A 60,948-nucleotide genomic window follows, 5' to 3' on the forward strand; every position below is an offset into this window, starting at 1 on the left:
GGTTGCTGACTTATTCTTCTTTTCAATACAAGTTCGCCTTCCTTGAATTCTCGAGGTCGGACTTTCTTGTCAAAAGCATTCTTCATCCGCACTTGATACAACTGTCCATGAGTCATAGCATCCATACGTTTCTCTTCAATCAGATTCAATTGATCATAACGACTTTGACACCATTCAGCCTCAGTTAATTTTGCTTCCATGATCACTCGAAGAGATGGAATCTCCACTTCCAGAGGGAGAACTGCTTCCATACCATACACCAAAGAGAAAGGAGTTGCCCCGGTTGAACTGCGCACCGTAGTACGGTAACCATGCAAGGCAAAAGGTAGCATTTCATGCCAGTCTTTGTAAGTAGTGACCATCTTCTGAACAATCTTCTTGATGTTCTTGTTAGCGGCCTCAACTGCACCATTCATCTGAGGTCTATAAGGAGAAGAGTTATGATGTTCAATCTTGAATTCTTCACATAAAGCTTGCATCATGCTATTGTTCAGATTGGAACCATTATCAGTGATGATCTTGTTGGGAACGCCATATCGACAGATGATGTTATTCTTGATAAACTTCACAACCACTTGCTTGGTCACATTTGCATAGGAAGCAGCTTCCACCCATTTGGTGAAATAGTCAATTGCCACTAGAATGAAACGATGTCCATTGGAAGCTTTCGGTTCAATTCTTCCGATCATGTCAATGCCCCACATAGAGAAAGGCCATGGGGAAGATATAACATTGAGAGCATGTGGAGGCACATGAATCTTGTCAGCATAAATTTGGCACTTGTGGCATCTCTTAGCATGCTTGTGGCAGTCACGCTCCATAGTTATCCAGTAATAGCCGGCTCTTAACAATTTCCTCGACATAGTGTGGCCCGAAGCATGGGTCCCAAAGGTACCATCATGTACATCATGCATCAACTTCTCAGCTTCTTGTTTGTCAACACATCTCAGCAAGACCATGTCATAGTTCCTCTTGTATAGGATTTCTCCGTCCAGAAAGAATCTACTAGCCCATCGTCTCAAAGTCTTTTTATCCCTGTTGGAAGCACCAGGTGGATATTCACGATTCTGCAAGAATTGTTTGATGTTGTAATACCAAGGCTTTTTACCATTCACATCTCCATCAGCTTGATCTGGCATATTTTCAATGGTAAACACATGAGCGGGTCTATCAAGACGCTGCACTTTGATTACGGGCACATCATTCCAGTGATTCACACGAAACATGGAAGACAAAGTAGCGAGAGCATCAGCCATCTGGTTTTCATCCCGAGGGATGTGGTGCAGTTCAACCTTTGTAAAGTATGTCAACAGACGTCTTGCATAGTCACGGTATGGGATCAGCTTCTCATGATGAGTCTCCCATTCACCCTTTATCTGATTGATAACGAGTGCAGAATCTCCATAGATGTCAAGGTGCTTAATTCTCAGATCGAGGGCTTCTTCAATGCCCAAGATGCATGCTTCATATTCAGCTATGTTGTTTGTGCAGTCAAAGGTTATTCGAGCGGTGAAAGGAATGTGGTGCCCCTGCGGAGTTACAATGATGGCCCCAATTCCTTTACCATAAACATTAACAGCACCATCAAACACCAATCCCCATTTGCTATTGGGATCTGGCCCTTCATTGATCAGTGGCTCTTCACAGTCTTTTGCTTTCAGATACATAACTTCTTCATCAGGGAAATCAAACTTAATCGGCTGGTAATCATCAAGAGGTTGACAAGCAAGGTGCTCAGCAAGGACACTTCCTTTGATTGCTTTCTGAGCTTTGTACACAATATCATATTCAGACAACAACATTTGCCAACGCGCAATCTTTCCAGTAACAGCGGGCTTTTCAAAGATGTACTTGATTGGATCCATTCGGGATATCAACCAAGTTGTATGATTCACCATATAATGACGCAGGCGTTTGGCAGCCCAGCCTAAAGCACAACAAGTCTTTTCAAGCATCGTATACCGAGTCTCACAGTCGATGAACTTCTTGCTCAGATAGTAGATAGCATGCTCTTTCTTACCAGTCTCATCTTGTTGTCCGAGAACACAACCCACTGAATCATCTAACACTGACAGATACATGATCAAAGGCCTTCCTTCCACTGGCGGGACGAGGATAGGTGGCTCCAACAGGTATTCTTTAATGCTATCAAAAGCTTCTTGACATTCATCATTCCATACGACAGGCTGATTCTTTCTGAGCAATTTGAAAATTGGACCACAAGTAGTAGTCATGTGAGATATGAATCTTGAAATATAATTCAGACGTCCGAGGAAACCTCTGACTTGCTTCTCAGTTTGAGGGGCCGGCATCTCTCTGATGGCTCGGACCTTGTCAGGATCAACTTCAATGCCTCTTTGGCTGACAATGAAGCCTAGCAACTTTCCAGATCTTACACCAAATGTGCACTTATTAGGATTCAACCGCAGCTTGTACTTTCTCAATCTTTCAAACATCTTTTTCAAATACACAACATGTTGCTCTTCATCACTTGACTTCACAATCATATCATCAACATATACTTCAATCTCTTTGTGAATCATATCATGAAACAGAGTTGTCATGCCCCTTTGATAGGTAGCACCGGCATTTATCAAACCAAACGACATCACTTTATAACAGAAAGTTCCCCATGGAGTGATGAAGGACGTCTTTTCTCTATCCTCAGGAGACATTCGTATCTGATTATAACCAGAGAAACCATCCATGAAGGAGAACACTTTGGATTGAGCCGTACTGTCAACAAGCACATCTATATGAGGCAATGGGAAGTTATCTTTTGGACTGGCCTTGTTCAGATCTCTGTAATCAACACACATTCGAACTTTCCCATCTTTCTTTGGTACTGGTACGATATTGGCAATCCACTCAGGGTATTCAGCTGTCATGAGGAAACCTGCATCAATTTGCTTCTGCACCTCAGCCTTGATCTTAAGAGCCATGTCTGGATGAGACCTTCTCAACTTCTGTTTGACAGGAGGACATTCAGGTCTTGTCGGTATCCGATGTTCCACAATCTTGGGATCTAGTCCCGGCATACCTTCATAGGACCATGCAAAGACATCTGGATAATCATGGAGAAGCTGAATGATTTTCTTTTTCACTTCTGGCTCAAGTGCAGCACCAATCTTGATTTCTCGCTTGTTCTCTTCAGTACCCAGGTTGATAAGCTCAATCTCTTCCTGGTGAGGCTGAATGGCTCTTCTTTCTTGCTCAAGCAGTCGAGTGATCTCATACGGTATCTCTTCGTCATCATCATCCTCATCTTCAGCTTCATATACCGAGAATTCAAAATTTGGAGGAACCGTAGGGTCACTGTGTTCAACGGGTTTATTATGGTTCAATCTGCATAATATGATTGGGATGATTTTAGAAAAAGTTTTTTTTTCATGCAGATTTTTGAAATTAATAAGAAAATACAGATGTTTTGGTTTTTTCTGGCATTACCATTATTTCCAAGAAAAAGGCACTAAAAAGTAAAAAAACAAAGAGTCGCGGAAAAGACGACAACTTTTATTGATAACGGCCATGCCGAAACAAACATGCCCTTACAATGATATCACTTTCGCCTTGGGCAGAGCGAAAGGATTGTTTTTTTGAAAACAAAGAAAAACATGAGCAACAAGACACATTACATGGAAGCATGCATGACTAAAGGAACATCAATGGCCTCCCAATTTCTCACAGTGCCTCCTGGTACAACAAATGTAGGCACGTGACTACTCTCAGCAGTATCTTCAGCAATAGCATTAATAAACCCAGCACTGTAGAAAGCTCATGTTGAAACAGCAGATGTCGGGGAGAATCCAAGGCCCTCTTTACGCTTGTTTTCCAGAATCTGAATCACTTTGCCCCAGCCAGCAGCTTGCCCTTCTTGAACAGCCTTCTGGGCGTCTTTCAATGAATCCATAGCAGTACCAGCCCTCCGGGGCTCTGCGCCTTCAACAGTTAAGCCTTGAAATGACGTCCCTTCAGCGGACCCTGCTTCAACACAAAAGAAAGATGACACTTGGCTAACCAGATATGCCTCTTCACCATGCACAGTGACAATCTTACCGTTCTTCACAAACTTGAGCTTTTGATGCAAAGTAGAAGTTACTGCTCCAGCATCGTGAATCCACGGTCTTCCGAGGAGACAGCTGTAAGAAGCATTGATGTCCATGACCTGGAAAGTAATCTGGAATGTCTCAGGACCAATGGTAATTGGCAGGTCTACTTCCCCAAGAACATCCTTGCGAGATCCATCGAAAGCCTTAACCAGATAGCTACTTCCCCTCAAAGAGATTCCATGATGGCTCAATTACCTCAGTGTAGATTCAGGCATTACATTCAAGGATGATCCAGTGTCTACCAACACATTGGATATCATGTCAGACGTGCAGTGTACTGAGATATGTAGAGCCAAGTTGTGGTGTTTTCCCGTTTCGGGGAGCTCATCATCGCCAAACCCCAAGTTATTACAAGCAGTGATGTTACCCACTATTCCATCAAACTGATCCACAGAGACTTCATGATCAACATAAGATTGTTCCAGTACCTTCATCAACACTTTCCTGTGAGCCTCTGAGCTCATGAGCAGAGACAAGATGGATATCTTTGACGGAGTTTGCAGCAGCTGGTCAACAATCTTATAATCGCTCTTTTTGATAAGCCTCAGAATTTCATCCAGATTAGACTCTTCAATGGGCTGGCCCGAGGGGCTGGCATTCTCTTCCTCAAGGTTAGCCATGTTTCTTCTCTTGTACAATCTTGTTTGATGAATTCTAGCCGGTTGGTAAACCTTACGAGCACGAGCCACCTTTCAGACTGCGGCGGAAAAACCAGGAGACAATGAGCACGGGAAGCCATTTGTGACCGATGAATGATGCATATGATGCATGATATGAAAATGCGAAAAGACTCTTTTTGTCAGAGGACTTTGTCAAAGTGGTTGTGAACATCACGGAGAAACGCGGTTTTATTTGAAAATCTTGAGCAAAACTAAAAGTTTAGTTGAGATGGTATCACTTGGCGTTCACATCCGTGATGTTCAAAAGATGACTCGTCTAAGTCCTCCGATAAATGCATGGAAAAAAGTTTATGCATGTATGCATGTATGCATGAATGCATGATTATGTTCAAGTTCGGAGAAAACATGGTGGGTTGAAGTTCAAATTCGAGGAGTCATGGGTGGACACGGTGTCCGGTGAAACTAGGGCTTTAGGATAAGAGTAACCGGGTTCTAAAGAGGTTCCCAAGTTGCAACCTCTCCGACGTACATCACGGTGTCACGAGACAACACTCGCTCCATGATTATACATAAGAAGGTCTAACTTGAGTGTAGTATCGCGTGACGACTAAAATTCGAGACAACACTCGGTTTAGCCTCCGCACTACGTCCTAGAAAATGGCCATGGATGGTTTTGGTTATCTACGGTTCATAGCGTCATAGAACAATTAGAAGTAAAGTGCCTAAACGCGACAACACGCGCCGACAACATCACCCCCAAAATGCCTCAGCTATGTGGGATTGATCGCATAATCCAAAACACGAGGCAACCCCCGGAATGAATTGTCGATTATATCCCTCCTAAATCCTAAGTTCACTCAGCCCGGGTGCAGGACTTTTGATATTCTCACCCCACACGTTTGCAAGAAATTAAACATTTATTCACATAGGAAAGCAAATAAAAGGAACAAGTAAAAAGAGCGCAAGCGCGGAAATAAAGACTAGGCGTAACTCTCGAATCTCCCCAGTGAAGTCGCCAACTATTTTATCTAAGTTTTCGGGTGTCAAACATTGATTAAGTTTGAACCTTTTAAACCGGTGATATCTTATTTTTTCTAGGGAAGGGAAAAAGTAAGCAAAACCCTTGAGAATCGAGGTCCGGGAGTTGTTTTCGCTACGGGAAGGTGTTAGGCACCCATAACGACTATAGTAACCTATAGGAACCGTCTTTAATTTCTACGCGCGCGCTTTATTTTTAAATGCTATTTGAAAATGTTATTTACACCTAAAATTTGCTAAGTGAGGAATTGGAGGGAGAAGAATGTTTTTGAATTTTTATTTTAGTTGAATTGAAGGAATTTTGTTCCTTGCCTACGTACCCGTTTAGGGGATCAAATCCACCGTAGTTCTCTCTCAAAAATGTTTTTGTTTTCGTTGGTTGATTTTAAATTTGAAAATGGAGTTTGAAGAATAGAAAGAGGCCTCAAGGGCATGAGATTGGAAAATTGTGAGGTTGAATTAGTCATTTGCAAAATGTGGTCTAAACATGATTAGAGTTCATTGAAATTTGATTAAGAAAATAAAGGGAAAATTACAATGGGATTTTGATCCCAAGGTTTATTATGAAAAAGAGTTTGAATGATGTTGTTCACATTTTTTTGGAAAATGATTTTTCAAAGTATAAAGCCTAAACATTCATCTAAACATACAATCCTAAACATACATCTAAACATGCATATTCTAGCTATATAGTGATGTGTGTGCATGTGTCGGTGCTTGTGTCGGTGTACATTATTAGAGTCCATTGTCCTTTACATCATACCCTAGATACATTCTATGGCCTCTTTGCCAAGAAATTTAAAAGCATGAAAGTAAAATATTACAAGAATTCCTAAACCTTTACATTCTAACTTTGGTACAAATTGAAACTTTAAAGTGCAAGAAATGAAACTAAGATGGAAGAATGAAGTATGCTTGTGGAGATGCATGAAACATGAAACAAAATGGTTAGTGGTACAAGGGATAATAAGGATTGAAATGGATGCAAGTAAGATAGCATAGGAAAGTAAGGAAACTTGACAAAAAGTAGCAAACTCTTAGCACACAAAAGTGGTGAAATATGCCTAAACTTTGTCATAAAACTCCCACAAACATAAGGCCTATAATTTTCATGCCATGACAATCTTCAAAGAATTTCATTTCAGCTATGACATGAAAATTATAAGACAATATTAGACCAAGAATTATGACACCTTTTAAGCATGCTTCACACTTTATTTCCACAAACTATTATTTACATGACTTGTAAAACAAGAAATTAACAAATCAAACTCCCAAACAGTAAAGAATTGCACCAAATCAGAGGTATACACATTGTAAATTCTCATATCAAGGGTCAATATACCATAGCAAGATTTTGGGATCAAGAACATGTAAGGATTTCACAAGAAATTAACAAAAAGTAACATAAAATCACAAGAAAACCCCACATATATTTTCATCAATTTTAACATGCAACAATTTATCACAAAAATACCACAAAACTATCAAGAAATATGTATGAAAATTTTTGGAGTTTTTAGAGAATTTTTTAGACACAAACACATGTAAAATATCACAATTTTTCGACAAAAAATGGTAAACTTTTAACAAGAAAATACTACATATTTTTTTTACCAAGATTTAACACATATAAACATCAAAAAAAAGTCCAAGAACGCATAGGAAAATTTTTAGGATTTTTCATGAAGAGATTAAACAGACAGGGGTGCAATTAGCAAGAAATCAGTAGAACATGCAAGAAAAGGGGGGGTGCATATAGCAGCCAGAGATGCAAACATGCAGACTGGGCTTCAGGAAAACGAAAATGGGCTGGTAATTGGGCATGGGTAAGATCCATGGGTTGAGGAAATGGATATGGCATGGTTTTGATAAAAGGCAAGTTGTTGTTGTTGAGAGAGAGCACGTGAATCCTTTTCTTTTCCATCCAAGAATACAACACAACTCTTCTCTCTTTCAACAAACAGGGACCTGCATCGCCCCCCAGCCTCCTTCTTCTCCAACAACCTTCCGGCGGCGGTTGGCCGGCCAGTGGTGGCGGCGCCGCCGCCTGAACTTGTTTTTTTTTGTGTTATTTTTGCTTTTTCTGACCCTTCCTCCATCTTATACATGATTCTACTCCCTAAACTCCCAAATCCTAACCTTAATACACTGGATCTATGAATTATCAAGAGGTTCTTTCACCCACAAGCTAACGAAACAATCACGCATGATCAAATGGAAAGACGAATGTACAGAAACGTTACCTCAAACAGATCGGAGGTAAGGAAATTGTGACGGAAGACTTCGCCGTAATTGCCCCTTGCACTCTCCCTCTGTTTCACGATCTACACAGCTTCGTCGTCACCGGAAATTGCTACTGGTCTCAACTCGGAGCTTCGGTTCTTACGACTCTCTGTTTTCACGATTTGGATTTCGTGTGAATCACGAATCTTCTTGCTTCACATTCGAGTCCGTTTCGCCGTTCCTTCTTTGTTCATGATTTGCTTGATTCCAATTTCGAAGCTGCTACTACGAATTGTGAGGTATTCGTGACAGATTCTTCGCGTGGATGAATACGAGAACACGGCGAAATTTTGGCGTGAATATGAATGTAGGAATATGGTTTGATGATGATGATTTTGTGATTTTGATGGTGAAAATGTGAATTGGTTAAGGTTGATAATGGATGTGGTGGTTATGGAAGTTAGGGGAGTTAGTTAGGGTGGTTTGAGTGGTGGTTGGAAGTTTGTTAGGGTGGTTTTGGTGGTGGAGGAAAAAAGTTGGTTACGTGGAGGAAGAAAAGAGGGAAAAGAATAAAATGGTTTTTTGACTTTTTTTTGTGAATTTTGGAAAAATGATTGGTGTTGTGAAATTTTGACCATAGTTTGACTTATATAGGTGATGTGGGAAAGCTTGGACCAATTAGAATGAGACATGTGGCACTAGACTTGTAACAAACTCTTAAGAACCAATAACATTTGGACACATGACACTTGGACTCTAACAAACTTAAAAGGGATTAAAACGTAAATAACAAAAGTGCGCGAACTAAAATGAAAATTAAAACTGAAATTGAGTTGAAAAAGTAAATTGAAAATTAACGTAAAATGAGACGATTAAAAACAACAAAGCAGATTAAAACGAAACAGAGATATTATGTGAAATGACCAAAATGCCCCTAGGGGCTAAAAATGACTCGAAACGACTCAAATGCAATTTTAAAATGGTTTTTCTAACAAGGGATTTAAAGCAAGAGTTTATACAAGCGAATTAAAAGACTCAGAGACAATTTTAGAATTTAAACAGGGTTTTGACACATGAAAAGACTAAAATGCCCCTAGGGGCTATACTGACTAAAAAATGACTTCAAATGTAATTTTAAAATAGATTTTGACATGGAATGAAACAGAGACTTATTCTAACCAAATGAAAAGACTCGAACAAATTTTTAAAAGACTGAAAAGAAATTTTATCACATGGAATGACTAAAATGCCCCTAGGGGCTAAACTGACTAAAAAATGACTCAACTGATGTTTTCTGAAATGAATTTTGACATGAGGTTGAAACAAGGACTTATACAAACCAATTTAAAAGACTCAAACAATTTTCAAGGATAAAAATGAGTTAAATGCAGGAAATGACTAAAATACCCTTTTACATGAATATTGCAAATAATATTGAAATAAAATGCAGAGAAGGATGCAATTGATCAGAGACATATCAAATGACTTGAAATGCAAGAAAAGAAGAATTGAGTTGGTATTTTTAGGTCCAACATTAGGGTATAACAACAATCAAAATCAATCAATCAATTCACTTTTTTAATAAGCACTTTTATATTGGTCATATCATATGTATGATAATTAATTATTTTACTTTTTTGAAAATGTGTGCTGATACTAAATAGTATTTTTTGGTACAGGTAATCATTTAACTCTTTTGAAAAATGTGTATATGCATTAATTTCAAAATGTTTTAATAAGAATTGAAAAATGAAAATGATTTATGACAATTGACAAATGTTTGATTGTAGTAGTAGATTAGCAGCAATATAGCATATATAATTGCAATTTTCCCTTTATAAGTGAATGTTTAAAATGACAACTTTGTATTAATAAATTTTACTTTAGTCGTAATAAAATAATTGCAATTTTCCCTTTATAAGTGAATGTTTAAAATGACAACTTTGTATTAATAAATTTTACTTTAGTCGTAATAAAATGATGTAAATGGATAAGCAAAGATAAGTTGTATATATACTCCTTCTGTCTCAATTATTCTTTGTCCTAAATTATTAAAAAAAAAACTTTTATCATATTTAATTATATTATTTCAAAAAATCATCTTTTTCAAGGATAAATTAAATGCAAATTGCATTCAATTTTCTATCCCTTTCATTTTCTCTATAATCAGTAATCAATGAAAATTGTTTTACATCTTTCTATAAAAGTTATTTCAAGATAAAAGTTCTATAAAAGTTATTTCAAGAATAACACATCAAACTAGTATTATCTTTTATTTTTTTTTTTTGTCAAGTAGCCTAGTGGCTAGATTCACACACATTATGTGTGGAGAAGTGGGAAATCCGGGGTTCGAACCCCGACCCCTGGATGTATTATCCTTGATAGCTATAAACTGAGCTACACTTACGGGATCATCTGTTAGTTTTCTTAATAAATGTGATATTATCATCAAAAATAAGATAAGTTGTATTTTTCCAACACAGTTTGCCATGATCGATTAACAAAAGCAAAGACTCGTCGTTCATGTTATCCACTCTTATTTTATGGTTTCTCTGTCTTTTTGTTATACAAACTTATAGTATTACGGTGCTTTTTTTACTATAAAAACTTAATTATATTTTTTTTAAACAAGAATTCATCGTTTTAATTTTTTTTTTTATTTCTAGCACCTCTGTATCACACTATCTTCTCTAGTATCTATGCATATATATGGAGAGAATATAATTTTTTTTACGTGGTTTTCTTCTTTCTAATAATTCTACTATACTTTTATGAGTAATACCTCAAATTCGTCCTTGAATTATCAGCAATCCATCAAATTCGTCCATGAATTTATCGAAATATCTATTTAGTCCTTGAATTTACAAAAAGTTAATCAAATCAGTCCCTCCGTTAAGTTGGTCTGTTAACGGAGGTGACGTGTAACGTTAACCTTTTACAAGGCTTGCCACGTCAGATGCCACGCAAGCAGGGACCAAATTGATTGATTTACAGAAAATTTCCAAGGACCAAATTGATGGATTTTTAGAAAATTTCCAAGGACCAAATTGATGGATTTTCAGAAAATTGGCAACGGCTCTTTCTCCTTGTACTCAATAACGGCTCTTTCTCCACTTCCAAATTAACGGCTCTTTCTTCCCCAAATACATAAATATGAAACCCTAATGTTATTATTTGTCACCTAGAGTTCAAAATCCTCCAAAATTCTTCCATGAATTGAGTAGGTGTTCTTCCCCAATTCAAAAACATAAAACCCTAATTTTGTTGATTCAATTCGAAATTAAAAAATCATTGGTCATTGTTTGAAGCTAATTTCTACTGGTAGAAAAGAAGTTAACAAAATGCTGATATAAAAACAGACAGTTTTGAAGCTAACTTCTACTGGTAGAAAAGAAGTTAACAAAATGCGACAGTTTTGAAGCTAACTTCTACTGGTAGAAAAGTTAACAAAATGCTGATATAAAAACAGACAGTTTTGAAGCTAATTTCTACTGGTAGAAAAGAAGTTAACAAAATGCTGATATAAAAACAGTTTCAATCAAAATGGTCCCTGAATTATATGCATATCCAAATTAGTGAAATTACCATCAAATAGGTCCTTGAATTTTCACACCAGATATCACTTTGATCCTTGGGCATACATTTGCTGAATAAAGTAAAAAGTAAAAGACAGACACTTTGATTATAAAAAGACATACATTGCATACCATCATAAGTCATAGCCAAAAAATGCAAATTACATAGCCATTAAGTCATCAAATCATTTGATGTTCTTAAGTGATTACATATCCAATAAAGCATAAACTAAACAAGTCCAAAAAGCAATAATTAAACTAGTCCAAAAGCATAATTTAAACAAGCATCAATGCTTTGGAAATCCTGGAGTTGGGATAAACTCCATGTATTGGGGTTGAGTAGAAGCGGACCCGTAATTTGGATTTTGAACTCTAACAATTCCAGGAGCAGTTGAATTCTGTGGAGCAGGACACCCTGCCTTAAACCCTTGTTTACATGCCTCCAGACAAACATAGAATCTTTTGAATTGAGGTGGAGAATCTGGCATTGGTATTGTATTCATCCTCACAGTTGACCTTGGGTTACTCCTCATAAGTTCATTTTCATAATCCCAATATAGACCATACTGCTCCCTTTCACTGCCTTCAACCAACTCCCTTGCTTCCTTTTTAGCTCTAAATACCATATTATCATCCAGTAACACTTTGTACTGAGACTTAAACAAATCCACAATCTGCCCATGCTTGATATCAGGATTACATCTTAATATTTTCTCAAGCATCTTGACCACCCATTTCCTATTAGTTTGCTTATTCTTGAAATCTGTAGGGCAATCATGTTTACTCACAAATGTTTTGATCTGAAAACTTTTCCTCTTTTCATTCCTTGCACAGAATATTAACCATTCACATGTATCATGCTCACATATTGCCCTTGACCTTGTTTTATCATTCTTCAACCATCTAATTTGCTTTCCCTCATGAATAGTGTAATCCTTGACAGCATCCTTAAATTTTTGAAGGGTACTAAACTCCATTCCAAGCTCCAATGTTACCTCACCAAAACCAGCATTTTCATTAAATTGAGGATAAACAACACGATCATTTTCATCATCACTGCTTATTGGACTCCTTAACTCCTCAGAAACATAGCTATCATTATCATTATCACTGCATGGTTCTTCATTAGGCACTGAGACTTGAACATTGCTCTTGCTACCATTACCAACCTCACAGGAATCCCTATGTCCAGCCATATAGTCTGCCTCACAGTCACTATCATCACTAGATGAATCTGAAATGAATGGGGGATCATCATTAATTGTGATTCCAGTCCTACTTCCCCTTCTTACTGGTCTTTTTCTTTTTGTTGGTAAAGTCTGCTTCTCTTTCCCCTTCCTACCTCCTTTTTTACCCACATTTGAAGCTTCATTCTGAGTTTGTTGGGTGACATTTACCTGAGTCACTGTTTCTTTAGGTTGAGTTTCAGGTTGAGTTTGTTGGGTTACAGTTGCACCAACATTGACTTCATCATTTCTTTGAGTATCACAAGCCATTTCCTCCATTCCTTGAGTACCATCAACATTTTCCTCTTGATTATATAGTTTGTTTTGCACACTAGCAACCAAACAGTCCACCACATTTCTTTCCTCAACACTTAAAATATCAACCTCCATAATATTGACTGGTTCATCTTCAGTTGTTAATCCTCCTTCGGTCATACTTCTCAAAGACTCTTCCATTGCTCTCTCAAGCTCCTCCCTCTCTTCATTTGTTAATGGCACAATTCCAACCTCTTCCATATCCACCACATGTTGTGCATATATTTCCACTTCATTTCCATTTGCCCTTGCAACTTGTACCATATCACAGAAGTCTTTATCAGTTGTTAATGGAGTCAAGCAGATGTTTATATCATCTTCAGCACCTTTATACGGCTTCCAATACCACAGTTTAGATACGTTGAAGTAACCTCTGCAACGTTTCGCCATCTTCTCAATGTCCCACAAGCAAAACAGATCAACATCCATTTTCTCCCAAACACAAAATTCACCACCGACGTATTGCAGCCTCCGATACTGATCTCGCTCTAAACAACCACCGTGATGCAGGATTACCGTAATACAGTCTTCCATCCTACGAATTTGGCCAACATCACACTTCAATACCAACCTCAAAAAACCCTTTTAATAAAATGTTTAAATCAGGACGTGATTTTGTTCAATACTAATATAATGTTCTTCACTTTTAGTAACCAAACATTAAGACATTAAATTATTATGTTTCTACCAAAAAACCCTAAAATTACTAAATAAAAAACGCAATCAAACACACAACAGTCACAAACAAACATCAACGAAACATGATATGAAGTTAAAAGTCGCAAAAATAATGCCTAAAACTAAAACCGATATTCACAAAAAACGGACAAAAAAAAGGGAGAAACGAACAGAAGTGAATGGAAAACGAAGTTCAATGGCGTTACCTTGACAATCCACTGAATCTGACTTCAAGACCGAATCTTTTCCAAGGTTGATCGCTGGTGATGATGATGATTTTGGAGAAGTGAAAAGGGTGACAGTTTAGGCGGGAAGGTGAAAGATTAGGGACTGGTTTGATGCTTCTGAGTGAAAAAAATGTGAGGATGAAAGACAATGGTAATAGAGGGGTATAATTGGAAATACAGGAAAAATTACCCTCAAAAGTTAAATCTCGAATTTTCTCCATTTCCATCAATTTCGTCCCTGTACACGTGGCTGCCTTGTTGACACGTGCACAGGACAACACAACATGCAAGGGGACATGTCATCACCACTAACGGTGCTTTTGGACGGAGGGACTGATTTGATGGACGTCTGCAAAATTCAGGGACTAAATAGATATTTCGATAAATTCAGGGACGAATTTGATGGATTGCTGATAATTCAAGGACGAATTTGAGGTATTACTCATACTTTTATATAGAAAGATACCAAGTCTATAACCATAAAGGAATACAATTTTTTTGTGTAATTTTTTTCTTTTTAATTCTATCTTATGTGTTTTTTAACGGCAAAATTTATTTTTTTGAAGAGAAACGGCAAAATTTATTAATAACTAAGTTTCTGCGCAACACGAACATAGATTGGCAGACAGAAACTACAAAACAATTTAATCATTCTTTATTTAATTTAACAATCAAATTTTTTAAATATCAAATCTTTTATGTAAAAAGATACTGATAAATTTTGATGAACTTTTTTCTTCCAACTTTTTTTGGTAGTAATTTTCCTTCCAATTTTATCTTTCGTTTGAACTCTTTATTTTACCATTTACCCTTTCTTACCAATAAAAGCTTCTATTGTATTTTTAGGCATAAATTAATCCTTGAGGCTAGTTTATTATATAACATCCTTTTGTTTAATTTTTATGTATATAATGTACAAAAGTTCAATTATTTTTGCAGTATTTAACTATAACATCCATAAATTCGTATCATATCAGAAGCAGAAAATCCATTATGATTATCATTTAATTTCTTTACTAATTTTCTTATCTCATATGTGTAAAAGTATAAGATGACGCGAGCACACATATTTTTTACTCCATTTTTTAATCTTATGTTATTTGGGCTATGAAACAGGTCTACACTCTACACCTTTCTTATATTGAAAGCCTAACACAGTGACTCGCTCTTTCATATTTCTCCTTCTTCACTTGTCAAAAAAAAATCTTCTTCTTCATCTTCATCTTCTATACTTCAACAACCAATGGAGACCACAGCTTCAATGCCAATAGGCTATAGATTTCACCCCACAGATCAAGAACTTGTGTGTCACTACCTAAATCACAAGTTGCTTGATGATGATTCTATTGTCAACAACATAATAGCTCATGTTCAACTTTTAAACTATGCACCATGGGATTTACCGGGTAATATATTCTACTTCCTTAATGCAAAAAAAATATATAAATAAAAAGTCTTTTTTGTTTCTACTTTTATGGGATTATATTAAATGGTGGATTATTTATTCATTTATTTATTTATTTTCTTTTTTTTGTTATTATTTTTGTGATGTTAGCATTGTCAAAGTTAAAATCGAATGATTCAGAATGGTTTTTCTTCACTTATCTTGAACTGATGAAGTTCAACAAAAGCAAAACAAGGTTTAAAAGAAAAAACCCGGATGGTTATTGGAAGATCACTGGTAAAGATGGTGAAATCAAGACAAAAGGCACCAATAATGTTATAGGAATAAAAAAGACTCTTGTTTTCTGTAGTCCTGATCAACCTGAAAAGACCAACTGGATTATGCATGAGTATCATTCAACTTTTCCTGATAACAAGGTATGTGTTGCTTTATTTTATGCATAGTGATATACTAGTTGATTATAGTCTATAGCTTAAATTGGTCGTGTTTGATTTTTCTTTAGATGTTTTACTGCTGATCATTTCGATAATACAAAGGTTCTGATTGTATTACTGAAATGGATTCCCTTAATGAATTTTAGTCAATTTATCTATGACCTAATTTTTCTCAAATTGCATGACTTTTTATTTATGATCAGGGTTTTGACAATGTTGGAATTAGAACTGTCCGTAAGAAATTTCATATTCAATACAAACGTGGGTATTAAACATCTTATAAATCATAGGATTTGTATACTTTTTTTTGAAGAAACATAGGATTTGTATACTTATGTCTTAAAATTTTGGATAAATATGGTATTTAAGCCATTTATAATTTTCTTCGTTCAATATATATGATGATCTTCCAATTTTAGGCTTTTATTTTTTTTTACTGGTTTGACTAAAAGTAATCGACTCTATAACAACCATTTCTGACCCACTTAAATGACTGATTGAAACTAAAGCAACATTTATTTAAAAAATAGTTGAGAAGGGAATGATTACGGTTTACAAAACATTTAGAAATTAAATTACAACCGAAGAAACCCCAAAACATTCCGGACGACTTTAAGTATTGTCGACTGACCTCACAAACCAACATGAGTTTTTACGGCATGTTTTATCATCACTCACACGCTTTCTTGGAAACTTTCCAGAAGGTCACCCATCTCAAAATTGCTTCAAGTTAAGAACGCTTTATTTAAAAAATAGTTGAGAAGGGAATGATTACGGTTTACAAAACATTTAGAAATTAAATTACAACCGAAGAAACCCCAAAACATTCCGGACGACTTTAAGTATTGTCGACTGACCTCACAAACCAACATGAGTTTTTACGGCATGTTTTATCATCACTCACACGCTTTCTTGGAAACTTTCCAGAAGGTCACCCATCTCAAAATTGCTTCAAGTTAAGAACGCTTAACTGCGGAGTCCTTATAGAATGAGTTACCGAAAAGAAGATGCATCTTGTTGATATAGGTAGTACCAAACAATTCTTATAAGCCTTCCTTTAACCATGCAGTCTCGAACCTACACGGTATCAGAGTCCCTCTCATTACGATGTGATTCGATTTGCCTAGAAGCTGCCAGGAGCCGCTCATTGCCATGCCTTGTGCACCGGCGACTACTCCCCCTCGTCAGCCTCAGACGTTTCATGCCCATCAGTTTCTGCTTGGTTCGTCCATGAACCACATTGTACTGGAAGAGGTCTGCTCTGATACCGCTTGTAACATCCCAGACGACTTTAAACATTATCGACTGAGCCCACAAACCAACACGAGTCTTTTCAGCATGTTTTGTGTTCAGTTTAACTAAATAATGTATACTGACATTATTTTCCTAAGTCGATATAATTTAATACACCTAGGTTATACTTAGCACCATTGCGTCTAACCAATCACTCACACATGGGCAATCTTAAGTGAACGGTTCTTCCAATGTAGTCTGCTATAAACTAGCCTTTGTAAGTGGGGCCTCACTTACCTACATACATTGAAACTGACACATAATTAAGGGTTCCCTCTGTACTCGGAGAAAGATCCTTAGCTTGACTCTACCCACACAACTTGTATATAAACTTAGTTGCATGTATTGCAACTAATAGTAACATAAATACATTGACTTACTTAGTTGTACATCACACAACCAGTAAATACTACTACCTCCGGTCTCAAATGTAAGAAACTTTTCACTTTTTAGGTTCATTCAATAATTGATGTATGTGGTCTATAATATGGAAAGCTTAGAATGTAAAGATTATAAATATTATTTTATTTTTGGTGCTTAACAATCCAATTTGTACAGTTTTACCAAAGACCATGTATAGGTACAGAAACAGGGCAGAAACTTTTACTCAACTTGCAACCTGAATTACTCATACTATACTCATTGTAATTCAACGATTCTTGAGCCTATTCTGTAGATGTTTTTGTCTACTTTTCAATGGTTCAAGTTTCAATCTCAAATGATCTTTGTATAAAAAACTTTGCTCAATTTACTAAGAGGGTATCCAATCTGCAAATTGCAGAATTTTACTTTCTTACTTACTCAATTTATTCTACTTTTACATTTCTTAATCTAAAACATTATTACCATGATATAACAGTATAAAAATTCACAAATAAGATTAACATTAACATCCTTGCCAAATTTAATCCAATTCAAACACACCGATTCAACATGCAACAACTTCATCTACTCAAATTTCTATGCATGAACATGTTCCTCAAGCTACAATTTCCAATTCTCAAAACCCTAAATCATGCATGAGGAATGAGGGAAGAGGAACCCACCTTGATTTAATGATGGTAATGATGTTACTTCAAGCTCTAATTTTCTACCCTTGCTCCTAGCTTCCTCAATTTACTCATTTTCCACCGATTGTTATCTTCACTTTATGAACCCAAAATCTTTAATTCTCCTCCGATTTCATCAAACACTCCCCTTTTTCTATGGATTAATGACTCAATATACTTTATATTGAGTGTTTAGGGTTGGGATTTGGCTTTGCAAGAGTGATTTATAAGATTGGGTGTGGAAGAATGGTGATGGGTAGTGATGGTGGTGGGAGTCGATAGGGAAGAATGGGAAAGGAGAAGGAAAAATTCTGGTTTTGTTCTTGTCTCAAACATTTATATATTTGTGAGGAAAGTTTACTATTTTGCCCTTTTACTAACTCAAAAATTCTCATCTTACTCTTTGGTTGGTTAATGTCTAAAGTATCCCTTGAAACTCTAATTTCTACTTCATACTTAAGCCACTATTTATTCTTAAGTGAACACAATTTAGTATTATATGATTTTGGATATTACACTTTTGACATTGTGATCCGGCTTCTGACACTCTTGAAAATAAGCTTAAACCTGTAAGAATAGAAGTCATTGTGGGGTGAGATATCAACATCAAGGAGTTCCTAGTTTCGGATAAAATATAATATGTCGCGTATAAAAATACAAATGTTAGTATAGTTTTAGAAGATTATGATCATATAGAAATCATAATAAATAATAACTTAACTTCTTTGTATAATCACATAACATAATTACTGCCTCAAGGCTTATAATGACCAAGCGCGCCCATAAATTTTCTTGCAAAAGCTTAATGCATATAACAAAGCGCTTAGGAATTTCCTTGCAAAAGTTTAAAGTCATCACACATATTTGATCACAAATGATCACAAATATAGGCGGATCACACAATATATTAATTTGGATTCCCCTAAGTGTGAGTATTATCAGGAGTCACCGTCCATTAGGAGGAATCAAACCTCTATCCCACGTAAAACCCATCAAGTAAAATCAAACTCTTTCCAGTGTAGCCCTAAAAAATTATTATGTTTTACTTTTTACTACTCAAGTACATAAAGTATGTGTATTAACTAATCACAATAGTGATTTTTTACTAGATCAAGATTCGTAAACAAGATCAGCTTTCAAAATTGTAAATAATTCTAGTAACTTCTTTATCAATTAATAACTTACTTACATACTTAACGATCATCAATCTCAACTTAAATTACACGATTCGTCCCTTAACTTAATTTTAGGTAACATTTTCGTCTTTTATCTTTATTTTCTCTCAATTTAATCATTTATGTTATAATTAGGTAACACTTTCGTCCTTTATCTTTTCATTTCCCAATTTAGTTCTTTATGTTATGAAATGTCAACATTGTTATCATTTTTTATCAAAACAAAATAAAAAAAATTCATAAAAAAACTTATAAAAAAATTCATCAAACTCATTAACAAATTCAAATCTTCATCATACAAACATAGAAACCTAAATTTCATTAAAAAAATCTCATAAAAAGGATAACAACGTTGACGTTTTGTAACATAAAGGACTAAATCGGAAAAAGAAAAAGATAAAGGATGAAAGTGTTACATGATTATAACATGAATGATGAAATCGTCAAAACAAAAAGATAATAAGGATGAAAATGTTACCTGAAATTCAGTTAAGAGACGAATTGTGTAATTTTACCTATTATTTAACATTCAAGTAACAAGTAAAATAGTTAACTTTACGTATTCTTTACAAAACATCTAGCTTAGCATGTTATCAATCCAATTCATCTCTATCTTACTTATCCATAAATTCATCAATTATAGTCTTATTAAATTCTTAGTTTCTATATCTCATCATCAATCTTAATTTGGGAGTATCTGGTCTTGTTCGGCAATGGTTGAACATTTAGTCAATGAGTCTTATGCATCTTATCGACCATGTAATTCAATTTGTCAACTTAGGAGGATTCTCTAATAGGTTTCAATCTTTTACTCAATTGATTTGGATGACTTGCAATTGAGTTATTTGAAAAGAAAGAAATTCACGTATTTTTCAGCATAAGGAGTCTTTGATGCGACATTTAATTAGCAAAGTAGAGCTATTTGCTTTTTGGTGGCTGAAAGTAAAACTTGGAAATCTAGCCTTTGATTTACATTCTTGATAGCTTAGTCCTATTGTGTTGGGTTTTGTCACCAAGCTTGTATATATTTTGTTATCTTGGTTCGTGTACTATATTTGTTATTACTATTTAAATCCCCTCTGTTCACTCCTTGTGCTGGTTACGATGCTTTGTTCTTATTAATATATTCTATATATTTTAGCTTTTTCAAAACAAAAATTGTATTAATCTTATCAAATTTTCTTAGACCCACGTGAATTCATGAAACTTATGTGAATTTTAATCAATAAAAATATATCGGCTCAAAAGTGTATAGGCACCACTCTTCGTGGTAGATCTGTTTGTGCATAGTATAGCAATCAATCTTTGAAGCTGTTGCCGTGTTTATAAGTAATTTAGGCTAGTTTTGAGTAGTAATGATCGTTCATTTACTTTGTGCAGAGAAATTTGGTCTTGTGTCGCTTAATGGGGAAAGTTGAGAAGGAAATAGAAGGGGTAACTCATTCAAGTAGCCATGTTGCTGCTGGTGACTTTGAAGAACAATCCAGAGTGGATTTAACACGATGTGTGAGTGAAGATAACCTTTATGAGTTATAGTTAGGCAACTTTCGTCGTACCTCTTAGAAAAATGATGTTTTTTTGGTTATAACTTTTGAAATACCGCTCTGTTTGAGTGGATGCATTGGTTTAGTAACAATCATCCGAATGACTTTTACATGAGATCTTAATTTAAATTTTTAAAACGTTATATATATATATATATAGGGATTTGCTAGAACACACCCACTAGTTTTTATGTGGGAGTGTTTTAGCAAGCTACACCTTAAGGTGTATTTAACTACTTTTTAGTTATAACTTGCTAAAACACACCTTCTAAACGCCTATATATATGGTTAAATATGTTTTTGATCTTTATTAATATTTCAACATTTTATTTTAGTCCTTCAAATTATTTTTTCGACATTTAGTCTGACAAAAGTTTTCCATCATCGCTTTTAATCTCTGCTTTTAAGTTACTCACGTGTATCATTCAAAATTTTGGATTTTTTCCTAGTTATTTTTAATACATTATAGAATTCTCTATTGCAAAAGTTTAATAATTGATGAATTAAATATGAATTTTAAAGTTTTTGGCACTTAAAAATTCATATTTAATTTATATTTTGTTAAAAAAATTCTAATTTTTTTGAAAAATTCTTATCATATTCCAAACATTTATGCAAAAACTCATTCAAAATTTTAAATTATACATGTATTGTCTTAAAAGCACATATCAAAAGTGGTGTTTCAAAATTTTTGGAGGACTAAAAGTCGAAGAAAAGTTTAGAGGATTAAAAGTCGAAATTTTTTTTTAAGGGGACTTAGAAACCTTTCTAAGTTATTAATCTAGTCCATTTGATATTACTATATACTCCCTCCGTTTCAAAATAAGTGTCGCTTTAGCCAAAAAAATTTGTTTCAAAATGTATGTCACTTTCAGTTTCCAATGCAATAATAACTTTTTCTTTTCAATTGTACCCTTCAATTAATACTCTGCACACTACTTCCAAAGTATTACTTTTAAAACTAACTAATAGTTAATAAGGATAATTTGGTAAAATAATCATTCTCTTTCTTTTAATCATTGCATTTCTTAATATGTGTTTAAACATTTAAAACAACACTAATTTTGAAACGGAGGGAGTATTATATTTTCTTGTAACTATTATTTTGATAATCTTAGAATACATGTTGAGTAAAACATCCATGTAAAACCAACTTGTAAGATGATGACTATCCCTACTTATAAAGACTTGTTCATATCATCTCTCATTTAATGTGACACTTTTAACACACCCTAAGGCTCAACACTAAATGTCTGGTGCATGAATATAAATATAGTGACCCAATGAATCTTGTAGGAGGTTCCGATACAATCTTAGAATTTGTGATTGAGCATAACACACCCAACAAAATTGACTTGCACTGTCAAGACTGTCCTCATTTATAAACACTTGTTCAAGTTATCTCTTTAACAATAACTTTGATTCTCTATAGGGTCATGTTAACTTGTGCCCTTAGGGCACATGTTAAGCAACCCAAAAGTAGAAATTGTTTCTTAAATTTTGTTCATTCAATTAGTTAAAAGTCAAAAAGTTAAATTCAAATACATTAATTACAACAAAACATTTCTATTTTTACTTCTTAACTTGTGCCTTGAGGGCACAAGTTAACATTAGCCTTCTCTGTATTGTTAACTTAGTATCAAAGTTAAATTAGTATCAGAGTATGGTTCGATCTTCTTTGAACTATTCATCCCTTTTTCCAGAAGTTTGGAAATATATATATATTTTACTCTTTTGTTGCTTACTTGGTTATTCCCTCTATTGGTTGTTGCAGCATATACATTTTCGATTTAGGCTTATGAAACTAGCTATTTCTCCATTTGCTTTGGTTCTAAGTAAGATTAGAAAAAAAATTGTTTGCGTCATTACATTTGATCGGGTACTGTGACCTATTTTTCGTTGGATTTTGAATAGTTTTATTTAAGGTGAACTATTGCACTAAAAGTTTACGTCAATTATTGGAATGAAAACAATCAATTTAGGATATCAAGATTTGCCTATGTATTGCTTTTGCTTTTACGGTTCATATAGCTTTGGAATGGAATTGTGAAGGTAAGTTATTATTTTGTTTGATACTTTGAACACTCTTCATAGCCATGCATTTATGATAAAACTCCAACGTGTTGGAATCGGTTTGCATCATATGGTATTTGTTTTTCCGGTGTTGTGTCGTGTTTGTTTCTCTATTTCGGATATTGCCGATTACTTGTCGGATTTCGTTGATTATTTGGAAAAGTTTACTCCCTGACTCTTTCTATACATTTTATATCAACTTTGTGATAACTTTATCTCTTATACTCACATAATAGTTTTATTTTCTCTCTATTGCTTTGCTTTTAGTGTCAATACATACTTTTCTTTGTAAAAATATGGTTGTTCATTAGGTTGTCAATCAAACGAATGTTCAAATAACACAATTTTTTTCCATATGAATGTTCTTATTTAAGGTATATTTAAATTTTTGGCTGCCTCTCTCTTTGTTGATATGATAATAACTCTTAGTGTTTTCTTTGTTGGTATGTTGGTTTTTCTTTTTTATTGTTTTTTTTTTTGTTGTTACTCATTCTTTGATTGTTTTTCTCTCATTTGGTTCATATGTTTGATTTGATTTGGTTTTAATTTCTCTCTTTGGTTGCTTCTTGCTCCTCTCTTTATTGATTTCTTTTGTTTGATTGCTCCTCTTGTTGAGTTTCAAGTATGAGTGGTTAAGTCACATCGCATATAAATTAGTAAAATGTTGGATTTATAAAAGAGGTGACTCATATACCTAATATCTGAAGATTTTGGATGGAGATTTGATGTCTTCCTCTTTTGTATTCCTAAAGCATTGATCTCATTGTTTTTCCTGTGTCCACTGAACTCACAACAAGTAGTATCAAAGTCCTGGTTCGGCTTGGTAGGGGAGCAAAAATGAATCTAGTGTTAGATCCAGTTATAGGAGGTTGACTCACTTCTGGGAGAAAACTTTTGGTTTCAAGTGTGAGTGGTTAGGTCTCGCATCGTCTATGAATTAGTAAAATGTTGTATTTATGAGAGATCTGACCTATATACTAAATGCTTTAAGGATTTTGTTGGAGATGTGGTATTTTTATCCTTTGTGATCTTGGATCATGGACCCTGTTGTTTATCCAATGTTCTCCAGACTTCCCAACACCTCTACCGATTGATTATTCTGTTTGATTGTTCATGTCCCTAATAGTTCTTATGTTTGATTGAGCGTAATATTATAATAAGATCATTTGACTTTATATTATTGAGTTTTTTTTGTGCGACAAACTTTTGATGTTTTCTGTTATTACATCTTGAGTTTGAGGATATGTGTTAGATAATATAACTTCATTTAACTCACTTTTAAAGCACTCCACATTTAACTCACTTTTATGCAGAATAAACAACTTCATATCCAAGAAACAATGCCTATAGGGTACAGATTTCGCCCAACAGATGAAGAGCTTGTGAAATTCTACTTGGAACACAAGTTGGTCGGTAATGATTCAATTGTCAACAACATAACTGAAGTTGACCTTGACATCATTCCACCTTGGAAATTACCATGTATTATAATATTATATCTCTTCATTTCAATGCCAAAAGAATGTCTTTTATTTTTGTTCTCTACTCTTATGATGCACTATAAGGTGGATCATTTATTTTTAATTCTTGTATTTTTGTGATGTTTAGCATTGTTGAAGGTAAACTCGGATGACTCGGAATGGTTTTTCTTCACTTCCCTTGGTTTGAAGTTCAAAAAAGGCATAAAGTGTAAAAGAAAAAACCAGTTTGGTTATTGGAAGATCACGGGTAAAAAACGTCAAATCAAGACCAAAGGAACCAACAATGTTATTGGAACAAAAAAGATTCTAGTGTTCTATGCAAGTCGCGGTACTCATCATGAAAAGACCAACTGGGTTGTCCACGAGTATCATGCAATTAACAAGGTATGACTTCTTTTTTTGAAAAGGAAAAGGGCTTTACGTTTCCCACGCTATCCATTTCTAGCACGTCCTGGTTTTTTTTTTTTTAAGAAAATACCTATGTGACTAGGGATGGGAATAGGTTAGGCCGAGCTAGACTTTGCAAGGCCTAGGCCTAGCCTGCCATATTTTTTTAAAGCCTAAGCCTGGCCTGCGGTCTGTTATAGGCCTACTTTTTAGGCCTGAGCATGATCTTCTGAAAGTCTGATACGACCTACTAGTCTGTTTAAAAGCCTATATCTTGTGAACATCTTTAAATAGCAATGTGATATAAGTTTAAATGGACTAGCAAACTAATAGTTCAATTATATTAAACTCTCTTTTGATAATCAACATGAGGATTTGGGAATTCGACTATATATTGTATCATATTTATATTCTAGTTTATAATAATACATTTATATATGCAAAAAATTAATGTATACTAATAAAGCTTAAATTATTGAAAAAGTTTACAAATTTATATTTTAATTCAAAGTAAAAAAATATAATATAATAATAAATAATATTATTCATATTACTTAAATAGGTCGGCCTAATAGGCTTAAGAGTCTTTTTGAGAGGTCTGTGGCCTGGCCTTTTAAGCTAAATAGGCTTAAAAAAAAAGCCTAGGCCTTCTCTATTTAAGAAAAAAGTCTGGCCTGGTCTGACCTGTTGTAGGCTAGGTCGTAGGCCCTTGTAGGCCAGCCTAGCCTATTCCCATCCCTATATGTGACTTTCGGATTTTATAGAATTCAAATTGAGTTTTTCTTTTGTTATAGGACGAAAAAAAAAGTTTTTCACCAATTCAGATTTTATAATCCAAAAACCTCAACAAATAAGGCGTGTTCCTTACTTTTTTCGGATTATAGAATCCGAAACCCTAATTAAGCATCCTTTTTCAGAGAAAAAATAGTTCAGATTATATAATCTGAACTGTATCAGCATAAATTATGAGTCTGTTTGTAACATATATAACTAATTTAAGGACCATATTAATTTTCCTAACTCTCATCCTTCTGTTTTAGGTCATTGTTAGTTGCTCTTAGTAAAAATCCAGTTTTCGGGCTACTTGATCAGATTGCTCCGAAACTTCTCCAAAAAATTAGAAAAAAAATCAAGGGACTCTACCCCTCAAAATCCAAAATTTCATCGTTTAGACCTAAATCTTTTTCAAACTTTCGATTTTAATTTTTCATAATCTCAGAAAAATCTAAAAAAATTTGCATTAGTCTTATTTGTTTTTTAGGATTTTTTTTGTTGTATTTTTATAATTTTATTTGATAGTTTTTTTTTTTACTTTGTTTTTTGGTTGTTTTTAAAAATTCAAAACTGCTGAAATATGAGAGATTATGATTGTTGATTATATATAAGTATATTTCGGATTTTAAAATCTGAAATCCCATGGGCATTTTGTAAAAAATATAGGGCGCGTGAGAAGTAGATAGAGAGGGAAAAGTATAGCCCAACGAAAAATAACTATTGTGATAGAGAAGAAACAATGAAATGTTAATTATGAACGATGCATTTAGAAAATAATAAAAACAATTCTGAATTAATCTTACATTCTCCAATTGACTCATGTGACTTAACAATACATCATTCATAATGTACATCAACAAACATTATGTTGGGTCACGAGAGGAGCATGTGAGATCGTCCATATTAGGCCCGAGCAACCGTACAAGTGAGTTGAACATCACATTTTAACTTAAAACCTTAAAACAATGGGTGTATGGATTCTCTCACTTATAAAGTGTTCAACCTCCACTTTTTTAAGCAATGTGAGACTTCTAACTCAACTTTCTACTCAACAATCTCCTTTCAAGTGAGTCCATCAATTCATCATGCTCACCCCTCAAGTGGAAGCTTTTTCATCCGCACACTTGTACTTGTACCTCTGTTGCCGTTGTAAACAATGGAACCCGCTGCCTGAACACCTTGGCAAAAAGACTTTTGACTCAAGGGCCGGTCGAACCATGTTCGAACACGACTCTGATACCAGTGTTGGATCACAAGGGCAGCCTAAGGGATCTTCAACATTAGGCCCGAGAAATCATAGAAGTGAGTTGGACACTGTATTTTAGTCAAAAACTTCAAGACATTGTGTTTATGGGATGTCTCACTTATAAAATGTTCAACCTCCACTTTTCTAAGCAATATGAGACTTATAACTCACACTTGTTACACAACAATCTCCCCTTCAGTTGTGAGTCTATTAATTAACCATGCTCACTCTTAAAGTGAAAGCTTTTTCATCGGCATACATATGCATTTGCATTGTCGTTGTATCACACAACAACACAAGCTGCCTAGACACCTTGTCATTAAGACTTTTGACAGAAAGAGTCGGTCGAACCCTTGTTGAATTACTACTCTAATACCGATGTTGGGTCACGAGGGGATATTAGAGGATCGTCCACATTAGTCCTTAGCAACCATAGAAGTGAGTTGGACACCACACTTTAAACCAACCTTAAGACATTGGATTTATGAGTCCTTTCACTTATAAAATGTCACTTTTCTAAACAATGTTGGACTTCTAACTCACACTTTCTACACAATAGGGGGATTTAGACTACAGTTTTGAAGTTTGTGGTTTCTTTTTTTCTTCTTATGTGGCACAATAGACAACCATGTGATAGATCAATGTTGATAATTTCTTTACTATTTGCAGGGAAATTTTGTATTGTGTAGGTTAATGAAGAAAGATGAGAAGAAAAATGAAGGTGTAACTTATGCATCGATATATGATGAAGAGGAAACTCATTCAAGTAATCATGTTGATTCCGCTGATTTTGAAATCCAATCAACAATGGATTCAACTTCATATGTGAGTGCATGCATCTTTATGGCTCATTTGATTTATGTGTGTGTTTGGTTGTGATGTTTTCGAGTAAATTTATTGTCTTAATTTTTTTTTATAATTTGAAGTTAGAATTTGGAGCTTTTGTCTTTAGAACTAATTTTTAGCCTCTAATTTATTGTTCATTTTTCTTTGACATGAAATATCCAAACATCAATAATTTTATGTAATTAATTTTATGTCATAATCAATTTTGCAGAATTATTTCATTCAAAATCAAATTCTTTATCATTGGAGGATCAAATGCACGTTGAGGCTAAATATTTATTCTAAAGGCAGATGCTTTGAATTCTAGTTTCAAGTTAGAATTAATTAAGGATGTAAATTCAACTAGATAACATCCAAATATATCATCATCAATTCTATACATATAGAATTTATTTTCCTTCTTAAAAAATGAACTCAAACATACACTTAGATAAAGTTTTAAATATGCCTACTTTTTTGTGTTGATATGACGATTTTAAAATTCTATTTTTGTCTTCCCACAAAAAGTGATGTGGTTTCGTCATCAACTTTTGAAGTATTGTGTACGTGGTATGGGTTTTTTAAGGTTTTTTTTTCCTAGGTTGTTTATAAAAAGTTGTGGATAAATTTATCCAACAACTAATAAAAATTAGTCATATGAGTAAATTTACAAGTGAAGTAAAAACTAACTTGTCGATACCACTTTGTAAATTTATTCATGTGACTAATTTTCATTGAATGTTAGATAAATCATTCACAATTTTTCAATGACAATTTAATAAAATAGGATTCACTTTGCTTTAAATTTGTTTATGGAGAGATAAAGTCTAAAATTGTTTACAAGAATGACACTTCTAACTTTATAAGATGATTGATTATAAAGGGGTTTAAGACCAAATCTCAAAGACCACAAGTGACATATTTTAAAAATCTTGGTAACTTTAGGATTTTGTTTCAGGACAAAAATTGTGAATTGATTGATGTTTCATATTTGTTTTAAGGTATGTGGTTCCCCTGAAGTGAATATCATGTCTTTGTTTCAAGCATCACCGCGGAAAGAGGAATATAGCCTCCTTGCCACTGATCAGACACCGTATTTCCATGGTATAAAATCTTCATATGCCTATGTTGAGAACGAAAACAACACTGTAGGGTTTCCAGTTGGAACTTCAGAAGAGGACAGTGCTGATTATGATTGGATTCAAACTCCACCTGGTTTTAGTTATGATTCCACTGCATGATAGTTTTAAGAGTGGACCATTTTGAAAGCTAGTGAAAATCGTTTTTGGAGTATGATGGATTTGTTAGTCAGGGAATTAGTAGCTTAAGAAGTAGGTTATGTTGTACATAATGAATAGGAGGAAATGAAAAGGGAGAATAGCTACTCTTTTTAGGGAGATTTTCACCTTTTATAACAAGATTTCAGGTTCTTTGTTTTTAATGTTCTTGGATTGATTGTCGAATTGCTAAGTGTCTTGAATGGTTTATGTGCTCCCTCACACGCATCCTCAGAAAGTTTTTAGGTTATTCGTCTCATAAACAAGTCTTTCAATTAGAAGATCATGTATTTCGTTGATATAGTTGATGCTAATCATTCCTTTAAGGATTCCAACTATGCGGTTCCATACTCACAAACCAAAACCTTAAAACATCGGTTTTATGAGTCACTTCTCTTATATATCCAACATTTTACTTATTCATAGTTGATGTGGGATTAACCATTCCAGCTTGAACCCAACATTGTCCCACATTAGTTGATGCTAATCATTTTATTCATATCATGACAATGTTGTTTGTTGGAGAGACGCTTCTTGTTTCGTTAATCCAGGAGAGGTCATTCATAAACACATCATAACGTGGAGGCGGAGGAGGAACGACCTTCTCACATAGCAAAACCATCAGCATCCCTATTTAACTGCAAGGACAAAGATGAGAAAACATGTCACTTTTCAGAATCGATTTCAGGTAGACACAAAAGCCACATGGAGTTTCTTCATATATTATAATCAATTCTACGTGAACGTTTTAAATTAAATGGAATTTTGACTAATGAGACCAACTTACTGTAATTCAGTGGTGCACATATTTTTCAAGAGTTATTCAAGAGTTGCACAAAAGTTGTATTTTAGAAATCAATTTGCTTAAATAGGAAAATGTTCGTGAACAACACAAATGAGTGTATATGTATAGACCTTTGCCGATATGATGACATAAATAGAATAAGTGGTATGTTGGTAATTTGATAGAAATAGCTATATTGAGATAAAATGAGTATTGAACGAGTGTTGGAAAATATGGAATTTATAAATACATTAATTATTTCTAGACATTAGTTATAAATGATAGCATGCCAATTTATATTGAATGAAAAAAATATTGTAAGTATTAGTTGTATTCTATTATTGATGATTTCAAATCATTTGAAATGAGTAGAGAATTATTTTAAATTTTAAAGATATGTAGCTTAATTTTTACGATCAATTTTATGTTTAATGTTTGCTACAACATAAATTTTTTGTTTATATATCATTGTTTTTCTGACTCCGCTACGGGTTGCAGTTTGATCTTTAAAGGGTATACTTTTTAGAGTTTTAAATTGAGATTAAACATACATTATTCCTATTATTGACTAATCCATATAGGTCCTCGTGGTGACACATGTAGTTGTTGAGGTGCGATGAAGGATAATGGTAGTTCACCGGAGGAGTGATTTTATAAAGTAAGCGATGGAGGTGCAATGCAAGGAATCAAACTCTCAAACTAGGGGTTTCCATGAGTTTAGCTCAGTTGGTAAGGACAATGCATAATATATACAAGGTCCACGGTTCGAACCTCGAACACCACAAAAAAAAAAAAACTCTCAAACTAGGGAAGATTTTATATAGTATGGAGATTTTAACTGAATGATAAACATATCTTTCACTACGAGATGAATCCAATATAAAAGTTGAGCGGATAGCACTGTAAATTCCCAAAACAGTCAGTTAGTAAAATGATATTCTACTCAAATCATAATACATTGTCTGATTGTTATTAGAGGGTCCTAATTCTGCTCAGAGTGATGCATTGTGGTTACATTGTGCATCCATGATGACTCGAGCATCATTGTGCGGATTGGACCATGTTGTCTTGTTGGATGAGGCAATGAATTAGTTCAAAACACTGAAATATGTGATATGTTTTTATCAAACCACTTTGGTAAGTTTAGGCGAGTTGGCATCCAGAGATTGACACATGTTAGGATCTGTCTTAATTAACACTCAACAAGTGATAACAAATGTATTTACGAATTGCTCACTATAGAAGTCATTATCCCGACTATTGTAGCTGAATGCACACTCTTATGGAACACGAGTAAATTTCTTATCAATGGAATCAACCATCAGCCACTAAAATGCCGAAGAAAAAAAAGTTATGCTCTAAATTTTTTTCAAGATCACGTTAAATCTTAATTTTTTTTTTTTTTTAACTCAACGCGTTATAAAATCATCTGTGTATGTGTTTGCTTAGCATTGTGTTTATCAATTCCGCCGTAAGAAACCATGTTGTGGTAAAAACTGGGTTTTTGAGCTTATGTAAATTGCGACGATGAACTAACTTATTTGCTATTAGATAATTTATCCTTATCCACGGTAAATTCATCTAGTATAAACTCGCCATTGATTAGTTTAAAATGATTAATATTTTAGCACTAAAACAATGATTGATATTTCAAAAGTAGTAATTATAAATTGTGAAATAGAATTGTATGCTATTATAATTTATAGTGTGCATGTAGATTTCGTTAGTTTGATAGAGTCCGGTTAAAACTTAGTTGGTTAATTGCTTTTTATTTGGAGAGCTTATTGAATCAGTTTATTATCTTTTCAATATGATTATTCCTTTTAAGAATTCTATCTCATTGATCCAAAAATGTTCGAACGAGATGGTCAGAGATCTTTTATAGTTTAATTAACGCTCATGAGATGAGTTTGAATTCAAACTAAAAAAATATGATTGTTATAAAATCCTATTTCAAATTCTATTTCGATAGTGATTGCATGTGTAATACTCCCAGTCAACTGCACCGTGCCCTAAAAAAATTCACATTCTACCACTCATATTATCCACAAGGCCTCTTGTATATTTTGACCTTCCACACACACGAAAAAGGTCTATTTTATCTTGTTTTCTTTAACATGCAGATACACACATAGAGAGAGGTTGATGTTTTTCCATGAAGGATGAGGATACACACAAAAAAGTAATAAAAAGAAATAATAATTAAAACTTAGCATATGTTTGGTTAGCAGTCAAACATACGTTAATCCTCTCAAACGTACGTGTATTTTATATTCTGTTTTTGAAAAGAATTGATTTTGATTGAATTGTTGTTGTAAAATTGATTCCGACTAAATATGATTTATATTTGAATACAGTTGTATAGAAATGAGTCAAATTATAAATTTGTGTGTTAGAATCAATTTTATGATAAAAACTATAAAGAATTGTTTTAGCCCCCAAAATTGATTTTTCAGAAAAATGTTTATTATAATTTTATAGAGTTAATATTGCGAGAGACACTTGAAAAACACTTTTAAGATATCCAAACGTGAAATTGAACACCCTCTAAATTTGATTAACTATAAGCCAATTTTTGTACGTTATGAGGTGTCTCAAAACAATTGTAGATTTTTAAATGTTGACCCACATCAAATATTCTCAAATTCCCCTTCTCTTTATTGTATATTTTAAATGGAATTAAAATTTGTAACAACACATCTAAAAATAATTGCGATCCAAATATCCAAACAATAATAGATGAATATATTCAAACATTTTACTTACTATTTTAAATTACATAATTAAAAATATTTTCCAAGTGTTTTAAGTCTAAGAATCTTTCCTTTTGGATGAGACTTTAGAGTTGGAACATTCATTAAACAGTCTTACAAGTGGTTTAGGTCTAAGAATCTTTCCTTTCGGGCCAGACCTTGGAATTTGAACATTCATTCAACAGTCTTACAAGTCGTTTAGGTCCAAAAATCTTTTTTTTCGGGTTAGACCTTAGACTTTAAACATTCATTCAATAGTCTTACAAGTGGTCTAGACCTTAGACTTTGAACATTCATTCAACAATCTTACAATTTTATTATGGTCTATAAATCAATTTTATTAAAAAATAAAAAGAAGGAATCATTTGTAAATAGGGGTTAGATATGTGACCAAACCATCTTCTTTTAATCAATTTTATTTATGAAAAAAAATCATTTGTAAATAGAATCAATTTTATTAAAAAAAAAATCATTTGTAAATAGGGGTTAGATATGTGACCGAACCATCTTCTTCTTCTTCATCAAAGTTTCATTACCAACACTAACACCGTGTCCAATTCTTCTTCATCCAACTCCTCCATTCTCAACCATTTGTTTGTAACTCTAAATTGTTTAGTTGGTTGTTTAATTAGAATTTCCAATGAACAAAGGCATATTATACGGTAAAATTGAAAGATGTTGATGATAAAAGTTTTAGTATTTAGTCATGGATCGCTAGATACAAATTATAGCATATAATCAATAATAAAGAAGGAAGAAGAAATTGTGTACATGAAGGATAACAGCCGACAACTATGAGAGGGATAACTATCATCATTCCGTTTAGCTTTATGTTTTCACAGTGTTATTCAGAATGCTTAACCGTCTGATGGGATGACGTTTAAATAGTTAAACGGCTGAGGGTAGGGACCTCTCATTGGGCTTAGCTAAATAGTTCAACCCATCACGGTCCATTTAGAAAGAATAGCCCAATCACACATATTCATCAACTAATTAGTGCTTAACACAATAGAACATAATTTATAATATAATATTAACTTATAATAATTGATTATTGTCAATCCATAATTGATTAATTAATTAATTGATCCAACAATCTCCCACTTGGATGACAATACTCAATTACTAAAAGAATATAATATTTCACTTGTCATAAAGAATTTAAATTTTAAAATTATATGTATGGTCAAAGCACTGATTATTCAAAAGTGATGTGAGCTTTAATGATGCAGAAATTGAATCCGATAGGGAAAACAAATCATACAAATCAAAGACTCACTTTTCTAACAAATGATGAATTTATAGTGACACATTTGAATTAAAAAGAATGTGTCATTAAAGAATTGCTCAATCATTTTAAAAAATTCTATAACAAATTCCCACTAACCCAAAATATCATAGACTTAATCAAATCGTTACGAGTTACAATACTCATATATATAAGTCTGTGGTTAGTAGTTCTGTCAATGAGTTTTTTTTTTTAATTTTATAAAAGTCATATATCCACATGGGTTTAAGAATAGTAATTACTTATAGGGATAGCCGCCTATTAAAAGAGTGTAATTACATTTAATCAAAATCGATAAATGTTCTTTGACATTCAATTAATCCAAGTTTTAGCAAAAAGAAAGAAAAAAAATGTGACTATGAAAATCCAAGAAATAGGAAATTCAAGAATCTCCAAATTGGATTAACATAGACACTTAGTTTAAAGAAAAATAAGATGTGGATTAATGTAGCCACTAAAATGTCAAAAAATGGATTAACATAGACACTTAGTTTAAAGAAAAATAAGATGTGGATTAGTGTGGCCACTAAAATGTCAATAATGAACGAACATTTATGATTATCTCAGATTATATGTACTACAAGAACACAATATCATACTCGATAGGAGTATTGATATTATACATTGTACTTATTATTTATGACCTCATAAAATGTGGAATGTTGGTAAAAGAGAAGCACAATATATATTTGCATGCTAAGAAGTTATTGTGCATATTCCAACAAAATTGACTTAAGCATCCAATTATGATGCTTATTGAGATTGATAGAATTTTAATATATATCTCAATTTAGAATGAGACTAAAGTTTAAAGTCTCTTAAATTATGCCATATTTTATAATCTGCACAAGAGTATATGGCAATGATGAGAATTTTAAATTGTATGTATATATAGTATTGTGTACACATTTCTCTTGATCTCACATATATATGAACAAGAGTGATATTTCTTATTTGAGCTCATAGTATATAGTGTTGTGTACACACTCCCACTGATCTCACATATATATAAACAAGAGTAAGTGGGAGTGATCACTGATATATAGAAATATTTTAGTAATGTAATATTCAATTCAATAAGGGGATACCTAATTACTAGTGCAAGATTATCAACATAAGTGACTACGTAATTTTAACTAGTAGAGTTTCATGAACTCAACCACATATTTTGCACATGAGTATAGCAGAATTATTGACACAAGTGGTAACTTAATGATAGTATGAAACCCCATGAATATATAATTTTTCAATGGCAGATATTATCAAGAATTGAGTTTCGTAGTTAACCATATATTCTGCATTTAGAATAAAGGAGAATGTAAGTTTTCATTTAAGAATTTTATAACACAAGATCTCCTTTTCAGTTCCAAAGAATTTTATAAATATAGTAACCTTTATATTTCCTGAGGATGATGATTATATAGAAGGTTTATCATCATATGAGTGAGATAAGTCTCTAGTATTATAAAATAGAATATGAGACTCTATTCATAATTTTAGTAACTCACACAAAACTCAAATGCTACAATTATAATTACACACATTTGAGAAAAAATTAGGTTACATGCAGCAGAAATACATGAGACTTATATATTATTATTATTATTGAGGATATAAGAGAAAATAGTCACAAGCTTCCATAAATATTAAAGAATAACAATAATATAAAATATGTCAAAATATAGTAAAATGGTAAAATTAAATATCTCAAATATACCATTTATAATTATTTAGAATAATGGTATAAATAACTTTTTTTCTCAATAGAGTTGTTAAGAACTGTGAGATTTCGACATATTGCTATTACAAAATAAGTTTACAATAATATAAAAGGATATGGAAGTGTATAATAATTTATGAGAAAGGAATATCATCAATATAAGTCTCTACAATAATTTTATATCTAAAGTTATAAAACAAATAAATATATTTGTTTATGAGATATAGCTAATTGACATGTAGAATTTTTCCTCGCTTGTTAAAGAATGATATTTTCTCCACTTGATGGAGAATGATAGTTAAACTAATAAGGTATTTTTCTTACCCATAAAAGAATGATTATGTTAAGCAATGTCATACCGATAGAGTATGTCCATCACAACACAATACATAGCAAGGATTCTCCCACTTGATAGAGAATAGATAATGATAGTTGAATTAAAAGTTTGAAAGATATTTTAAGTAAAACATTCAACTATTTCTCTATCACAAAATGATCATGTTAAGTAACGTCACAACGATAGGGTATGTCCGTCACTCACATAACAAAGGGATCGTAGTAATCCAAAATATTTATATATATATATATATATATATATATATATATATATATATATATATATATATATATATATATATATATATAACATTTAAGTAGAAATTTAATTTAAAATTAGAATAATATTGGATTGTAAAATCTATATAGTTTTCTACATGACTTTTATCAAAGTAACTTACTTATTGTAATCCCATTCAAGGATCTTAAGGATAATAAGTAAGAACTATATCATCATAATGTACAATTCTTATGTCTCAAATTAAATATTGATAGGGTATTCTAATTATATTTGACATAAGTATAAAAAATTAAAGTACATTAAATAATAGCAATTATATTAATAACAACACACCGATAGGGTATGACTGTCACCAATATAATGCTAATCTATTTAACAAAATTTGCATAATTGTATCCACGATAGATGAGATTACAATTATACAAATCAATAATGTTTATGCTTAAGAGAATATGATAAGATAATATCATGCATAAACAATTGGATTTAATTTACTCAATTTCGGTCATACTCAAATTCAAATAATAGAAAGATATGTTTAACAATATTTTTTTCACTCACATTTTTTCAACTTTTCATCTAAAAATTTAGGTTTTCCAACAAAACAAAAACTCTTTAAACCTTACATATGCGCTTTTTTCCTTTTTATGTTAACGTAGATCTATGTTTTTATACTTTTCATTTCATGTAAGATACTGGGTGTTTATATATTTTCTATTTAAACACATTTTTTTCTTAAACCTGTTTTATCTTGGTTTTCGGGTGTCAAACATTTATTACGTTTGAACCTTTTAAACCGGTGATATCTTATTTTTTCTTGGGAAGGGAAAAAGTAAGCAAAACCCTTGAGAATCGAGGTCCGGGAGTTGTTTTCGCTACGGGAAGGTGTTAGGCACCCATAACGACTATAGTAACCTATAGGAACCGTCTTTAATTTCTACGCGCGCGCTTTATTTTTAAATGCTATTTGAAGATGTTATTTACACCTAAAATTTGCTAAGTGAAGAATTGGAGGGAGAAGAAAGTGTTTGAATTTTTATTTTAGTTGAATTGAAGGAATTTTGTTCCTTGCCTACGTACCCGCTTAAGGGATCAAATCCACCGTAGTTCTCTCTCAAAAAAATGTTTTTTGTTTTTGTTGATTGATTTTAAGTTTGAAAAATGGGGTTTGAAGAATAGAAAGAGGCCTCAAGGGCATGAGATTAGGAAATAGTGAGGTTGGATTAGTGAATTGCAAAAGAGGTCAAAGTTTGATTATTTTCATTGAAGTTTGATTAAGAAAATGGAAAAGAAAATACAATGGGATATTGGATCCCAAGGTTTATTTGGAAAAGATTTGTGTGAGGTTGTTCACATTTGTTTGGAAAATTGGTTTTTTCTAAGCATAAGTCCTAGGCATTCATCTAAACATACAATCCTAAACATACATCTAAACATGCATATTCTAGCTATATAGCGATGTGTGTGCATGTGTCGGTGCTTGTGTCGGTGTACATCATTAGAGTCCATTGTTCTTTACATCATACCCTAAATACATTCTATGGCCTCTTTGCCAAGAAATTAAAAGCATGAAAGTAAAATATTACAAAAAGCTCCTAAATGTTTACATTCTAATTTTAGTACAAATCACATTGCAAGAAAAATGAAGATGAATATAGGATGCTATGGAGATGCTTATGAAATGATGAAACATGAAATGGAAAGGTTAGTAGCATAGAGCAATATCAAAGGAAATAAAGCAAGAGGAACACTAGAACATAAAGGATAGAAAATGAGTGCAAACATGGCTAAAATTTGTTCATAGAATGCAAGAACCATATGACCTATAATTCTCACATTCCAATACATTTTTAAAGGTTTAGAATCAGGTCTTGGAATGGGAATTAAGGCAACACGATTTACTTGGCATTTTAAAACAAACTTTAAGCATATTTGCATTATTAACTACTCAACTAACTTGTAAGCTAAGCAACCATCTAAATTTCACACACAAGCATCAAAGTCAGTCTCAAACAGTGGCTAAACTCTATGGAATCAAAAGAATAGGCCACAATCATTCACCAAGCAATTTGGAATTAAAATCAAACAAAACTTCATTCATTTTTAGCACAAAACACCACAAAATATTAGGAAAATCAACCACATTATGTTTACCAATTTTTCATGTAAAATCAACACTAAAAGGTCACAAAATTGTCAAGAAATGTATATGCAAAATTTTTTTAGGAAGCTTATTAAAGTTTTCAAATGAGCCAGGGGTGCAAAAATTAAAGCAGAGTAGTAAAAAGCGAAAAAACCTTAAGGAACTAAAGGAAACCACCAGACCTAAAGTCCAGGCCCAAGCACCAAACGGATCTGGGTCTCAGGGAGCCACGTGAGCCACACGATGGATCCAGAGACCCAAACCCTTGGATCAAACGGTGCATACGCTCCCATTGAAGTGAGGATCAGCAGTAGCCGTTAGATCAAAGATCTAACGGCGCACAAGGAGGGCACACGATGAGCTTCAGAGACGCGCATGCACTAGATTGGGGAGGGTTATATAAACAAACCAACGCACAGAAGCTCATTTCTAACCCTAATCTCTTAACCTCTCCGCCGTTCTCCTCCCTCGTTCTCTCATCCTCCATCCATCTTCCCCTTACCACGCTCATGGATTCAAACCACATACCACAAATAAACCACACATCAACACAGTTTGGGCAAAACGCTTTGGATCTTGGTACTTTTTCGAAAAGAATCCGTTCGAAATGTTTCGATATTGTGGCTTTTTGAAGGAAACCGTTTGAGATGGTTCGATCTAAGCACTTCTCCATGGAATCAGTCGAAACGTTTCGATTTGACTACTTTTTGACGAAAGTTGTTTGAAATGATTCGATCTGGATACTTTTTGTTTGAAACGCTTCGATTTGGATGTTTTTCTGAAGAAAATTATTCGAAGTGTTTTAAACTTGATGTTTTCTGAAAAACACCGTTTAAAACGTTTCAATCCAGATCTTTCGAAGAAAAGTTGTTTGAATCCTTTTAAACTTGATATTTTTTTTGGGGAAAATCGAATCGAAATGTTTCGAACTACACCAAATCGAACGGATTCTTGCCTGATCCTTCACAAGTTCAAAACGTTTTGGATTTTGAGGCTTTCTTGGAATTGAAACCCTAATCTGATTCGTTTCTTATGCTAATGATGAGTTTACGCTCTGAATTAAAAAGTAAACGGTGTATCTTCATGATTTTTGTGTCCTAGGGTTTCAGTTTTTTCAATTCGTTCGAATCTTTCAAGTTTTTTCAATCGGATTCACCATTTATTTTTAATACGAAGCTTCAATGATGACTATGAGGAGATTTTTCGTATTTTTACCTGAATGTGCTTGGAGATTCGAACAAATGGATCCTTGCGAGCTTTGGACTTTTCTGGTAAGCTTCAAAACCGAAAATAAATCGGTCTTCAATCTTCTTCTTCTTCGAACTGGTTTGAACTGGCTTCAATTTCTCTTCTTCTCTCTCTCAAATCTTCTTGTGATCGTCTTTAGACTTGAATTGCAAGAATACGAAGGAAAATAGTTCGATGATGATGATTTTCGTGGAAAATCTCTGAGAACAATCCCAATTCAAAAGGATTTTATTGAATTGAATACTTCAGTTTTGATTCTCTCGAAATTCATGTTGGTTTTGAATGTTTGATGATGAATTTTGCGAAAATTGGTACGAATTTGTGTTTGTGTGGTGGTTTCTGAGTTTGTTGCGGTGGTTTCTGAGTTTGTTGCGGTGGTGACCGAGTTTGTTACGGTGGTGACTTGGGAGAGAGAAAAAATTCTGTTAGACCTTTTGGTGATGTGTCACTGAGTGATTGATTCTTTCTCTGAAAATTTCTGAGTTGGCAATGCTTTATAGGCCAGCTTGTGACTTCTGATCCAATGAGCATTTGACACCTGTGCTGGACTGAAAAATGGCTCGGCCTTGGGCCAGTTTGGGCCTGAGGGCCTTCTTGCAAATTTTAAGACCTTGGGGGACCTTCCTGCAATATAAGAGAACTGGACCAATATGCAATTTAGGGAACTTAGAGGACTGGACTGTAATTTGACTTAAGAGGGACTCAAAACGAAAATTGACTTAAAGGACTTAAAGAAAGAAAAAAAAAGATAAAAACCTAAAAAGAAAATAAGATGGCATAAAAGGACCAAAGTGCAATTTCTAAAAGTTTAGGGACTAAAATGAAAATAACAATAAAAATTGGAATAAAATTGGTAAATTGGAAAAAACGTAAAGTGAGACGATTAAAATTGACAAAACGGACTAAAACGAACCAATGGCCTAAATGAGGTACTTTAAAGTACCTCTCTGCCGAAATTTCGTGTGAAATGACTGAAATGCCCCTGGGGCTGAAAACGACTAAAACGACTCAGATGCAATTAAAAAATGGATTTTTGACAGAAATTGAATCAAAGACTCACACAGGCAAAATTAAAAAGACTCAGGGGCATTTTTTTAGGATTTAAACAGTGACTTGACACTTGAAACGACCAAAATGCCCCTAGGGGCAAAACTGACTCAAAATGACCTCAAATGCAACTTTTGGAATGGATTTTGACATAGAATGAAACAGAGGCTTATTCACACTATTTGAAAGGATTAAACAAAATTTTGAAAGACTGGGAGAAATTTGACATAGGAAATGACTAAAATACCCTTGCATGTAACTTTTGCAAATAACATTGAAACAAAATGCAGAGAAAGACACAATTGATCAGAGATAGTTCAAATGACTTATAATGCAAGAAAAGAGGAATTGAGTTAGTATTTTTAGGTCCAAAATTAGGGTATAACAAAACCTTACAGCTAAAAGGGGTTGTAGGGATGGAGAGTTCATATATTTTCTACTTAAACCTTTCATATACGCTTTTTTCCTTTTTTATGTTAATGTAGATCTAGGTTTTTATACTTTCATTTCATGTAAGATACTGGTGTTCATATATTTTATGTTTAAACGCATTTTCTACTTAAACCTTACAGCTGCAAGGAGCTGTAGGGATGGAGAGTTCATATATTTTCTACTTAAAACCTTACACATGCACTTTTTTCTTTTTTATGTTAATGTAGATCTAGGTTTTTATACTTTTCATTTCATGTAAGATACTGGGTGTTCATATTGTAAATGCAGATCTAGGTTTTTCTACTTGAGTATGTTTATGTATTTATGTTATAATCTGAGTTCTTTGTGTTTATTTGAGTATGTAACTGTGTGTTTCCCATTGTTTGAGTATGTCATTGTGTATATTATGTCACTCACGTTTGACTGTTGTTTGCTTTTTTTGTTGGTTTCAAAAAAGAATGGCTGAGTTTGCGAGATATGTCTCTGACGATGGAAGGTTGACGACACGTATCATGTAAATGTTATTAATTTTACCATTGAAATCAACACAATTAATCATTTCCATAATAACCGTGCACAAACCTTAGACGACTAATATTGTGAGATGGAGGGAGTAATATATTATACAATAATTTTTTTTTATATAATAACGATTCCCGAGATTAATTTTATGTTTAGGATAAATTGGACATCTGTCTCTCTCTCTGCCTAGGATCCAATTCCCTATATAAAAGAGTACCACACCTCTCTCTCTCTCTCTCTCTCTCTCTCTCTCTCTCTCTCTCTCTCTCTCTCTCTCTCTCTCTCTCTCTCTCTCTTTCTTATACCTACCGGCTACCACTGTCCACTACTATATAATTAAAAGAAATTCACATCTACCCTTCTTTCTTTCTCTGGACCTTTGTGAAGGTAGAAAGATTTTATTACATATGTTTTTAACTCACATTTTTTCAACTTTTCATCTAAAAATTTAGGTTTTCCAACAAAACAAAAACTCCTTAAACCTTACATATGCACTTTTTTTCCTTTTTATGTTAACGTAGATCTAGGTTTTATATTTTTCATTTCATGTAAGATTTTGGGTGTTTATATATTTTATGTTTAAACGCATTTTCTACTTAAACCTTACATATACGTTTTTTTTTTCCTTTTTTATGTTAATGTAGATCTAGGTTTTTATACTTTTCGTTTCATGTAAGATTATGGTGTTCATATATTTTATGTTTAAACGCATTTTCTACGTAAACCTTACAGCTGCAAGGGGTTGTAGGGATGAAGAGTTCATATATTTTCTACTTAAAAACTTACACATGCGCTTTTTTCTTTTTTATGTTAATGTAGATCTAGGTTTTTTATACTTTCATTTCATGTAAGATACTGGGTGTAGATGCAGATCTAGGTTTTTCCAGTAGAGTATGTTTATGTAGTTATGTTATAATCTGAGTTCTTTGTGTTTATTTGAGTATGTAACTGTGTATTTCCCATTGTTTGAGTATGTCACTGTGTATATTATGTCACTCACGTTTGACAGTTGTTTGCTTTTTTTGTTAGTTTCGAAAAAGAATGGCTGAGTTTACGAGATATGTCTATGACAATAGAAGGTCGACGACACGTATCATGTAAATGTTACTAATTTTACCATTGAAATCAACACAATTAATCATTTTCTTAACAACCGTGCACAAACCTTAAACAACTAATATTGTGAGATGGAGGAAGTAATATATTATACAATAATTTTTTTTATTTTATAGAATAACGATTCCCGAGTTTAATTTTATGTTTAGGATAAATTGGACACCTATCTCTCTCTGCCTATGATCCAGTTGCCTATATAAAAGAGTACCACGCCTCTCTCACTCACTCTCTCTCTCTCTCTCTCTCTCTCTCTCTCTCTCTCTCTCTCTCTCTCTCTCTCATACCTACCGACTACCACTGTCCACTACCATATAATCATAAGAAATTCACCTCTACCCTTGTTTCTTTCTCTAGACCTTTGTGAAGGTAGAAAGATTTTCTTACATATTCTTTTAACTCACATTTTTTCAACTTTTCATCTAAAAATGTTGGTTTTCCAACAAAACAAAAACACCTTAAACCTTACATATGCGCTTTTTTCCTTTTTATGTTAACGTAGATCTAGGTTTTATACTTTTCAATTTATGTAAGATACTGGGTGTTTATATATTTTCTGTTTAAACGCATTTTCTACTTAAACCTTAAGCAAGGTGTTGTAGGGATGGAGAGTTCATATATTTTCTGCTTAAAATCTTACACATGCGCTTTTTTCTTTTTTATGTTAATGTAGATCTAGGTTTTTATACTTTTCATTTCATGTAAGATACTGGGTGTTCATATTGTAAATGCAGATCTAGGTTTTTCTACTAGAGTATGTTTATGTATTTATGTTATAATATGAGTTCTTTGTGTTTATTTGAGTATGTAACTGTGTATTTCCCATTGTTTGAGTATGTCACTGTGTATATTATGTCACTCACGTTTGACTGTTGTTTGCTTTTTTTTGTTGGTTTCAAAAAAGAATGGTTGAGTTTGCGAGATATGTCTCTGACGATGGAAGGTCGACGACACGTATCATGCGGATCAATGAAATATCTCGTTACACTGTAACAGTGACCAACGATGCAGCAATAGCCGGGCAGTGGATCACTTGCAGTACCAGTAGTAGCCGAGCAAATTCACATCTATACGGTGCAAATCGGGAACTATTTTCCTAAAAGAAATACTTGAAAACATATACTAATTAGGGAAAATGTTATTTCTCTAGAAAAATAGCATCAAAAATTTTTCAAGACATAGCTGACAAGTTTTAATTGCATGATTTATTTGTTCACTTCCTATTTTTCAGCCACATCTCCTTGAATTGTGGCAAATAGTGCATTGTGATTGCTTGCTCTTTATTCTTGAAGAATTCTTAATGTTATTTTTTTAGAGATATAGCATTGCTCATTAATTAGTGGCTTGCCTCAAACCGTGTATATCCATAGACATTAGAAAGAAATATTAAAAAGTGAAATGAAGTAGAGGTGAAGAATTTCGGTACTTTTAAAGGCATTTGAATCTCCAAAACTTGAATATTTTTAACTAAGACACAACCATCTCCTTCATCCACGTACTTTCTGGATACTTCCTCCGTTCCTTTTTACAGGAATAGTTTACAAAAACTGCGGGTATTAAAGAAAGTGTTAGAAGTAATAAATTTGTCATAAATATATGTTACTATTACTAAATTACCCTTTGTTTACATAAATATTTAATGTTAACTTTTCATATTTCAAAGTATATTGATAATATTAATGAGAGGTGTATTTGAAAAAAAAGAAATAAATGCATCTAAATATTTGTAGATAATCTTATATTTAGGGACATAACTTTTTTTTAAAGTAGTCTTATAAAAGGGGATAGAGGGAGTATTCTTTTGTTTAGAACCCCTCTTCAATGCTATCATGTTTGTTAACTAACAAAGGTCTTAACTCTTAACTGAAGACAACAAGTGGTTAAAAATTGAGTTACATTTATAAGAAAAAGAGAAATGATATTTTGACAACCACTTTTTGACAACTTTCTCTCTCATACTCACATGATGTTGTTATCCTCTCTCTTCCTTTTTCTCTCTCCATTGTTTTTGACCAATAAGAAGTGAGAAAAACAAGGTTGTCAACAAAGTTGTCATCAAATAGATGTCAAAATATCATTACTCTAAGAAAAAACAACTTTTAAGGTTTATCGAATATCTAATGTATTTAGTCTATAATATAGGTTAAACATATTAAATATTTAATAAACCTTAAAAGTAGTTTTATGTTTAAAGGACCAATCCGAGAAATTGGTCAAATTTAAAAGACAACATACATAATTTTGCCTATTATTAATTTATGATTAGGAGTTTGCAAATGTTGGTGTATGAACTATGCGTCTATGCGTAAGAAATTTCACATTTGATGGAAATATGAGTGTTGAACACATAAATTATGACATTTGTATATCTAATGACTTAAGATTATGGGTGAAGATGTTGTATCCAAAGCACTTCCGTGGTTGCTCTTAATCTTATTATTAAAGAATGATCATCCTTTGTTGTTTTAAGCTCTGCTCACAACCCAACATAGAGCCAATGGTTTGACCAAAGTGATCAATGCCTTGTATAGAAAATCTTCTTGACAATTAATGTTGTGGTCAATTGGACATGTCTGGTGCAAAGTGTGCAAAGTGTATGTGGATAAAAAAACTTCCGTTTGAAGGGAACATGCCATATGAATGGATAGACCCACACTTGATAGGGGAATTGTTTGAGTATCAAGTTGAGTAAAAAGTCTCACATTAAATGTTAAGCGACAAATAAATAACTAGACCTTTATATGTGATGTCTTTTGAGTAAAAATATATATCAACACCAACTGTGTAGTTACTTATAAATCAATGTGAGATGATCCTCCAATATTTTAGGTTCTCATTACAATCCAATATTTTAGGCTCTCATTGCAATCCAAGAGTCAAGATAGAAATTGGCAATGCATGCTACCTACTTAATCCTTGAAGTTTTTGACGTGTTTATAAGTAATTAGACTATAATTTTGAAGTTTGTGGTTTCTTTTTGTCTAGACAACTATGTGACAAATCAATGTTAATCATTTCTTTACTATTTGCATGGAAATTTTGTATTGTGTAGGTTAATGAAGGAAGATGAAAAGAAAAATGAAGGGTGATTTATTCATCTATGTATGATGAAGAGGAAACTGATTCAAGTGACCATCTTGATCCCGCTGATTTTGAAAACCAATCAGCAATGGATTCAACTCCATATATGTAAGTGCATGCATCTTAATGGCTCATTTGATTTATGTGTGTTTGGGGTGACATTGATGACATTGACCAACTATAATTTTGTAAGTGTATAAAAAACAAAAAAACAAAAACTTGTGAAAGATAGAGAAGAAAGTCACTTGTGACATTGTGGTTGACCAACGTCCCCAGTGCCACCAAATTATACCTCATCCAAGTGCTACCCGTGTGTTTAGTTGGGATGTTCTTGAGTAGAATTTATTGTCTTAAATTTTTTCTATAATTTTACAATTCGGAGCTTTTGTCTTTAGAATTGATTTTAAGCCTCTAATTTATTGTTCATTTCACTTTCACATGAATATATTCAAACATCAATAATTTTATGTAATTTAGTCATAATCAATTTTGCAAAATTAATTCATTCAAAAGCATTTTTTTTATCATTGGAGGATCAAATGCACATTGAGGTTAAATATCTATTCTAAAGGCAAATGCTTTGAGTTCTAGTTTCAAGTAAGAATCAATTATGGATACAAATTCCACCAGATAACAACTAAATATATCAGCATCAATTTTACCTCCTTAAAAAATTAACCCAAACATACACTTAGATCAGGTTTTTAATATGACTATTTTTTTTCTTTTGGATATGACGATTTTAAAATTCTATTATTGTCTTCCCTTGGAAAGTGATGTGGTTTTGTCTTCAACTTTTGAAATATGATGTACATCCTCCGGTCACTATTATAAGCAAAAAACTACATTTTACATTCATTCAATTAATGATGTATGTAATCTTTATTATAGACCACATACATCATTTAATGAATGAATTTAAAATGTTGATTTTTGCTTATAATAGTGACCGGAGGATGTACGTGGTATGTGTTCTTTAAGGTGTTTTCTAGGTTGTTTATAAAAAGTTGTGATAACTTATGCAACAACTAATAAATATTAGTCATATGAATAAATGTGCAGGTGGAGTAAAAACTAGCTTGTGGGTACCATTTTGTAAATTTATTCATTTGACTAATTTTCATTGAATGTTTGATAAATCATTCACAATTATTTAAGGACAATTTAATACAATAGGACTTACTTTGTTTTAAATTTGTTTCTTGAAAGATAAAGTCTAAAAAAAGTTTAAAGAATGACACTTCTAACTTCTAACTTTATAAGGGGGTTCAAGACCAAATCTCATAGACCACAAGTGACATATTTTAAAATCTCACCTTACTTTATAGAGTAAGACAAAAACAGAACTTTAGGATTTTGTTTCGGACAAAAATTGAGAATTGATTGATGTTTCATATTTGTTTGGGTTAAATATGTTTTTGGTCCCTATAAAATTGCGACCTTTTAAGTTTAGTTTGGTTCGGTTTGGATTGGTTCGGTTGATCGGTTTGTTACAAAATACAATAAAAAAGTTCATATTCTTAGAAAATATTTCATACAACTTTGTATAATTGTATTTCATATTTTGTTTTTTCATGTTCTCTATTTTTCAAACAACTTTTTATAAATAATCTTACTCAATATTTCATACATATGATCCAAGATTCATTCATCAATCATTCTTTAAAAACAACTTCATCAAACTCAAATATTTCAATCATCCATGATCCATACATGCATCATTCATCAACAAACACAAAAATTCCAAAAATCCGTTAATAATTTGAGAAAATCACATAATTCAGTAAAATTATATGTTTCGGTTTCGTGTCGGTGTCGGACATGACATGCGTTGGTCACGCCTAATCCGAGAAGTGTCTGTGCTTCATAGCCTGACTTAACAAATCTTTCATACTAAAAAAAAACTATATGCAGTAGCTTTCAAAATGTTCCACTCGATGAATGAATCTTGGATCATATGTATGAAATATTGAGTAAGATTATTTATAAAAAGTTGTTTGAAAAATAGAAAACATGAAAAAACAAAATATGAAATACAATTATACAAAGTTGTATGAAATATTTTCTAAGAATATGAACTTTTTTATTGTATTTTGTAACAAACCGATCAACCGAACCAATCCAAACCGAACCAAACCGATTAGTTTGGTTCGGTTTCTTTTTTGTAAAATTGTGGAAACCGAACCAAACCGAACCGATGAAGGTTTCATCGGTTCGGACATTTTTTTGACAGAAAACCAATCCAAACCGAACCGTTACACTTACTCACAACCAAAATCTTAAAACATTGGTTATATGAGTCACTTCTTTTATATATCAAACATTTTACTTCTTCATGGTTGATGTGAGATTAACCACTCATAGTTAAATCCAACATCTTCCCACATTATAGCTGCAAGAATATTGCATGATGAAGGCAAGGTTGCAATTTATATTGTTACGGATGCAGATGAAGTAGTCATCGTCAATTCTTCTCTATTTGCTTCTAGATAGCCTTTTCGTTCTCTATATATGTTTTTATCTTATGATAATTACACATTTTTTTAATATATGCCTTTACCTTATGGTTAAATATTTTTCATTCTTTTTTCTTCTACCGTATGGTTGTTAAGCTTTGTTAGCCAAATTTAGTATTTGTTGATCATGCAGATTGGGGTTCTTGATTCTACTGGAGTTTAGTGTTGTATAGACGCCGGATGATTTTCCAACGAGCCCATAAATAGGCTCGAGGCTTCTGTGAATTGTGTACTTCGGCTACTACCACTTTCTTCGTCAACATTACTTGATTAGTCGTTCTGATTATGTCTTGTATTTTTTTTTCTTTTAATTTTTATTAGTTAGTTACATTGTATTTTTAAGATTGCATCGTTCTTCTCAAGTTGGAAATGCTAATCAATACTAGCAAATCTCTATGTCTACCAAATCTGGTTGTGTAAAAATTTTCAATTTTACTTCTCCGAATTTTAAAAGTTGGATGTGTAACACGCACATATTAGCGATTTAAGCTTATTTTTACAAAAGAACAAGTCATTGGTAGTGTTTGATTTTTTTTTTTTTTTGAAACCTTCTCTATTTCTTTCAAGACTTTTATAGATTCAATAGACTCTTTGCTTTACAGATTATAATATTTTCAAAACATAAGTAACTAATTGCTTCATAAAAACCACATGTGCTGCTTACTTCGTTGTTTCAACACCCTTCATCCCACCACCAATTGAATTCACCACAAATTCAATAGTGATTCAGAAGAGGAGGATACAGAGGAAGAATCTTCTGGCAATACAACCGTTGCACCCAACACTAAAACATAAGAAATTTTAGATATCTTTGACTGTGTAAGGACTAAGGAGAGGTATTCTGAAAGCCTCTGTACCAAAAACCTTCTGAAGGGTTAACTGGTTATTCCGTGTATAAGCACATCATTTTCTTTTATATTGTTGTACTCTCATATTCAGTTGAATTTTGTGGTCTTTTAATCCAATCATTTGCATCCTTCTCTTGTAGATGACTGTGAACTTCAATCAATTTTATGATGGATGGTTAGTTGGGCATGTTAAGGCTTGTAAATGAAAGAGCGAAAAAATGTATTGTGGAAGAACTCTAACTACTCCTATGATATAGGATATGATAGAGACAATTTTTCACAATTTGAATTTGAGTCAGTAACATTAATCTTGTCTCGAACATCCTCAAAATTCGCTAGAGGCAGAGAATGTCAGCAAGTTGATGCTTGGTAGAGAAATGAGAGTAAGAGCTTTCCAACTTGAACATGACGCTGATAGCTAATCGATATATTCGTCCTTGTGAGATTTAGATACTGTAGTTACAATAATTCTCTGGAATTTTAAATTTCATCAATTTAGTGGTATATCATTCTTTTTGAAATGAGAAATTTTAGGGGGAAATGCAGTCCAAACCATCGTTGAAATGCTTTAAGCTACCTTGTACAACCATTATTGATGAAATTGCCCAAGTGCATTTGGAATAAGAAAGTCCTTTGCTGCCGTAGTTGCAGCATCTTTGTGTTGCACTTTCGTTGTGCCTGTTCTGTTTTTCTTTTTATCCATAGCAGCCGTTTGCATTTTCTCCATTCAGTTCTGTCCCGGCTAGTTTGCCATCTTCCGCAACAGATCTCATATCACCGACTACACCATCAGAACGGTCTCCTCAATAATGGACTGAAGAAGATATAGTCAACTTATGCTATTTCTTTTAGGGATCAGAAGAAAAGAAGACTTTAAAAAGAAGTCACTATGAAACTGAAACTTCAGTATGTTATTTACAATGCATGTGAAAGCCCACCAAGCTTTATATATTATACAGAAGCTAAAAGCCCAAAACTACTTCAAATTAAAATTTTGAATCACTCTTCCACTATAATCATAATAATGTAAACTTCTAAAGCTTCTAGGAAAATTACAGTAAAAAACCATTATAATCATAATGTAAACTTCTAAAGCTTCTAGGAAAATTACAGTAAAAAATTCAGTGAAGTCATGTTTAGGAAAATTACAGTAAAAAATTCAGTGAAGTCATGTTTTCGTTGATGAATGAGTTCCCACTGACTAGTTTGCAGAAATACCCAGAAGTCAATAGCTAACGCAAGAGAAGCCTGGCTTACTAATATCTGAATGTCGTTGCGTAGCAGTACATAGGTGTTACGCAAAACTCCACTGCGGTATGAAAACAAAGAAGTAACTTGTAAGAAAATGAAGGAGTAACTCCAGAACTCCACAAAGGCTAGTCCTGACCAGAATCAATTTGACTACATTCAAGACACAAAGTAAAATACTATAAAAAGTAGAGGTGTTCAAAAAAACTGAAAAATCAAACCAAACTGTAGAACTGAACCAAACTGTTAATGTTGGTTCAAGAACTGAACTGTTAATTCAAACACAGTTCATGAACCTGAACTAAACTCATAAAAACCAAACCAAAACTGTGTGAACCGAACTGTTAAAACCAACTTAATTTCACTAGTTCAGTTTTAATTTTATGAATCTTTTGAACAATATTCCTTAATCTGCAATAACCTCCATCAAAAAAATTTCTCACTTCATCAAAATTTCGTGATTGGAATCTGGACATTGAAATGACGTGAAATAATTCAATTCTACAAGCTTGTTTATTACAACACAAGCCCAATCAAAATTAAATATTTAAATTCTTCAATCAAAATTGAAAGTGAAATATGATACTATATATTAATATTACCTGATATCTACACTACCAACAAAAAAAAAATATATTATCTGATAATCTTTTTTCCAGTTGAAGGAAGTGATAGCAGGCGCGTTGTTTTTTTGGTAAATCTGTAATTTGCTTATTATAGATGTGAATTTCTTCCACTGTTTAGTATGAGCAAAACAAGAACAAAGCCCTGTATGACGGTAATCTTCCCCAGAATGTTAAGCAATTTTTCTCCCACTGTCTAAGAATTGAAAATATTTAATCAATAATTTATCAATGTACTATGATTTCTCATCCTTAGGCTGTATTTTCAAATTTCATCAATTTAGTGGTAAATCATTCTTTTTGAAATGAGAAATTTTAGGGGGAAATGCAGTCCAAACCATCATTGAAATGCTTTAAGCTACCTTGTACAATATTGCATGAATTTATCTTTTAGATTTCCTTCCCGGGAAAATCATGACCTAGTAAGGTTTCATAACAGTATCTACGTGCAAAAACAGATAATAACTTATCCTATTATGCAATTACTCTGCTGTAAGTCTATATAAGTATTGTCAATTGTCATAAACTAACGATCTTTTTAGGTAAAATGAACATAAATTAATATTTAATTCCACCTGTCATGTGCTGAAATATGATACTATATATTAATATTACCTGATAATCTACACTACCAAAAAAATAATATATTATCTGATAATCTTTTTTCCAGTTGAAGGAAGTGATAGCAGGCGCATTGTTTTTTTGGTAAATCTGTAATTTGCTTATTATAGATGTGAATTTCTTCCACTGTTTAGTATGAGCAAAACAAGAACATAGCCCTATATGACGCTAATCTTACCCAGAATGTTAAGCAATTTTTCTCCCACTCTCTAAGTTGCAGGTTATTTGAATCTCTGTTCTTGTGTTGGTGAGTAATAGTGCGGGATGAATAGTTCAGAAACAATTTGGTTTTCAAACATCACTCGTTTGGTTCAAAAATCAGTTTATGATGCACCGAACCATAAAATCAGTTCAGTTCAACTCTGGTGAAATTGTGAACGATTCGGTTCAGTTTTACCGAACTGTTTTAACAGTTCGGTTCGGACCATGAACAGGCCCAGTTATCGCAAAACTATGACAATTTTTAAAATTCTGCTACACTATAATGCCACTACTATGGTCGCTATTTGATATAAACAAACATATCCAATGAAATTTCATCAATTAAACAGTTGCACTCCATCTTATTTGCAAGATTAAATACAAACAATGACATCAAATCCATTTCAATTTCGATTCAATACAAACAAAACCAACACTAACCTGTGACAGAATCTACCTAATCTTCTCCTTCCCACTGATCCTATCAGCAGCCTCCTTAATCTTCTCAATATACCCATCAATAGGCGGCGTAAGCGTTGCCATAAACATATTCACCGGAAACGGCGTAAAATCCGGCACCAAAGCAGCTTCCTTCAAACCCCCAGGCAAAGCTTCAATAGCCTCCTTTTTCATCCTCAAAAGATTCGTCTCCGCCGCTTGTCTCGCCCTATGCTTCCTCATCAAAACCCTACTATACTCCTTGGCCAATTTCATCCCATCTTCCTTGGTCAATTCATACTTAGGCAATTTCTCAGCATCCACTAACCCTAACGTGATATAATCCAACCCAGGGGTTCCCATTATCGTTGGTTTTTCAGAAACCCTAAATTTGGCGTTTTTCTTCTTCATCATATCAAGTTCAATTTGACGATCTTTGCTAATTAACCCTAATTTTTCTCGTTCAGCTTCCCGTGCGCGTTGTTTGGGTTTGAGAAAACGAAGCGGTGTTGGTGCGTTGAGGCATTGATCGTAGAGACGTTCGCGTTCTTGTTTCTCGCGGGATCCGGTTGGGGCTCCAGGTGTGGGTTCGGACCCGGTTTTTTTTACTGTGATTTTGGAACGTTTTAGGATTTGACCGGCTTTTCCTTTTCCTTTGGCGGTGCGGCTGACGGAGCAGCGTTGGAGGAGTTGGTGCGGTGAAGATGACGGTGGTTTTAGCTTTGTGAGACGGAGCATGGTTGAAACGTTCTTAGGCTTGAATTCTGAGAAATGAAATGAAATGCGAGAGTGAAGAAGAGGATACTGGTTGTGAGTAATGGGCCGGGTCGGTCCAGGACCCATAGCTTCTTATGGCCCTTTAATAGTTATTATTAGTAGTTTGCTGATTTGTGCCCCTCATCTTATTCCCACACCACCCCATGTGTTGTGCAGATTTTTGATTTTTTTTTTTCATTATTATAAGTGTAATAATGATATAACAATTTTGACATTTTCATCAATTCATCTAGAACTTATAAACAACTTTATTATTATTATTATTATTATTATTATTATTATTATTATTATTATTATTATTATTATTATTATTATTATTATTATTATTATTATTATTATTATTATTTTAGAGAAATAGTTTATACCTAAGATTTATGTGAACTAGATCGCCGACCCGTGCGCCGCACGGGTCTTATGCGCTTTAATATGTTGATACTCGCTAAAATGTAATATTTTGGAATGGAACTTAAATAATTAAACTACGTAAAGAACAATTATCAAAGTCACAAAATGTATCGTTTGGTCAAATATCATATCGCCAACCAAGAATGTTACAACAAAATACATAATAGGAGGTATTACACATTTCGAAATACTTCTTCATACACGACGTTAGACGGGGGTACACGGGAAACTTTAGTGACCGGAGGGTGTATTAATTAAATCAAATCCATAATAAATACAAAATAAATCTCAAATCCCAGTAAACGCAATTACAATGAATATATTTCTTCATTAAGGAATTTTATATAATAATCACATATGAGAAAATCAAATACATAATAATCAAATACTTATGAGCTGGAAAAGAATTTTATATGGCTTTAAGTCTTTGGAAAACGTTTGGGACAATATTTATTTATTCCGTAGATTAACATGATACAAACACATTCCAACTACCAAAAAAATATTCAAACATGCCCACTGTACCATTAATCACATATGGGAATGTGAACAGCCGCAATCATTTATTTTCCTAGTGTTTACCACTAAACAGAAGATAAAAATTATTGCTTAAGTTTTTTTTTTTTTTTAAGAATTAAGAAAAAAAAGAAGAGTGACTCTACAGGTTAATTATTGCTTAAGTTTTTTTTTTTTTTAAGTGCATTATGCCTATAAACTAAAGTTTAAATTAGGACGTCTTTTCAGCAACAACACAATGTCATTGGTTTTACACATACAAAGATATAAACAACTTCTAATATTAAGGTTTAATAACTTTGCTGAAAATTGTATCAGTTTTTGTTTGTCCACAATCATTACCAAACGTATCCATGAATAATAATATTTAGAAACTTATCCATGTATGCACTTGTTTCTTTATACATTCCACTAAACAATTATGTGAACAAACCATTAAACAATTAACTTAGATAAGTAGCATTGATCTGCTCACATGTTGGGGTATTGCTCTCAAGATATTGTTAATTAGCATTCTGTGGGTAAACAAAAGTTCAAGCATACAAAAGGCATTGATCATGATTAGTTTAATTATACACGTATCAATGTATTACCCACAATTAAACATTACATGTAATACGATGATTACTTCTTTTATCTTGAAAAAACGCAAAGGAAAATATAATAAGCCGGTATTGCTTTACTCTTGAGTCTCAAATGTCATTAGAGGTATAACACATAGGTAATATAATAGCACAAACCAATTCATTTCTGGATTTTATTGATGAAAAAGATTTTTATCAATGGCCAAATTATATATGCTGGGATTACGTAATATGCAGGCAAGATTATATAAAACAACAAAGAAAACAGTGAGGCTGGATTAAAGCAAAACAAACACTTCATTTCATTGAATTTTAGCGATAACTGATAGATGCCATAACTCATAAACGATTGACAGAAAATGGGTTGTTAAAAACGAAACAATTTTAAAACATCAAAGGACCTGAGACATCAACAGAAGGAAACAACAATCAGAGGTGGGGGAATATGTTGTTATAAAACGAAAAAAGATGGGAGATTGAAAATGTTAAGATCAAGCAATGAAACGACAGCAACATCTCAATGTTACGTCCAGCCATGGGAGATTGAAAATAGCGTTGAGATTAAGAGGCAGAAAGGAAGTTGAATATAGGATGCATTCTACATATTCCATGCATATCTATATATAGAGGCGTCTGGAAGAGATAAGTGTGAAGAGTTTAAAGTTGCCTATTTTCCATGTGGCCATTAAATGGATTGTATTGACTGCATTTAGGATACCAAGCATACAGAATTTTAGCGATATCTGTTGAATTTTGCATGGAGTATGCCAACGGTTGATAGTATTAGCCAAAGGAATACATTGAAAATGATAAAACATTCAGACCATAATTAATCAATTTCGAAATTCAAATTGTGAATAGAATAAGAGGGAAAAAGATTAGGGTTGCCTAATTAACATTTAATGCATGAGTATTAGAGGGAAAAATTAGGTTAAGTGATTAGCTAGACCTAATAAGCTTTAAGAGTAAGTGATTATGTACTTCGGCCACTAACACTTTCTTCGTCAACATTACTTGATTAGTCGTTCTGATTGCGTCTTCTATGTTTTTTCTTGTGAATCATGTAATTTTTATTAGTTAGTTACATACGTGGATGTTTTTGTATCGCTCTTCTCAAATTGAAAATGCTAATCAACACTTTCAACCCACGGAGAGGTTAGATATAGTTAGAGATTTGTTAATATTGACTAAAATAGTTAATCAATACTAGCAAATCTTTAACTATATCTAAGAAATTCGGTTGTGTAAAAATTTTCAATTTTACGTCTCTGAATTTTAAAATATGAATGTGTAAAATGCACATATTAACTATTTGAGCTCATTTTTACACAAGAACAAGTCATTGGTTGTGTTTGATATAATCTCTACTCTTTCTCACATCCTCTCATTTTATGACATCATAAACAACAATTGACATCATTAACATCTCCCATCCTCTCATGTTATGACGTCACTCTTCTTCACAACAATCGTTTTCTATGGGAATCTAAGCCTTCATTAAAACCAGTTAACTCGGCACAAAAACAATACTACATGAGCATACTAATCCTCTAATTATAATATCATAAACAACAATTGATTGAACAAATTTCAAAGCAAGACCTCATCCAATTCTATAACAATGACATATATGTATTATTCAAAAGAAGCTCATGCTCCAAACAATCCAATCCATTCAATTGCATTTAATTATGAAAAGTTGAAGGCTTATTCAATCAAATAGCTACACATGTACATTTTACATCTCCAGATTTTAAAATCCTGTAAAAGCATTTAGCAACGGTTCACCCGAGGCTGAATTAACTTTGGCTACTGTTTTTCTTTTATAAACAACGGGCTTCTCATAATAATCGTCTGGATTCTAAACTCCAAAAAAAGTAAGCGTCCGTAATTGAAAATCTGGATGTGTAATAAAGGGGCATTTTCAGTTTTTTGAGGGCAAAAGAGATATGTCAGGGTGGAAAAAGAATTTCCAAATGACCTAGCATTGTCCAGTCCAACCAATATGACGACCTACAATCCACTAACCGTCTGTAGGCCCTAGACACTTCAAGTTTGGATGGTAATTGTTTTACAAACCCATCTACACTAATCCATTGAGGAGTGAAAAGATACGCAGGGAAAAGATTTCACTGAAGTGATACATTTTTTTTGCTAAGAGGAGCATTGAGGAGCCAAATTTTATCAATTGATTGGGTTCCAAAATCTTGCGTTAAACCTTTTCTTTTAAGGTGATTTTGCGTTAAATCTATCATTTGATTATTACCTTATTTAAATATGGTGTAAATCAAGAGGTTGCATTCGACATATTAAAGTATGCTAATTATGGACAAATTGGTCATAAGAACCTAAACTAAAATTTTGATTGAAACCATTTTTTTTATCAAATTTGACTTACCTTTTGACGGAATTGTGGATTACAAGTGCCTGTTCCCTGGTAAACTAGAAGGTTAATACAAGACAAAAACAAAATGACCTATTAAAAATCATTTAGTAAGATAGAAATATGTAAGATAGAGTGCGAGAAGAGCAATGGAAGCGATTTGATAGAATTTTTGGTATAAGAAAACTCTTGGGTTTTAAGTGTGAGAAGTCTCACATCCTAAAACTCTCCACCACTCTTTTCAAGTGATCATATTGAGATAACACTTTGGTGGTGCCACAACGTCGTTTTGCTTGATATGCAGAAACTTCAAAACTCCAAAAACCTTGTATTACTCACAACTTCTCCCTAAGAACTCTCAGGCAACCTAATTCTTGAAGTCATATATCTAACATGCTTGAAGATGGTCTTATTGATGTGTTCACCTAGACCATTTTGTTTTGGTGTTTTTGCCACGTCCTTTTATGCTGCTTAATAAACTCATTAAACTGCTATGAAACCAAACTCCAAGCTATTGTCAGTTTTTAAAACCGAAAGTTCAGTTCCTATTTGATTTCATAGACGAGTATGCCATTCCTTGAAATTTTCAAATATGTCACTTTTATTGTTGTAATTTATACGCATACTCTTCTTGATAAATTAGTAATCCTGTTGAGTAACCAAGAACATTGAAGAAGAGAGAAAACTAGAGAAGAAAAATAGAGAGAAATGGAAACCTTTTCATTGAATAAGAGTTAGTTACAATGATCTCTTATATAGGTTGTTATTGTAAGCACACACTATCTTACTGTGTATCAACCCTATTACATTGGACCCTAACATCCCTATAAACTAGGAAGTTAGTTATTTCTGGTAACTAACTCTGAACTAGTGTAAACTCATGTAACTTGCAATGCAAGTAACTGAGATGTAGTGTTAGCCTGTGGCACAAGTAATTGAGGGGCATTGTGTTCCTGCTGCTCATCTTTCAGTAATGATTCTTCTATCCTTTTTGTACTGTGTTTCAACATCCTCCCACAAGCTTGAACATGATAAATATTTATCATTCCAAGCTTGGATATAAATTGGTTGAACTTTGGAGGTGCTAAAGGCTTTGTTAGAAAATATGCCAATTGCTCATGTGTTGATATAGGAAGAAGTCTGAGGATTCCCTTTTGAATCTTTTCTCTAACAAGGTGACAGTCTATTTCCAAATGCTTTGTTCTCTCATGGAAGACTGGATTGGATGCAATATGAATTGCACTTTGACTGTCACAATATAAGACTGGTTGCTTGTTGCAGTTGACTTTCAAGTCCTTTAAAAGGTAGAGCAGCCACTGAAGCTCACATGTGGCAGTGGAAAGAGCTCTGTATTCAGCTTCAGAGGAAGATCTGGAAATGGTTACTTTCTTTTTAGCTCTCCAAGAGATGAGAGAAGAACCTAAAAAGAAGCAGAATCCAGTTGTTGATCTTCTGGAATCCACACACCCTGCCCAGTCTGCATCAACATAGCCCAGTAGTTGCTTCTCTGAACTTCTAGGGAAGAAAAGACCAAGACCAGGATTGTTCTTAAGGTATCTTAATATTCTACAAGCAGCTTTGTAATGTGTGATTGTTGGGGAATTCAGAAACTGACTCAGCTGCTGTGTAGCTAAAGAGATGTCTGGTCTGGTAGTGTTCAGGTATAAGAGTCTGCCAATGAGCCTCCTGTAGCATGACACATCTTCAAAAGGTGCACTTGTGTCTTGATGCAACTTGATGGAAGTATCTAAAGGTGTTGATGCAGGCTTGGAACCTAAAAGACCAGAAGAATCAAGTAAATCCAAGCAATATTTCCTTTGAGAGATTGAAATGCCTGCTTTAGAGTGAGCAACTTCCAATCCTAAGAAATATTTAAGGATCCCCAAATCCTTAATGTTGAATTTAGCATCTAGAATGGACTTGATTCTTTGAAATTCAAGCTGAGAAGTACCATCCAATATGATGTCATCAACATAAACTAAAATTGCTGTAAAATCAGTGTTATGTTGAAGAGTGAATAAGGAATAATCAGATGTGGACTGGGAGAAACCTTCATGAAGCAGCAAAGCAGTCAATTTTTCATACCATTTCCTGCTTGCTTGTTTTAAGCCATAAAGACTTTTCTGCAGTTTGCAAACTTTGCCAGGAAAGCTAGAAACCCCTTCTGGTATACTCATGAATACATCCTCTTGTAAATCACCATGAAGAAATGCATTGTTAACATCTAATTGGTGTAAATGCCAGTTTTGAATAGAGGCTATAGCAAGAAGAGTTCTGACTGTAGTGAGCTTAGCAACAGGAGAGAAAGTATCAAAAAAATCCAGTCCCTCAATTTGATTGTAACCCTTAGCTACCAATCTGGCTTTGTACCTTTCAATAGAGCCATCTGCCTTATGTTTCACTCTATATACCCATTTACTGCCAATTGGCTTCACATTGGGTGGTAAATCCACAATGGACCAGGTACCATTAGCAGTCAATGCCTTTAATTCATCATTCATAGCCCTTAACCAATGTTCAGACTGACATGCCTCTTTGTAGGTTTTAGGCTCAGTACTTTGAGTAATAGAAATGGAAAAGACTCTATGTGATGAAGAAAGGTGATCAAAAGAGTGAAAATCAGTAATGGGATAAGAAATACCTGAGTTGACTGATTTTGATGATGAAATGGAAGAGTTATTGCAGATGTAATCTTTCAAATAGCTGGGGGCAGACTTGACTCTGGTAGACTTATGTATAACAGGTGATGAAGGAAGAGGAGGGTTAGGAATGGAAGTGGAAGATGGTGGTTCATTGGTGGGATTTGAATTTGAATTGGGAGGGTCAGACACAGTTTCAGAAGGAGTAGTTTCAATAATAGGGGCAGTATCATAATCTTGAGCTAGATGTGTATGATATTCCCATGAGACATTGGAAGGATTATTTTTATAAGGAAAAATACTTTCATGGTGAGTGACATTTCTAGAAACAAAAATTTATTTGGAATGAGTGTCAAGAAGAATGACTCCTTTCATACCACTTTTATAACCAAGAAAAATACACTTTCTTGCTCTAGAAGCAAGTTTGACTCTGTTTGCCTGAAGAGTTGATGCATAAGCTAAAGAGCCAAAAACTTTCAATTGATGCAAATCAGCATTTTGATTGTGTAATAGAAAATAAGGTGTTTGATTGTTTAAAATGGGGCTGGGCACCCTATTCATGATAAAAACTGCATGAACTGCAGCATATGACCAAAAAGATTTAGGTAAGTGAGATTGAAAAAGAAGTGCTCTAGTGATGTTTAAAATGTGTTGATGTTTTCTTTCCACCCTTGCATTTTGTTGGGGTGTTTCAACACAGCTAGTTTGATGCAAAATACCTTTAGAGGCATAAAACTGAGGCATATTAAATTCAGGGCCATTATCACTTCTAACAATTTTAACATGACAGTCATGTTGATTTTCAATTAAAGTGATGAAATCTATGACATGTTGTCTAGTTTCACCTTTGGATTTCATTAAAGTTATCCAAGTGAATCTACTAAAATCATCAACAGCAGTTAAAAAATAGGAATGATTATGAACAGAAGAAATTGAAATAGGACCCCAAATGTCAAAATGCATCAATTCAAAAGGCTTTTCAGCTTTATTACAACTTTCAGGAAATGGTAATTTCCTATGTTTAGCAAAGTGACGCACATCACAGGTTGCTTTAGAATCTACATAGACAAAAGGAAACTGAGACTGTAAGGACTTCATTCAAGAAAAAGAAAGGCGACCTAGTCTAAAATGCCAAAGGGCACTATCTGGTAAAGGAGCAAAGGTGGGAACAGTCTTGCTTGCTGAACAAGTCAGCTTATTTGAAAGATTCAAGTAGTATAACTCCTCCCTTTTATCACCAGAACCAATCATCTTCTTGGTTTTCTTGTCCTGAATAAAACACTGGAAACCATTAAAACTCACAATACAATTTAAGAAATTTGTTAATTTGGACACAGAAATGAGATTAAAATGAAATTCAGGGACATAAAGAACATCATGAATGATAAAATCATCAGAGAATTTAATGGTTCCAGATTGATTTGCCATAGTTAAATGACCATTAGGTAATTTTATGTTAGTAGG

General features: G+C 33.3%; 4 protein-coding genes across 6 annotated transcripts; 2 read left to right on the plus strand and 2 right to left on the minus strand.

The window, feature by feature from the left end:
• Positions 1 to 11,686: 11,686 nt before the first annotated feature.
• Positions 11,687 to 14,127, minus strand: LOC146897396 (uncharacterized). Its single transcript, XM_085734226.1, has 2 exons — positions 13,994 to 14,127; positions 11,687 to 13,644 (listed from the first exon to the last, which is right to left on the minus strand). Exon 2 carries the CDS (start codon positions 13,641 to 13,643, stop codon positions 11,856 to 11,858), a length of 1,788 nt encoding a protein of 595 aa, XP_085590352.1. The 5' UTR covers position 13,644; positions 13,994 to 14,127; the 3' UTR covers positions 11,687 to 11,855.
• A 1,130-nt stretch (positions 14,128 to 15,257) lies between these two features.
• LOC146897397 (protein NTM1-like 9) lies at positions 15,258 to 20,906 on the plus strand. Its single transcript, XM_085736414.1, has 3 exons — positions 15,258 to 15,420; positions 15,570 to 15,835; positions 20,751 to 20,906. The coding sequence occupies exons 1-3, from the start codon at positions 15,258 to 15,260 to the stop codon at positions 20,904 to 20,906; spliced, it is 585 nt and encodes a 194-aa protein (XP_085592540.1).
• A 1,791-nt stretch (positions 20,907 to 22,697) lies between these two features.
• On the plus strand, positions 22,698 to 29,194 carry LOC146897398 (NAC domain-containing protein 62-like). Of its 2 annotated transcripts, none has more exons than XM_085733725.1 (4): positions 22,698 to 24,469; positions 24,596 to 24,852; positions 27,545 to 27,700; positions 27,933 to 28,664. In XM_085733725.1, exons 1-4 carry the CDS (start codon positions 24,295 to 24,297, stop codon positions 28,026 to 28,028), a joined length of 684 nt encoding a protein of 227 aa, XP_085589851.1. In that variant the 5' UTR covers positions 22,698 to 24,294; the 3' UTR covers positions 28,029 to 28,664. The 2 variants fall into 2 exon arrangements, with proteins under 2 accessions (XP_085589851.1, XP_085589850.1); XM_085733724.1 differs by lacking the exon at positions 27,933 to 28,664 and adding an exon at positions 28,702 to 29,194 and having other exon boundaries at positions 22,704 to 24,469.
• Positions 29,195 to 49,921: 20,727 nt separating this feature from the next.
• Positions 49,922 to 52,960, minus strand: LOC146897399 (uncharacterized). 2 transcript variants are annotated; one of them, XM_085733948.1, is made up of 2 exons: positions 52,184 to 52,960; positions 49,922 to 50,358 (listed from the first exon to the last, which is right to left on the minus strand). In XM_085733948.1, the coding sequence occupies exon 1, from the start codon at positions 52,916 to 52,918 to the stop codon at positions 52,196 to 52,198; it is 723 nt and encodes a 240-aa protein (XP_085590074.1). In that variant the 5' UTR covers positions 52,919 to 52,960; the 3' UTR covers positions 49,922 to 50,358; positions 52,184 to 52,195. The 2 variants fall into 2 exon arrangements, with proteins under 2 accessions (XP_085590074.1, XP_085590075.1); XM_085733949.1 differs by having other exon boundaries at positions 49,922 to 50,431.
• Positions 52,961 to 60,948: the final 7,988 nt, after the last annotated feature.

Source organism: Medicago sativa, chromosome 8 (genome assembly GCF_051527215.1).
Source record: "Medicago sativa cultivar Bolivia chromosome 8, Bolivia_mono, whole genome shotgun sequence".
Taxonomy (NCBI): Eukaryota; Viridiplantae; Streptophyta; class Magnoliopsida; order Fabales; family Fabaceae; genus Medicago; species Medicago sativa.

Coding starts and splice junctions, on each gene's coding strand:
- LOC146897396 (XM_085734226.1), bottom strand. CDS start 13,643: ATGGAAGACTGTATTACGGTAATCCTGCATCACGGTGGTTGTTTAGAG.
- LOC146897397 (XM_085736414.1), top strand. CDS start 15,258: ATGGAGACCACAGCTTCAATGCCAATAGGCTATAGATTTCACCCCACA. Junction 15,421..15,569: donor TGCACCATGGGATTTACCGG/GTAATATATTCT, acceptor TTGTGATGTTAG/CATTGTCAAAGTTAAAATCG. Junction 15,836..20,750: donor CAACTTTTCCTGATAACAAG/GTATGTGTTGCT, acceptor TACTTTGTGCAG/AGAAATTTGGTCTTGTGTCG.
- LOC146897398 (XM_085733724.1), top strand. CDS start 24,295: ATGCAGAATAAACAACTTCATATCCAAGAAACAATGCCTATAGGGTAC. Junction 24,853..27,544: donor AGTATCATGCAATTAACAAG/GTATGACTTCTT, acceptor TACTATTTGCAG/GGAAATTTTGTATTGTGTAG. Junction 27,701..28,701: donor CAATGGATTCAACTTCATAT/GTGAGTGCATGC, acceptor ATTTGTTTTAAG/GTATGTGGTTCCCCTGAAGT.
- LOC146897399 (XM_085733948.1), bottom strand. CDS start 52,918: ATGCTCCGTCTCACAAAGCTAAAACCACCGTCATCTTCACCGCACCAA.